We start from the raw sequence: 72,089 nt of genomic DNA on the forward strand, positions 1-72,089 counted from the left end.
GACAGAGCTTCTCACCCTATCTCTAAGGGAGAGACCCACCACCCGGCGGAGGAAACTCATTTGGGCCGCTTGTACCCGTGATCTTGTCCTTTCGGTCATAACCCAAAGATCATGACCACAGGCAAGGATGGGAACGTAGATCGACCGCTAAATTGAGAGCTTTGCCTTCCGGCTCAGCTCCTTCTTCACCACAACGGATCGATACAGCGTCCGCATTACTGAAGACGCATCATTTTAGATAATGACATCATTTTAGATAATGACATCATTTTAGATAATGACATCATTTTAGATAATGACTGTAGTATTTGCATATCAGTGCCATTTGATAAAAGCTAAAGGCACGTTTCTTTTGTTTAAAAAAAGGGCAAATGTGATGTTCACCAGAACGTAAGGTATTTTATTTTGAAGTCACGTTGCTAGACAGGAAGTACGCGGAGTGGAGTTGCTACTTGACTAGGGATGTATGCCAGTTAGGAGGTGCCGCTGATGCGTTGCTATTAAAGTTACTAATTCAAGGAACAAACTCTCATTATTTCTGCAGTCACCATCCTATCCACTTTATTTATATAGCACATTTACCCAACAAGAATGTTTCCAAAGTGCTGCACAGCCAAGTTAAAAACAATATTAAAAACAATATTATGCTACACCAATGACTCAATAAAAACAAAGAATAAATGAATAGAAAACCAATACAGAGACAATATGAAAAATAAATATGATTAAAAACGATTTTAAAGGGTAAAACTAGGGATGTCCGATAATGGCTTTTTGCCGATATTCCGATATTGTCCAACTCTTTAATTACCGATACCGATATCAACCGATACCGATATCAACCGATATATGCAGTCGTGGAATTAACACATTATTATGCCTAATGTGGACAACCAGGTATGGTGAAGATAAGGTACTTTTTAAAAATGTTTGTAAAATAAGATAAATAAATTAAAAACATTTTCTTGAATAAAAAAGAAAGTACAACAATATAAAAACAGTTACATAGAAACTAGTAATGAATGAAAATGAGTAAAATTAACTGTTAAAGGTTAGTACTATTAGTGGACCAGCAGCACGCACAATCATGTGTGCTTACGGACTGTATCCCTTGCAGACTGTATTGATATATATTGATATATAATGTAGGAACCAGAATATTGATAACAGAAATAAATGGGGGGAGGGAGGTTTTTTGGGTTGGTGCACTAATTGTAAGTGTATCTTGTGTTTTTTATGTTGATTTAATTTAAAAAAAAAAAAACAAAAAAAACCAGATACCGATAATTTCCGATATTACATTTTAACACATATATCGGCCGATATTATCGGACATCTCTAGGTAAAACCAATTAAAACAGTAAAATAGACATCCAAATTTATTTAAAAAAACCCCACAGAGGACAACAGAGGACAGAATACCACACAACTCACGTAGTGTTAAAAGCCAAAGAATAAAAGTGGGTCTTAAGACGAGACTTAAAACACTCCACTGTGGGAGCAGTTTGAACATGGAGGGGCAGAGTGTTCCAGAGTTTAGGGCCGACCACAGAGAAGGCCCCTGTCTCCCCTGGTTTTAAGTCTGGTCCTGGGCACCACGAGCTGGAGTTGGCTCTCGGACCTCAGAGCGCGCGCAGGAGTGTACATTTGGATGAGGTCCGAGATATACTGAGGTGCCAGGCCATGTAAAGTCACCATGATGCAAGAACATTACAATGACATCATTTTAGATATTAACATCATTTTAAATATTGACATCATTTTAGATAATGACATCATTTTAGATATGGACATCATTTTAGATAATGACATCATTTAAAATAATGACATCATTTTAAATAGTGACATCATTTTACATAATGACATCATTTTAGATAATGACATCATTTTAGATACGGACATCATTTTAGATATTAACATCATTTTAGATAATGACATCATTTTAGATACGGACATCATTTTAGATATTAACATCATTTTAGATAATGACATCATTTTAGATAATGACATCATTTTAGATATGGACATCATTTTAGATATTGACAACATTTTAGATAATGACATCATTTTAGATATGGACATCATTTTAGATATTGACATCATTTTAGATAATGACATCATTTTAGATACGGACATCATTTTAGATATTAACATTATATTAGATAATGACATCATTTTAGATAATGACATCATTTTAGATACGGACATCATTTTAGATATTGACAACATTTTAGATAATGACATCATTTTAGATATGGACATCATTTCAGATATTGACAAAATTTTAGATATTGACATCATTTTAGTTATTGAACGGGACAAGCGGTAGAAAATGGATGGATGGATGGACATTATTTTAGATATTGACAACATTTTAGATGTTGACATTATTTTAGGTAATTACATCATTTTAGATGCTGACAACATTTTAGATAATGACAACATTGTAGATAATGACATTTGGGGGGGGGGGGGGGTTACCCACATATGCGGTCCTCTCCAAGGTTTCTCATAGTCATTCACATTGACGTCCCACTGGGGTGAGTTTTCCCTGCCCGTATGTGGGCTCTGTACTGAGGATGTCGTTGTGGCTTGTGCAGCCCTTTGAGACACTTGTGATTTAGGGCTATATAAATAATCATTGATTGATTGATTGATTGATTTTAGATGCTGAGAACATTTTAAATAATGACATCATTTTAGATGCTGACAACATTTTAGACAATGACATCATTTTAGATGCTGACCACATTTTAGACAATGACATCATTTTAGATGCTGACAACATTTTAGACAATGACATCATATTAGATGCTGACATCATATTCAGATGTTTTGGTGCATGCAAAGCAATACTAAATGAGTCCAGTTGTGTGCCCCTCCCCCTCGCGCCCATATAAGGACGCCAAGGACTCGGACCACCTGAGGCGTGTTGGCGGCAGAGTCCCGCTCCCCCGCCAGCTGTCCGAGCTGGTTTGTCCCGCCAACAAGACCAAGGACGAGGACTTCAGCCTGCTCGACGCCTTCCAAGGCCTCAGCTTGGCCAAAGGCAGCAAGTCAGCCCCGCCCACACCTGCGAGGGGGCGGGCTTGTCAAGTCATGTGACCCACATTGTTTGTCCTAATAGTCCTAATAGTTTTGGATTGTAAATCTATGCACTCTTTTTTTCAATCAGTCTTACTTTTTTGTACTTGAAATGTGATGATAGGCGTATTGAGTACACAAGTCAAAAGTCACAAGTCACAGTGTCAACTCAACACTCAACTTCTTGTGACTCCTGTACTGACCTTTCTGTCACATTCTTGCAATGTATTATTTGCTCAAAGAATTGTAATAAAACTATTTTATAACACATTACAAAATCTCCTTCTTGTTGCATGGATATATATATATATATATATATATATATATATATATATATATATATGTGTGTGTGTGTATGTATGTTTTATGTATGTATGCATGCCAGCAGATTATGTTAATGATGCAACTTCCTGTGTGGAATATTCCACTTTGTTCAGTAATAGCAACAATTATAACAGTAATAATAACAAAAGTAATTGTAATAATAATAAATTAATAATAACAAAAATAATAGTAACTATAGTAACATAAAAATGATAATAATAATAGCAATGATAACATTAATAATAATATTAATAATGGTAATAATAACAATAGTAATAATAATATTAATAATAACCATAATATTACTAATAAAAACAATAGTAATAACTTTAATATTGATAATAATAATAATAATCGTAATATTAATAATAGTAATAATAATAATGTGTTTAAGCAACTGAGGAATGTAAGCAATCTGGAATTTGACTAAACTGTTTTTTTGTTTTTTTTTAGAAAATAAAAGTCAAGCATGTGAAGGACAAGAAATGTAAAATATCAAACATTTATGAATGATATTTCATGGTCAAGTCTCTTTTTAGGAGGGAGAGTCAAACAACAAATGCCATCTTTCCAGTGTCTTTCCAGAGCCTTTTTTGAACAAATGTATTCAAAACACAGTCAAGAAATGTGCAAGATGTCTAAAACTATTCTCTTTAAAGTCCACCTCATCCTAAATACACACATTTTAACACCATCCATACTTCATGTGATGTCATCCATACTTCATGTTGATGTCATCCATACTTCATGTGATGTCATCCATACTTCATGTGATGTCTTCCATACTTCATGTGATGTCTTCCATACTTCATGTTGATGTCATCCATACTTCATGTGATATCTTCCATACTTCATGTGATGTCATCCATACTTCATGTGATGTCATCCATACTTCATGTGATGTCATCCATACTTCATGTGATGTCTTCCATACTTCATGTTGATGTCATCCATACTTCATGTGATGTCATCCATACTTCATGTGATGTCATCCATACTTCATGTGATGTCATTGATACTTCATGTGATGTCTCCCATACTTCATGTTGATGTCATCCATACTTCATGTTGATGTCATCCATACTTCATGTGATGTCTTCCATACTTCATGTGATGTCTTCCATACTTCATGTGATATCTTCCATACTTCACGTTGATGTCATCCATACTTCATGTTGATGTCATCCATACTTCATGTGATGTCTTCCATACTTCATGTTGATGTCATCCATACTTCATGTGATGTCATTGATACTTCATGTGATGTCTCCCATACTTCATGTTGATGTCATCCATACTTCATGTTGATGTCTTCCATACTTCATGTGATGTCTTCCATACTTCATGTGATGTCTTCCATACTTCATGTGATGTCTTCCATACTTCATGTTGATGTCATCCATACTTCATGTTGATGTCATCCATACTTCATGTGATGTCTTCCATACTTCATGTGATATCTTCCATACTTCATGTGATGTCATCCATACTTCATGTGATGTCTTCCATACTTCATGTGATGTCATCCATACTTCATGTGATGTCATCGATACTTCATGTGATGTCTTCCATACTTCATGTGATATCATCCATACTTCATGTGATGTCTTCCATACTTCATGTGATGTCATCCATACTTCATGTGATGTCTTCCATACTTCATATGATGTCATCGATACTTCATGTGATATCTTCTATACTTCATGTGATATCTTCCATACTTCATGTGATGTCATTGATACTTCATGTGATATCTTCGATACTTCATATGATATCTTCGATACTTCATGTGATATCTTCCATGCCACTGATGCGTGTGAAATGTCGTCAAAAATGAGCAACTTTCAAAGTTTCAGAGCAACTTTAATAAGGAAGAAAATAGGAAAGGAGTGAGTGGTCTGCCACCTGCTGCTGCTTTATAAGTACTGCACCCCATACATCGCTTTTTATTTGGTGACAACAAGCCAAAGAAAAAGCCAACATTTGTCAACATAAAGCAACTTACCCACGTATAGTCTCCGAGGCGTGTTGGAGAGTGTCCAGTAACAAACGTGTCCGCATCGCTCCACTTACGGTGTCACCGTTTCTCTGGAATTATTACACTTTGCATCAGTCCATCTTGTTTGTTTTTAGTTACCATGGGTGCTTATTGTTTCCACCTGTCTCTGATTGGTGCTCGGGACGCTCACCTGTTCCCCGAGCACTAATCAGAGACATTATTTAAGCCTGCCTTTGCCGGTCAGTCGGCCTGACTTCATTGTTTGCTTCATGCAACAAGTTGCGTGAGTACTCCTTGTCTTTTGTATATGCTAAGTAGTAGCCTTAGCTTCGAGTGCGATCAGCACGTTGTTCTGTCGGCTTGTTTTCTGTTTTGGCACTTGTTGGATTTTTTGAGAATAAATCATGTTCATACCTGCACGTCCTGTCCTGAGGGGTCCGTTTGTATGTAGCGTCAACATAGAGCAACTTAGGCGTGTTCGAGAGTTTCCAGTAACAAACGTGTCCGCATCGCTCCACGTAAGGTGTCACGATTTCTCCCGAATTATTACACATTGCATCGGTCCATCTTAGATGAGCTCGGACCCAGCGAAGCGTTTCTGGGTGTTGTTGATAAATGGCTGTGGCTTTGCATGGTAGAGTTTTAACTTGCACTTACAGATGTAGCGACCGACTGTAGTTACTAACAGTGGTTTTCTGAAGTGTTCCTGAGCCCATGTGGTGATATCCTTTACACACTGATGTGGCTTTTTGATGCAGTCGCGCCTGAGGGATCCAAGGTGCGTAATATCATGGCTTACGCGCAGTGATTTATCCAGATTCTCTCAACCTTTTGATGATATTATGGAGCGTAGATGATGAAATCCCTAAATTCGAAGCGTTTCTGGGTGTTGTTGATAAATGGCTGTGGCTTTGCATAGTAGAGTTTTAACTTGCACTTACAGATGTAGCGACCAACTGTAGTCACTGACAGTGGTTTTCTGAAGTGTTCGCAAGTGTTCACATAGTCTCCGAGGCGTGTTGGATAGTGTCCAGTAACAAACGTGTCCGCATCGCTCCACTTACGGTGTCACGATTGCTCTCAAATTATTACACTTTGCATCAGTCCTTCTTAGAGGAGCTTGGGCCCAGCAAAGCCTTTCTGGGTGTTGTTGATAAAAAGCTGTGGCTTTGCATAGTAGAGTCTTAACTTGCACTTACAGATGTACTGACCAACTGTAGTCACTGACAGTGGTTTTCTGAAGTGTTCGCAAGTGTTCACATAGTCTCCGAGGCGTGTTGGATTGTGTCCAGTAACAAACGTGTCCGCATCGCTCCACTTACGGTGTCACGATTGCTCTCAAATTATTACACTTTGCATCAGTCCTTCTTAGAGGAGCTTGGGCCCAGCAAAGCGTTTCTGGGTGTTGTTGATAAAAAGCCGTGGCTTTGCATAGTAGAGTTTTAACTTGCACTTACAGATGTACCGACCAACTGTAGTTACTGACAGTGGTTTTCTGAAGTGTTCGCAAGTGTTCACATAGTCTCCGAGGCGTGTTGGATAGTGTCCGGTAACAAACGTGTCCGCATCGCTCCACTTACGGTGTCACGATTGCTCTCAAATTATTACACTTTGGATCAGTCCTTCTTAGAGAAGCTTGTGCCCAGCAAAGTGTTTCTGGGTGTTGTTGATAAATGGCTGTGGCTTTGCATAGTAGAGTTTTATCTTGCACTTACAGATGTAGCGACCAACTGTAGCCACTGACAGTGGTTTTCTGAAGTGTTCCTGAGCCCACGTGGTGATATCCTTTACACACTGATGTGGCTTTTTGATGCAGTTGCGCCTGAGGGATCCAAGGTGTGTAATATCATGGCTTACCTGCAGTGATTTCTCCACATTCTCTGAACCTTTCGATGACATTACGGAGCGTAGATGATGAAATCCCTAAATTCGAAGCGTTTCTGGGTGTTGTTGATAAATGGCTGTGGCTTTGCATAGTAGAGTTTTAACTTGCACTTACAGATGTAGCGACCAACTGTAGTCACTGACAGTGGTTTTCTGAAGTGTTCGCAAGTGTTCACATAGTCTCCGAGGCGTGTTGGATAGTGTCCAGTAACAAACGTGTCCGCATCGCTCCACTTACGGTGTCACGATTGCTCTCAAATTATTACACTTTGCATCAGTCCTTGTTAGAGGAGCTTGGGCCCAGCAAAGCGTTTCTGGGTGTTGTTGATAAATGGCTGTGGCTTTGCATAGTAGAGTTTTAACTTGCACTTACAGATGTAGCGACCAACTGTAGTCACGGACAGTGGTTTTCTGAAGTGTTCGCAAGTGTTCACACAGTCTCCGAGGCGTGTTGGATAGTGTCCGGTAACAAACGTGTCCGCATCGCTCCACTTACGGTGTCACGATTGCTCTCAAATTATTACACTTTGCATCAGTCCTTCTTAGAGGAGCTTGGGCCCAGCAAAGCGTTTCTGGGTGTTGTTGATAAAAAGCTGTGGCTTTGCATAGTAGAGTTTTAACTTGCACTTACAGATGTACCGACCAACTGTAGTTACTGACAGTGGTTTTCTGAAGTGTTCCTGAGCCCATGTGGTGATATCCTTTACACACTGATGTGGCTTTTTGATGCAGTCGTGCCTGAGGGATCCAAGGTGTGTAATATCATGGCTTACCTGCAGTGATTTCTCCACATTCTCTGAACCTTTTGATGATATTACGGAGCGTAGATGATGAAATCCCTAAATTCGAAGCGTTTCTGGGTGTTGTTGATAAATGGCTGTGGCTTTGCATAGTAGAGTTTTAACTTGCACTTACAGATGTACCGACCGACTGTAGTCACTGACAGTGGTTTTCTGAAGTGTTCGCAAGTGTTCACATAGTCTCCGAGGCGTGTTGGATAGTGTCCAGTAACAAACGTGTCCGCATCGCTCCACTTACGGTGTCACGATTGCTCTCAAATTATTACACTTTGCATCAGTCCTTCTTAGAGGAGCTTGGGCCCAGCAAAGCGTTTCTGGGTGTTGTTGATAAATGGCTGTGGCTTTGCATAGTAGAGTTTTAACTTGCACTTACAGATGTACCGACCAACTGTAGTTACTGACAGTGGTTTTCTGAAGTGTTCCTGAGCCCATGTGGTGATATCCTTTACACACTGATGTGGCTTTTTGATGCAGTCGCGCCTGAGGGATCCAAGGTGTGTAATATCATGGCTTACCTGCAGTGATTTCTCCACATTCTCTGAACCTTTTGATGACATTACGGAGCGTAGATGATGAAATCCCTAAATTCGAAGCGTTTCTGGGTGTTGTTGATAAATGGCTGTGGCTTTGCACAGTAGAGTTTTAACTTGCACTTACAGATGTACCGGCCAACTGTAGTCACTGACAGTGGTTTTCTGAAGTGTTCGCAAGTGTTCACATAGTCTCCGAGGCGTGTTGGATAGTGTCCAGTAACAAACGTGTCCGCATCGCTCCACTTACGGTGTCACGATTGCTCTCAAATTATTACACTTTGCATCAGTCCTTCTTAGAGGAGATTGGGCCCAGCAAAGCGTTTCTGGGTGTTGTTGATAAAAAGCTGTGGCTTTGCATAGTAGAGTTTTAACTTGCACTTACAGATGTAGCGACCAACTGTAGCCACTGACAGTGGTTTTCTGAAGTGTTCCTGAGCCCATGTGGTAATATCCTTTACACACTGATGTGGCTTTTTGATGCAGTCGCGCCTGAGGGATCCAAGGTGTGTAATATCATGGCTTACCTGCAGTGATTTCTCCACATTCTCTGAACCTTTTGATGATATTACGGAGCGTAGATGATGAAATCCCTAAATTCGAAGCGTTTCTGGGTGTTGTTGATAAATGGCTGTGGCTTTGCATAGTAGAGTTTTAACTTGCACTTACAGATGTAGCGACCAACTGTAGTCACTGACAGTGGTTTTCTGAAGTGTTCGCAAGTGTTCACATAGTCTCCGAGGCGTGTTGGATAGTGTCCAGTAACAAACGTGTCCGCATCGCTCCACATACGGTGCCACGATTGCTCTCAAATTATTACACTTTGCATCAGTCCTTCTTAGAGGAGCTTGGGCCCAGCAAAGCGTTTCTGGGTGTTGTTGATAAAAAGCCGTGGCTTTGCATAGTAGAGTTTTAACTTGCACTTACAGATGTAGCGACCAACTGTAGTCACTGACAGTGGTAGTGAATTATTGTGGCCATTCCGCTATTACCACTCCACTTCAACATTTTAAAGACAGTTCTGTGTAGTACTCTGTGTACTCATGGTACAAATACTAGTGAGTACTTTGCAAGAACTTCATGTAAAATAACTGTTGTGAGTACAAGTGATAAATGGCGTGTATGAGACTCTTTTCCTTTTGATGCTTCTTCTCTTGACCCGCACACCTCCACGTCCATAAATCGTCAGCTCCTGTCAGGAGGTCCAAGGATGCCAGATGGAGGGAATAAACAGAGCCGACACCGGGCCCCCCACCACCAGGACCATGTCCAAGGTGGTGGGAGCGTGCGTCCGAGCCGGGCTGCGCCTGGGAGCGCCCAGCAGGGCTCTGGCGGTGGCGGCGGCGCCAGCACCCGGAGAGGGCAGGCGAGGTGCGGGAGGAGCGGACGGAGTGAGGAGCTTCCAGGAGATCCCTCACACGGGCAGGAGCGGATGGATCAACCTGGTCCAGGTCTGGAGGGAGGACGGCTTCAGGCTGCTCCACAAGCGCATGGAGAGGACCTTCCAGAACCTTGGACCTATTTACAGGTGAGGATGGACCCTCTTCAACACTTCCCAAATGACCCAAAAGGGCCACAAAAGTATATTTTTGTTCACCTTCAATGCTTTTATTTCACAAACTATGCAACATTTTCCCCACAAAAACAAATATTTGTAGACTTCAATCATTTACAACACGGATTTTCATTCCTTATTCTTGAATAACATCCACATTGTAGGCCCCTTGGACCCTCGGGGGCCCCGCTCATAAAAAGTGCTGAAAGTAAGTCATGGGAAATCTTTTTTTTCTTTGACTGTAAAATCATTCATTGATACTAACTTGTTATTTATTCATGTTTTTTATGTTTCATACCCTTTTTATCTTTTTATACCCTTTTTAGCAAAATAAAAATCTGTATTATCCTTTGCAAAAAATACAACGTGTGCAATATTTAAAAGTCAAATATTTGATATGAAATTATTGTATGTATATAAATATATATATATATATATATATATATATATATATATATATATATATATATATATATATATATATATATATATATATATATATATATATATATATATATATTAGGGATGTCCGATAATGGCTTTTTGCCGATATCCGATATTCCGATATTGTCCAACTCTTTAATTACCGATACCGATATCAACCGATACCGATATCAACTGATATATGCAGTCGTGGAATTAACACATTATTATGCCTAACTTGGACAACCATGTATGGTGAAGATAAGGTACTTTTTAAAAAAATAAAATAAAATAAGGTAACTAAATTATAAAAAAATTCTTGAATAAAAAAGAAAGTAAAACAATCTAAAAACAGTTACATAGAAACTAGTAATTAATGAAAATGAGTAAAATTAACTGTTAAAGGTTAGTATTATTAGTGGACCAGCAGCACGCACAATCATGTGTGCTTACGGACTGTATCCCTTGCAGACTGTATTGATATATATTGATATATAATGTAGGAACCACAATATAGATAACAGAAAGAAATGGGGGAGGGAGGTTTTTTGGGTTGGTGCACTAATTGTAAGTGTATCTTGTGTTTTTTATGTTGATTTAATAAAAAAAATTTAAAAAACCAAAAAAAAACCCGATACAGATAATAAAAAAAACGATACCGATAATTTCCGATATTACATTTTAACGCATTTATCGGCCGATAATATCAGCAGGCCGATATGTCCGGACATCCCTAATTTATATACATATTTTATATTTATATATATATATATATATTCAAAGTATGAAAAATGAATAAAATAAATATATTTATGTATATAAATAAATAAATAAACATATATATATATATATATATATATATATATATATATATATATATATATATATATATATATATATATATATATATATATATATATATATATATATATATATATATATGTATGTATGTGTGGGAAAAATCACAAGACTATTTCATCTCTACAGGCCTGTTTCATGAGGGGTTTTCCTCAATCCTCAGGAGATTTAAATAAAAAAATAAAATAAATTTTTTTTTTTCCTGAGGATTGAGGAAAAACCCCTCATGAAACAGGCCTGTAGAGATGAAATAGTCTTGTGATTTTTCCCACACATACATATTACGCTCTACCACGGTATCGAGCACTATTTTTTGGATATCTAATTAAGACATATATATATATATATATATATATATATATGCATATATATATATATATATATATATATATATATATATATATATATATATATATATATATATATATATATATATATATATATATATATATATATATATATATATATATATATATATATATATATACAGAAATATATTCTATTCATTTTTCGTACTTTGAATGCTTACATTTCTTGGTTAACTTTAGATCAATTCATTGACATTAAGTTATTTCTTTTTTTTTTTTGGTATATTTTATAACCTTTTTGTCAAAGAAACACTTTTTTTCAATGGCAAAAAAACACAAATCTTTCCCATGAATATTCCAAAGTCCAATATTTGATGTGAAGTACGTGTAGTCTTATTAGGTCAATCATTTATAACAAGGAGTGATTTTATGAATAAAAATCACCCTAATCACTTTCAGAAAATTGTTATTGGTGTGCATTGTAGGTCCCATTCATAAAAGTGTTAAAACTGAGTCATATGTAAATATATTTTTTATACTTTGAATGCTTAAACAAATCTTGATTAACTTAAGATCTATTCACTGATATCAAGTTTTTTATATATTTTATGTTTTTGAATGTTTTATGCACTTTGTATAAAAAAACACACAACAAAAGCACACAAAAAAACACATTTAAATATACTATAATATAAATATACAAATATTACAAAAAATATTACTAAATATACAAATATTTGATGCAAAGTGTTTTTAACCTGAAATCGATAAATACTTCATAACCATTTTAATTCATAATTATTTTTTGAGAATTGATCGTTTTTAATAAAATTCAACATTGTAGGTCCTTTGGACCCCAAGGGTCCCATTCATGAAAGTGTTAAAACTGAGTCATATATAAATATATTTGTGATACTTTGAACACATACATTTCTAGATCAACTTAATATCTGTTCACTGATATCAAGATTTTTATTGTACCTTATGTTGTTGTATGTTTTATGCACTTTTTGTATAAAAACAAACAAAACCCAAAACCCCACAAAAAACATATATAAATATATATCTATATATATGTGTGTATATATTCAAATATTTGATGAGAAGTGTTTGTAGCCTGAAATCGATCAATAATTCATAACAATTTTAATTCGTATAATTTTTTAAGAATTGATCGTCGTTAATAAAGATCAACACTGTAAGTCCTTTGGACCCTCGAGGGTCCCAGTCATAAAAGTGTTAAAACTGAGTCGTACATTTCTTGATTAACTTTAGATCAATTCATTGACATCAAGTTGTTATTATTTCTCTGCTTTTGCATATTTTATACCTTTTTTTTTGTATAAGAAGCACAACTTTTATCAATGGCAAAAAAAACACAAACTGCGCAATATCTTGCCCATGAATATTCCAAAGTCCAATATTTGATGTGAAGTAAGTGTAGACTTATTAGGTCAATTATTTATAAAAAGGGTGATTTTCATTCATAATCATTTTGTGGAAATTGTCATTGGTCTACATCAGGGGTCACCAACCTTTTTGAAACCAAGAGCTACTTCTTTGGTACTGATTAATGCGAAGGGCTACCAGTTTGATACACACTTAAATAAATTGCCAGAAATAGCCAATTTGCTAAATTTACCTTTAACTCTATGTTATTATTAATAATTAATGATATTTACACTTAATTCAACGGTTTAAAAGAGGAGAAAACACACAAAAAATGACAATTAAATTTTGAAACATAGTTTATCTTCAACTTCGACTCTTTAAAATTCCAAATTCAACCGAAAAAAAGAAGAGAAAAACTAGCTAATTCGAATCTTTTTGAAAAACTAAAAAAAATAATTTATGGAACATCATTAGTTATTTTTCCTGATTAAGATTAATTTTAGAGTTTTGATGACATGTTTTAAATAGGTTAAAATCCAATCTGCACTTTGTTAAAATATATATATAACAAATTGGACCAAGCTATATTTCTAACAAAGACAAATCATTATTTCTTCTATATTTTCCAGAACAAAATTTTTAAAAGAAATTCAAAAGACTTTGAAATAAGATTTAAATTTGATTCTACAGATTTTCGAGATTTGCCAGAATAATTTTTTTGAATTTTAATCATAATAAGTTTGAAGAAATATTTCACAAATATTCTTCGTCGAAAAAACAGAAGCTAAAATGAAGAATTAATTTAAAATGTATTTATTATTCTTTACAATAAAAACATTTTTTTTACTTGAACATTGATTTAAATTGTCAGGAAAGAAGAGGAAGGAATTTAAAAGGTAAAAAGGTATATGTGTTTAAAAATCCTAAAATCATTTTTAAGGTTGTATTTTTTCTCTAAAATTGTCTTTCTGAAAGTTATAGGAAGCAAAGTAAAACAAATAATGAATTTATTTAAACAAGTGAAGACCAAGTCTTTAAAATATTTTCTTGGATTTTCAAATTCTATTTGAGTTTTGTCTCTCTTAGAATTAAAAATGTCGAGCAAAGCGAGACCAGCTTGCTAGTAAATAAATAAAATTAAAAAAATAGAGGCAGCTCATTGGTAAGTGCTGCTATTTGAGCTATTTTTAGAACAGGCCAGCGGGCTACTCATCTGGTCCTTGCGGGCACCGCGTTGGTGACCCCTGGTCTACATTGTAGGCCCCTAGGACCCTAAAGCAGTGGTCCCCAACCTTTTTGTAGCTGCGGACCGGTCAACGCTTGAAAATTTGTCCCACAGACCGGTGGGGGGGGGGGGGGGGGGGGGGGGTGTATTTTAAAAAAAATAAAATTAAAATTTTTTTTTTTTTTTTTTTTTTTTTTTTTTTTTTACATAAATAAATACAATCATGTGTGCTTACGGACTGTATCCCTGCAGGCTGTATTGATCTATATTGATATAGAATGTATATATTGTGTTTTTTATGTTGATTTCATACATTTTTTATTTTTTATTTTTTAAATTCTTGTGCGGCCCGGTACCAATCGGTCCGCGGTGGTTGGGGGACCACTGCCCTAAAGGGTCCCATTCGTAAAAGTGTTTAAACTGAGTCATATATGAATATTCATTTTTTAAATACTTTGAACGCTTACATTTCTTGATTAACTTTAGATCAATTCATTGACATTAAGTTGTTATTTCTTTGTTTTTGTATATTTTATAACCTTTTTGTCAAAGACACACTTTTTCACAATGGCAAACAACACAAATCTTTCCCATGAATATTCCAAAGTCCAATATTTGATGTGAAGTAAGTGTAGTCTTATTAGGTCAATCATTTTTTACAAGGGTGATTTTCATTCATAATCATTTTCAGACATTGATCTACATGGTAGGTCCCTGGGGCCCTTTAGGGGCCCAATTGTAAAAGTAAGTCAGATATGAGCAATTTTTGGACTTCTTTCTTGATGTTGTCGTGCGTGAAAGAGAGAAGCTGGGCACTCAGAGCAGCGTGAACATCATGTTGCCGGGCGACGTGGCGCAGCTGTACCGCTCCGAGGGCCCGTACCCGCGGCGGATGATCCTGCAGCCGTGGGCGACGCACCGAGAGACTCGCCAGCACAGCAAGGGAATCTTCCTCAAGTTAGCCAGCATCCATTTTTGTCCAAAGCAGCCTGTCTCCTGGTGTCTCTTCCACGCTCATGGCGCCTCCCTGCTTCTCCCTCCCCAGGAACGGTGAGGAGTGGCGCTCCGACCGCCTCCTCCTCAACAAGGAGGTGATGGTGAGCGCCGCCGTCCGGCGTTTCCTCCCCCTGCTGGACCAGGTGGCCAGGGATTTCTGCCGGATGCTCGGGGACCGGGTGGAGGCCGCGGGCGGCGGACTGACGCTGGACCCCAGTCCGGACCTCTTCCGCTTTGCACTGGAAGGTCAGACGTCAACTCCGCCTTTGTCCGCAGGTCAACCTTCAGCTTGGTGGTGCGTTCAAGTGCGTGTGTGAAGGATGGGAAAATACTCATCTTCACATTTCCATGCATTGCCCGTGTCAAAAGAGCGCCACAGCACTTCAGGGTTCTGATAAGAGTGGAATTGGTCACATGGTATCGGTCCGATACTGTGGTATCCATCCTAATGGTATCGGTCCAATACTGTGGTATCCATCCTAATGGTATCGAGCCAATGCCGTGTTAGGGTAAAATTACACAACATCTGATTTCGAAAAAAAAAATGTGGGATATGCGGACCGTTTGTGTATTGCCTATTTATTTTCAATGGGGAGAAATTCCTGGAAATTCTGGCAAAACAGGGATTTTGGGGGGAAATGGGTAACATGTTTTTGCCTTCCATATGGGCAGTTGAAAGGTTGGAATCGGGTAAAAGATGGCGCAAAAATGGGAGAAATTTGGGTGTTGTAGAACTTTGAAAATGTCCACTGATTTGAATGAGAATTTCCTGGAAATTTGGAAAACACATGCACAATTGACATAGATGGTATGGATGCGTTGGTGATGGAATTTTTTCAATGGGTTCAGGAATGTTGACACAGTAACGCTTTGAATTGAGAATTGGGATTGTGGAATTCCCGGGATTTTCGGGAAAACTGGGAATTTGTTTCGAAATAAATCCCCAACTAAGAGGAATGTTTTGATGGGGGAATGGTTGGAATTGGTGGACAAATGTGGATTGTGAAAACTTTAGAATAAAAGGTGAAAATAGGGTTTTGGAAAACCGGGAACTCTGGGAATTATTGGAAATTTGTTTTAACTGGGAAAATGGTAGTTTGATTGTCCAGGATGAGTGGAAGGTGTTGAAAGTGGAACGGTCCGAATCGGGTGAGAAATGTGGGATATGCGGAAGTTTGTATATTGCCCATTTATTTTCAATGGGGAGAAATTCCGTGAAAATTGGGAATTTTGGGAAATATGTTTTTGCCTTCAATTTCCAGGGTGAGTAGTATGTGTGGACGGTTGAAAGGTTGGAATCGGGTAAAAGATGGTGCAAAAATAGGAGAAATTTGGGTGTTGTAGAACTTTGAGAATGTCCATTCATTTGAATGGGAATTTCCTGGAAATTCGGAGAAAAACAAAACAAAACATGTGCACAATTGTCATAGATGGTATTGATGGGTTGGTGTTGGAATTTTTTCAATCAGTTCAGGAATGTTGACGCAGTAACGCTTTGAATTGAGAATTGATATTTTGGAATTCCCGGGATTTTCGGGAAAACTGGGAATTTGTTGTAAAGAAATCCCCAACTAAGAGGAATGTTTTGATGGTGGAATGGTTGGAATTGATGGACAAATGTGGACTGTGAAAACTTTAGAACAAAAGGTGAAAATAGGGCTTTGGAAAACCGGGAACTTTGGGAATTATTGGAAATTTGTTTTAACTGGGAAAATGGTAGTTTGATTGTCCAGGATGAGTGGAAGGTGTTGAAAGTGGAACGGTCCGAATCGGGTGAGAAATGTGGGATATGCGGAAGTTTGTATATTGCCCATTTATTTTCAATGGGGAGAAATTCCGGGAAAACTGGGAATTTTGGGAAATATGTTTTTGCCTTCCATATCCAGGGTGAGTAGTATGTGTGGACGGTTGAAAGGTTGGAATCGGGTAAAAGATGGTGCAAAAATAGGAGAAATTTGGGTGTTGTAGAACTTTGAGAATGTCCATTCATTTGAATGGGAATTTCCTGGAAATTTTGAATAAAAAAAACCAAAATAAATGGTAGTTTGATTGTCCAGGATGAGTGGAAGGTGTTGAAAGTGGAACGGTCCGAATCGGGTGAGAAATGTGGGAAATGCGGAAGTTTGTATATTGCCCATTTATTTTCAATGGGGAGAAATTCCAGGAAAACTGGGAATTTTGGGAAATATGTTTTTGCCTTCAATTTCCAGGGTGAGTAGTATGTGTGGACGGTTGAAAGGTTCGAATCGGGTAAAAAATGGTGCAAAAACGTGAGAAAATTGGGTGTTGTAGAACTTTGAAACCGTCCATTCATTTGAATGGGAATTTCCTGGAAATTTTGAATAAAAAAAACCAAAATAAATGGTAGTTTGATTTTCCAGGATCAGTGGAAGGTGTTGAAAGTGGAACGGTCCGAATCGGGTGAGAAATGTGGGATATGCGGAAGTTTGTATATTGCCCATTTATTTTCAATAGGGAGAAATTCCGGGAAAACTGGGAATTTTGGGAAATATGTTTTTGCCTTCCATATCCAGGGTGAGTAGTATGTGTGGACGGTTGAAAGGTTGGAATCGGGTAAAAGATGGTGCAAAAATAGGAGAAATTTGGGTGTTGTAGAACTTTGAGAATGTCCATTCATTTGAATGGGAATTTCCTGGAAATTCGGAGAAAAACAAAACAAAACATGTGCACAATTGTCATAGATGGTATGGATGGGTTGGTGTTGGAATTTTTTCAATGGGTTCAGGAATGTTGACGCAGTAACGCTTTGAATTGAGAATTGATATTTTGGAATTCCCGGGATTTTCGGGAAAACTGGGAATTTGTTGTAAAGAAATCCCCAACTAAGAGGAATGTTTTGATGGGGGAATGGTTGGAATTGGTGGACAAATGTGGACTGTGAAAACTTTAGAACAAAAGGTGAAAATAGGGCTTTGGAAAACCGGGAACTCTGGGAATTATTGGAAAAAATTTTTAACTGGGAAAATGGTAGTTTGATTGTCCAGGATGAGTGGAAGGTGTTGAAAGTGGAACGGTCCGAATTGGGTGAGAAATGTGGGATATGCGGAAATTTGTATATTGCCCATTTATTTTCAATGGGGAGAAATTCCAGGAAAACTGGGAATTTTGGGAAATATGTTTTTGCCTTCAATTTCCAGGGTGAGTAGTATGTGTGGACGGTTGAAAGGTTCGAATCGGGTAAAAAATGGTGCAAAAACGTGAGAAAATTGGGTCTTTTAGAACTTTGAAACTGTCCATTCATTTGAATGGGAATTTCCTGGAAATTTTGAATAAAAAAAACCAAAATAAATGGTAGTTTGATTGTCCAGGATGAGTGGAAGGTGTTGAAAGTGGAACGGTCCGAATTGGGTGAGAAATGTGGGATATGCGGAAGTTTGTATATTGCCCATTTATTTTCAATGGGGAGAAATTCCAGGAAAACTGGGAATTTTGGGAAATATATTTTTGCCTTCAATTTCCAGGGTGAGTAGTATGTGTGGACGGTTGAAAGGTTCGAATCGGGTAAAAAATGGTGCAAAAACGTGAGAAAATTGGGTGTTGTAGAACTTTGAAACTGTCCATTCATTTGAATGGGAATTTCCTGGAAATTTTGAATAAAAAACAACAAAATAAATGGTAGTTTGATTGTCCAGGATGAGTGGAAGGTGTTGAAAGTGGAACGGTCCGAATCGGGTGAGAAATGTGGGATATGCGGAAGTTTGTATATTGCCCATTTATTTTCAATGGGGAGAAATTCCGGGAAAACTGGGAATTTTGGGAAATATGTTTTTGCCTTCCATATCCAGGGTGAGTAGTATGTGTGGACGGTTGAAAGGTTGGAATCGGGTAAAAGATGGTGCAAAAATAGGAGAAATTTGGGTGTTGTAGAACTTTGACAATGTCCATTCATTTGAATGGGAATTTCCTGGAAATTCGGAGAAAAACAAAACAAAACATGTGCACAATTGTCATAGATGGTATGGATGGGTTGGTGTTGGAATTTTTTCAATGGGTTCAGGAATGTTGACGCAGTAACGCTTTGAATTGACAATTGATATTTTGGAATTCCCGGGATTTTCGGGAAAACTGGGAATTTGTTGTAAAGAAATCCCCAACTAAGAGGAATGTTTTGATGGTGGAATTGTTGGAATTGGTGGACAAATGTGGACTGTGAAAACTTTAGAACAAAAGGTGAAAATAGGGCTTTGGAAAACCGGGAACTCTGGGAATTATTGGAAATTTGTTTTAACTGGGAAAATGGTAGTTTGATTGTCCAGGATGAGTGGAAGGTGTTGAAAGTGGAACGGTCCGAATCGGGTGAGAAATGTGGGATATGCGGAAGTTTGTATATTGCCCATTTATTTCCAATGGGGAGAAATTCCGGGAAAATTGGGAATTTTGGGAAATATGTTTTTGCCTTCAATTTCCAGGGTGAGTAGTATGTGTGGACGGTTGAAAGGTTGGAATCGGGTAAAAGATGGTGCAAAAATAGGAGAAATTTGGGTGTTGTAGAACTTTGAGAATGTCCATTCATTTGAATGGGAATTTCCTGGAAATTCTGAGAAAAACAAAACAAAACATGTGCACAATTGACATAGATGGTATGGATGGGTTGGTGTTGGAATTTGTTCAATCAGTTCAGGAATGTTGACGCAGTAACGCTTTGAATTGAGAATTGATATTTTGGAATTCCCGGGATTTTCGGGAAAACTGGGAATTTGTTGTAAAGAAATCCCCAACTAAGAGGAATGTTTTGATGGTGGAATGGTTGGAATTGGTGGACAAATGTGGACTGTGAAAACTTTAGAACAAAAGGTGAAAATAGGGCTTTGGAAAACCAGGAACTCTGGGAATTATTGGAAAAAAAATGTAACTTGGAAAATGGTAGTTTGATTGTCCAGGATGAGTGGAAGGTGTTGAAAGTGGAACGGTCCGAATCGGGTGAGAAATGTGGGATATGCGGAAGTTTGTATATTGCCCATTTATTTTCAATGGGGAGAAATTCCGGGAAAACTGGGAATTTTGGGAAATATGTTTTTGCCTTCCATATCCAAGGTGAGTAGTATGTGTGGACGGTTGAAAGGTTGGAATCGGGTAAAAGATGGTGCAAAAATAAGAGAAATTTGGGTGTTGTAGAACTTTGAGAATGTCCATTCATTTGAATGGGAATTTCCTGGAAATTCGGAGAAAAACAAAACAAAACATGTGCACAATTGTCATAGATGGTATGGATGGGTTGGTGTTGGAATTTTTTCAATGGGTTCAGGAATGTTGACGCAGTAACGCTTTGAATTGACAATTGATATTTTGGAATTCCCGGGATTTTCGGGAAAACTGGGAATTTGTTGTAAAGAAAACCCCAACTAAGAGGAATGTTTTGATGGGGGAATGGTTGGAATTGGTGGACAAATGTGGACTGTGAAAACTTTAGAACAAAAGGTGAAAATAGGGCTTTGGAAAACCGGGAACTCTGGGAATTATTGGAAATTTGTTTTAACTGGGAAAATGGTAGTTTGATTGTCCAGGATGAGTGGAAGGTGTTGAAAGTGGAACGGTCCGAATTGGGTGAGAAATGTGGGATATGCGGAAGTTTGTATATTGCCCATTTATTTTCAATGGGGAGAAATTCCAGGAAAACTGGGAATTTTGGGAAATATGTTTTTGCCTTCAATTTCCAGGGTGAGTAGTATGTGTGGACGGTTGAAAGGTTCGAATCGGGTAAAAAAAAATGGTGCAAAAACGTGAGAAAATTGGGTGTTGTAGAACTTTGAAACTGTCCATTCATTTGAATGGGAATTTCCTGGAAATTTTGAATAAAAAAAAACCAAAATAAATGGTAGTTTGATTGTCCAGGATGAGTGGAAGGTGTTGAAAGTGGAACGGTCCGAATCGGGTGAGAAATGTGGGATATGCGGAAGTTTGTATATTGCCCATTTATTTTCAATGGGGAGAAATTCCAGGAAAACTGGGAATTTTGGAAAATATGTTTTTGCCTTCAATTTCCAGGGTGAGTAATATGTGTGGACGGTTGAAATGTTCGAATCGGGTAAAAAATGGTGCAAAAACGTGAGAAAATTGGGTGTTGTAGAACTTTGAAACTGTCCATTCATTTGAATGGGAATTTCCTGGAAATTTTGAATAAAAAAACCCAAAATAAATGGTAATTTGATTGTCCAGGATGAGTGGAAGGTGTTGAAAGTGGAACGGTCCGAATTGGGTGAGAAATGTGGGATATGCGGAAGTTTGTATATTGCCCATTTATTTTCAATGGGGAGAAATTCCAGGAAAACTGGGAATTTTGGGAAATATGTTTTTGCCTTCAATTTCCAGGGTGAGTAGTATGTGTGGACGGTTGAAAGGTTCGAATCGGGTAAAAAATGGTGCAAAAACGTGAGAAAATTGGGTGTTGTAGAACTTTGAAACTGTCCATTCATTTGAATGGGAATTTCCTGGAAATTTTGAAAAATAAAATAAAAAATAAATGGTAGTTTGATTGTCCAGGATGAGTGGAAGGTGTTGAAAGTGGAACGGTCCGAATTGGGTGAGAAATGTGGGATATGCAGAAGTTTGTATATTGCCCATGTATTTTCAATGGGGAGAAATTCCAGGAAAACTGGGAATTTTGGAAAATATGTTTTTGCCTTCAATTTCCAGGGTGAGTAATATGTGTGGACGGTTGAAATGTTCGAATCGGGTAAAAAATGGTGCAAAAACGTGAGAAAATTGGGTGTTGTAGAACTTTGAAACTGTCCATTCATTTGAATGGGAATTTCCTGGAAATTTTGAATAAAAAAACCCAAAATAAATAAAAAACAAAATATATATATATATATATATATATAGACACAATAGCACAATTGTACCAGATGTTATGAATGGGTTGGTGTTGGAAATGTTTGAATTGGTTCAGGAATGTTGACGTAGTAACGCTTTGAATTGGGAATTGGTATTTTGGAATTCCTGGAATTTCAGGAAAAGTGGGAATTTGTTCAAAAGAAAAAACAACTTTTGATTTCCCAACTAAGAGGAACGTTTTAATGGTGGAATGGTTGGAATTGGATGACAAATGTGAACTATGAAAACTTTATAACAAAAGGTGAAAGTAGGGCTTTGGAAAACCGGGAACTCTGGGAATTCCTGGAATTTCTTTTAACTTGGTAAAATCATACTTGGATTTTCCAGGACAAGTGGAAGGTGTTGAAAGTAAAACGGTTCCAATCGGGTGAGAAATGTGTGACGTATGGAAGTTTGTATATTGCCCATTTATTTTCAATGGTAGGAAATTCCTGGAAATTCCAGGAATTTTGGGAAATATATTTTTGCCCTCAATATCTGAACTGGGTAAAAAAAAATGGTGCAAAAACGGGAAAAATGTGGGTGTTGTGGAACTTTGAAAATATCCATTCATTTGAAAGGGAATTTCCTGGAAATGTTTAAATAAATAAAAAAATATAGACTCAATAACACAATTGTCCCAGATGTTATTAATCCACAATCAATAAGACATAGTCCAATATCAAAAAGACTTAGTCCACAGTCAATAGGACTTAGTCCATGGTCAATAGGACATGGTCCACAGTCAATAAGACTTAGTCCACAACCAATAAGACTTAGTCCAATATCAAAAAGACTTAGTCCACAGTCAATAGGACTTAGTCCACAGTCAATAGGACATGGTCCACAGTCAATAAGACTTAGTCCACAACCAATAAGACTTAGTCCAATATCATAAAGACTTAGTCCACAGTCAATAAGACATAGCCCACAGTCAATAAGATATAGTACACAGTCAAAAAGAAATAGTCCACGGTCAATAAGATATAGTCCACAATCAGTAAAACATAGTCCACAACCAATAAGGCATTGTCCACAGTCAATAAGACATAGTACAAAGTCAATGAAACTTAGTCCACAATCAATAAGACATAGTCCAAAGTCAATGAGACTTAGTCCACAATCAATAAGACATAGTCCACAGTCAATGAGACTTAGTCCACAATCAATAAGACATAGTCCACAGTCAATAAGACATAGTCCAATACCAATAAGACTTAGTCCGCAATCAATAAGGCATAGTCCACAGTCAATAGGACATAGTCCACAACCAATAAGACTTAGTCCGCAATGAATAAGACATAGTCCACAGTCAATAAGACATAGTCCACAACCAATAAGACGTAGTCCACAATCAATATAAGACATAGTACACAGTCAATACGACATAGTCCACAGTCAATAAGACTTAGTCCAATATCAAAAAGACTTAGTCCACAGCCAATAGGACATAGTCCACAGTCAATAAGACTTAGTCCAATATCAAAAAGACTTAGTCCACAATCAACAAGGCATAGTCCACAGTCAATAAAACTTAGTTTAATATCAATAAGACTTAGTCTACAGTCAATAAGACATAGTCCAGAGTCAATAGAACATAGTCCACAATCAATAAGACATAGTCCACAGTCAATAAGACTTAGTCCATAGTCAATAGAACATAGTCCACAATCAATAAGACATACAGTAGTCCACAATGAAAAACAATCAATAGGACCTAGTCCACAATCAGAAGTGCTTAGTCCACACAAAACAACCTAGTCCATAATTAAAATACCTCTGTCAATAATCAATAAGACATGGCCCACAATGAAAAGGTCAAAGTCCACAATGAACTAGTCTACAATTAATAAGACATAGTCCATAGTCAAACTAACCTAGTTCACAATGAACATATCTCAGTCAACAATCACTAAAACATAGTTCACAATCAAAAAGACCTAGTCCACAATGAAAAGGTCCTACTCCACAATTAAAAGGCCACACAGTCCACTATGAAAAGGGCCTAGCCCACAATGAAAAACTCACAATTCACCATGAAAAAGACTTAGTCCACAATCAAAAAGAGTTAGTCCAAAATCAAAAAGGCCTAGTCCACAATGAAAAGGTCAAAGTCCACAACGAAAATGAACTAGTCCACAATCAATAAGACATAGTCCACGATCAAAACTACCAAGTCCACAATGAAAATGTCTCAGTCAACAGTCAATAAAACATAGTCCACAATGAAGATGTCTTAGTACACATTGGAAAGTACATATTCCACAATCAAAAAGACCTAGTCTACAATCAAAAGGACCTAATTCACAATGAAAGGTTCCTAGTTCATAATTAAAAGGTCACAGGCCACAATCAATAAGACATAGTCCACAATAAAAAAGGACCTAGTCCACATTCAAAAGGACTTACTCCACATTGAAATGGTCCAAGCCCAAAATCAAAAGGACTTAGTCCATAATCAAAAGGTCCAAGTCCACAATGAGACGGACCCAGTCCACAATGAAAAGGCCCTAGTCCACAATCAATAAGTGATAGTCCACAATCAAAAGGACCTAGTCCATACTCAAAATGACTTAGTCCACAATAAAAAGATCCAAGTCCACAATTAAGAGGTTCAAGTCCACAATCAAACGGACCTAGTCCACGATCAAAATGTTCAAGACTACAATGAAAAAGTCCTAGTCAACAAACAAAAGGTCCTAGTCCAAAATGAAAAGGTCCAAGTCCACAATCAAAGGGTTCAAGTCCACAATGAAAAAGTCCTAGTCAACAATCAAAAGGTCTTAGTCCCCAATTATAAGGTTCAAATCCACAATTATAAGGTTCAAGTCCACAATGATTAAGTCCTAGTCCACAATCAAAAGGTCCTTGTCCACAATCAAATTGTCTTAGTCCACAATCAAAAGGTTCAAGTTCACAATGAAAAAGTCCTGGTCAACAATGAAAAGGTCCTAGTCCACATTGGAAAGTACATATTCCACAATCAAAAAGACCTAGTCTACAATCAAAAGGATCTAATTCACAATGAAAGGTTCCTAGTTCATAATTAAAAGGTCACAGGCCACAATCAATAAGACATAGTCCACGATAAAAAAGGACCTAGTCCACATTCAAAAGGACTTACTCCACATTGAAATGGTCCAAGCCCAAAATCAAAAGGACTTAGTCCATAATCAAAAGGTCCAAGTCCACAATGAGACGGACCCAGTCCACAATGAAAAGGCCCTAGTCCACAATCAATAAGTGATAGTCCACATTCAAAAGGACCTAGTCCATACTCAAAATGACTTAGTCCACAATAAAAAGATCCAAGTCCACAATTAAGAGGTTCAAGTCCACAATCAAACGGACCTAGTCCACGATCAAAATGTTCAAGACTACAATGAAAAAGTCCTAGTCAACAAACAAAAAGTCCTAGTCCAAAATGAAAAGGTCCAAGTCCACAATCAAAGGGTTCAAGTCCACAATGAAAAAGTCCTAGTCAACAATCAAAAGGTCTTAGTCCCCAATTATAAGGTTCAAATCTACAATTATAAGGTTCAAGTCCACAATGATTAAGTCCTAGTCCACAATCAAAAGGTCCTTGTCCACAATCAAATTGTCTTAGTCCACAATCAAAAGGTTCAAGTCCGCAATGAAAAAGTCCTGGTCAACAATGAAAAGGTCCTAGTCCACATTGGAAAGTACATATTCCACAATCAAAAAGACCTAGTCTACAATCAAAAGGACCTAATTCACAATGAAAGGTTCCTAGTTCATAATTAAAAGGTCACAGGCCACAATCAATAAGACATAGTCCACAATAAAAAAGGACCTAGTCCACATTCAAAAGGACTTACTCCACATTGAAATGGTCCAAGCCCAAAATCAAAAGGACTTAGTCCATAATCAAAAGGTCCAAGTCCACAATGAGACGGACCCAGTCCACAATGAAAAGGCCCTAGTCCTCAATCAATAAGTGATAGTCCACAATCAAAAGGACCTAGTCCATACTCAAAATGACTTAGTCCACAATAAAAAAGATCCAAGTCCACAATTAAGAGGTTCAAGTCCACAATCAAACGGACCTAGTCCACGATCAAAATGTTCAAGACTACAATGAAAAAGTCCTAGTCAACAAACAAAAGGTCCTAGTCCAAAATGAAAAGGTCCAAGTCCACAATCAAAGGGTTCAAGTCCACAATGAAAAAGTCCTATTCAACAATCAAAAGGTCTTAGTCCCCAATTATAAGGTTCAAATCCACAATTATAAGGTTCAAGTCCACAATGATTAAGTCCTAGTCCACAATCAAAAGGTCCTTGTCCACAATCAAATTGTCTTAGTCCACAATCAAAAGCTTCAAGTCCATAATGAAAAAGTCCTGGTCAACAATGAAAAGGTCCTAGTCCACATTGGAAAGTACATATTCCACAATCAAAAAGACCTAGTCTACAATCAAAAGGACCTAATTCACAATGAAAGGTTCCTAGTTCATAATTAAAAGGTCACAGGCCACAATCAATAAGACATAGTCCACAATAAAAAAGGACCTAGTCCACATTCAAAAGGACTTACTCCACATTGAAATGGTCCAAGCCCAAAATCAAAAGGACTTAGTCCATAATCAAAAGGTCCAAGTCCACAATGAGACGGACCCAGTCCACAATGAAAAGGCCCTAGTCCACAATCAATAAGTGATAGTCCACATTCAAAAGGACCTTGTCCATACTCAAAATGACTTAGTCCACAATAAAAAGATCCAAGTCCACAATTAAGAGGTTCAAGTCCACAATCAAATGGACCTAGTCCACGATCAAAATGTTCAAGACTACAATGAAAAAGTCCTAGTCAACAAACAAAAAGTCCTAGTCCAAAATGAAAAGGTCCAAGTCCACAATCAAAGGGTTCAAGTCCACAATGAAAAAGTCCTAGTCAACAATCAAAAGGTCTTAGTCCCCAATTATAAGGTTCAAATCCACAATTATAAGGTTCAAGTCCACAATGATTAAGTCCTAGTCCACTATCAAAAGGTCCTTGTCCACAATCAAATTGTCTTAGTCCACAATCAAAAGCTTCAAGTCCACAATGAAAAAGTCCTGGTCAACAATGAAAAGGTCCTAGTCCACATTGAAAACTTCCAAGTCCTAAGTCACAGGTCATGCAGGTCTCCAGAAGAAGAAGAAAGAAATGAGTTGAAAGTGATCTGACCTTTCACCCCTGACCTCTGACCCGGTGTAGCCAGCTGCCATGTTCTCTACGGCGAGCGTGTGGGCCTCTTCTCCTCCTCGCCCTCGCTGGAGTCAGAGAAGTTCATCGTGGCGGTGGAGAGAATGTTGGCCACGACTCCGCCCCTCCTCTACCTGCCCGCCTCCCTGCTGGAACGCGTGGGCGCCCCCCTGTGGACTCAGCACGCCGCAGCCTGGGACCACATCTTCAGCCAAGGTACGGCGTCGGAGGAACGGACGGACGGACGTCTGCTCCCTGTCACTGAACTTGTGGTCCTCCAGCCGAGAGCAGCATCCAGAGGTGCTTCCGGCGCTTGTCCTCCGAGGTGGCCGCCGGGACCAAGACAGACCGGTACAGCGGCGTTCTGGGACAACTGCTGGAGAAAGGACAGCTGTCTCAGGACCTCATCAAGGCCAACATCACTGAGCTGATGGCTGGAGCTGTGGACACGGTGAGTGTGGGTCTCTGTGTGGGTGTGTTTGTGTGTGTTGATGTTGTGTTGCCGTGTCCCCAGACTGCGGTCCCCCTGCAGTTCGCTCTGTTCGAGTTGAGTCGCAACGCGGACGTGCAGGACAGCGTGAGGCAGCAGGTGAAGGCGTCGTGGGCTCAAGCAGGCGGTGATCCTCAAAAAGCCCTGCAGGGGGCGCCACTGCTTAAAGGCACCGTGAAGGAGATTCTAAGGTACACAAAACACGGGACTTAACTTTGTGTACAGAAGTTTTTATCATCCATCCATCCATCCATCTTCCTCCGCTTATCCGAGGTCGGGTCGCAGGGGCAGTAGCTTAAGCAGGGAAGCCCAGACTTCCCTCTCCCCAGCCACTTTGTCCAGCTCCTCCCGGGGGACCCCGAGGCATTCCCAGACCAGCCGGGAGACATAGTCTTCCCAGCGTGTCCTGGGTCTTCCCCGTGGCCCCCTACCGGTTAGACGTGCCCGAAACACCTCCCTAGGGAGGCGTTCGGGTGGCATCCTGACCAGATGCCTGAACCACCTCATCTGGCTCCTCTCCATGTGGAGGAGCAGCGGCTTTACTTTGAGCTCCTCCCGGATGACAGAGCTTCTCACCCTATCTCTAAGGGAGAGCCCCGCCACCCGGCGGAGGAAACTCATTTCGGCCGCTTGTACCCGTGATCTTGTCCTTTCGGTCATAACCCAAAGCTCATGACCATAGGTGAGGATGGGAACGTAGATCAACCGGTAAATTGAGAGTTTTGCCTTCCGGCTCAGCTCCTTCTTCACCACAACGGATCCATACACCGTCCGCATTACTGACGACGCAGTACCGATCCGCCTGTCGATCTCACGATCTACTCTTCCCTCACTCATGACCAAGACTCCGAGGTACTAACCCATCTCCTAACCCGGAGATGGCACTCCCCCCTTTTTTTTAAATCATGAACATAATTAGCTCATGGATGAGGAGCATGGCGCTGAGGCGGCCAAGGACCCAACTCGCCCCTTAAACCCTTCTGCCATGTCTCCAGTAGGACCAATCAAAGTACTGTTTCTTGCTCACTTGAATCTTTAGCTTCAGACCAGCCTGGACAGGATGCGGCAGCAGAGGAAGAGGATGGTGTTGAGGCAAGAGCAACAAGTCCTGGAGTAACTTCAGAAGCTTCAAGAGAAAAGATTCAAGGAGGCTTAGGAAAGCACCCTCAACCGGGAGAATGGACCGAGGGCAGCAATGGAGGATGACTGAAGCGGTGCAAGGACTGGACACCATGTTGTAGAGTGTCGGCCAAGTTATCGTAGCATGCCTGTGTCGACGAGATGAAAGGTGGAACTAAAAAAGCTCTCGCTAGAACCCGACGGTCTTGGCGACCAGCTAGCTTCTTCACCCCTGCAATCGCTGTACCAGCCAGCCACCATCCACCTGACACGGATGTCAACTTCCCTGTTACGCATTCTGTCACCGCCAAACCACTTATCCGAACGGAATTTCCCCAGTTTGGAGAGTCCAGAAGGTCCTCCGATGTCGCAGACTGAAACGTCCTAGCACTCTGCCTTTTGAGTAATGCTGGGTTGATGGTAACACTCAATGCCGTTCTAAAGGGTCCTGCAAGGAGTTAGTGGTTGGCAGCCCGCACCAAAATAACCAGGTGGTATATATTTAAGCAGTTGTTGGTGGGCTCCCTGATTGAACATGATTGGAGCAACACTAAAGACTATGGGAGTCATGTCCAGCAGTGCAACCCTCAAAAAAGTCTGGCTGAGTCAAAGTGGGGCGGATCTCTCTAAAAATAGGGTGTACTAAAAATAGTATAGAAGTAGTATACAGTGTGTACTATAAGTAGTATAGAAGTAGTATACAGTGTGTACTATAAGTAGTATAGAAGTAGTATACAGTGTGTACTATAAGTAGTATAGAAGTAGTATACAGTGTGTACTATAAGTAGTATAGAGGTAGTATACAGTGTGTACTATAAGTAGTATAGAAGTAGTAAACAGTGTGTACTATAAGTAGAATAGAAGTAGTATACAGTGTGTACTATTAGTATAGAAGTAGTATACAGTGTGTACTATAAGTAGTATAGGAGTAGTATACAGTGCTATAAGTAGTATAGAAGTAGTATACAGTGTGTACTATAAGTAGTATAGAAGTAGTATACAGTGTGTACTATAAGTAGTATAGAAGTAGTATACAGGGTGTACTATAAGTAGTATAGAAGTAGTATACAGGGTGTACTAAAAATAGTATAGAAGTAGTATACAGTGTGTACTATAAGTAGTATAGAAGTAGTATACAGTGTGCACTATAAGTAGTATAGAAGTAGTATACAGTGTGTACTATAAGTAGTATAGAAGTAGTATACAGTGTGTACTATAAGTAGTATAGAAGTAGTATACAGTGTGTACTATAAGTAGTATAGAAGCAGTATACAGTGTGTACTATAAGTAGTATAGAAGTAGTATACAGTGTGTACTATAAGTAGTATAGAAGTAGTATACAGTGTGTACAGTATAAGTAGTATAGAAGTAGTATACAGTGTGTACAGTATAAGTAGTATAGAAGTAGTATACAGTGTGTGCAGTATAAGTAGTATAGAAGAAGTATACAGTGTGTACAGAATAAGTAGTATAGAAGTAGTATACAGTGTGTACTATAAGTAGTATAGAAGTAGTATACAGTGTGTACAGTATTAGTATAGAAGTAGTATACAGTGTGTACAGTATAAGTAGTATAGAAGTAGTATACAGTGTGTACAGTATAAGTAGTATAGAAGTAGTATACAGTGTGTACAGTATAAGTAGTATAGAAGAAGTATACAGTGTGTACAGAATAAGTAGTATAGAAGTAGTATACAGTGTGTACTATAAGTAGTATAGAAGTAGTATACAGTGTGTACAGTATTAGTATAGAAGTAGTATACAGTGTGTACAGTATAAGTAGTATAGAAGTAGTATACAGTGTGTACAGTATAAGTAGTATAGAAGTAGTATACAGTGTGTACAGTATAAGTAGTATAGAAGAAGTATACAGTGTGTACAGAATAAGTAGTATAGAAGTAGTATACAGTGTGTACTATAAGTAGTATAGAAGTAGTATACAGTGTGTACTATAAGTAGTATAGAAGTAGTATACAGTGTGTACTATAAGTAGTATAGAGGTAGTATACAGTGTGTACTATAAGTAGTATAGAAGTAGTAAACAGTGTGTACTATAAGTAGAATAGGAGTAGTATACAGTGTGTACTATAAGTAGTATAGAAGTAGTATACAGTGTGTACTATAAGTAGTATAGAAGTAGTATACAGTGTGTACTATAAGTAGTATAGAAGTAGTATACAGTGTGTGCTATAAGTAGTATAGAAGTAGTATACAGTGTGTACTATAAGTAGTATAGAAGTAGTATACAGTGTGTACTATAAGTAGTATAGAAGTAGTATACAGTGTGTACTATAAGTAGTATAGAAGTAGTATACAGTGTGTACTATAAGTAGTATAGAAGTAGTATACAGGGTGTACTATAAGTAGTATAGAAGTAGTATACAGTGTGTACTATTAGTATAGAAGTAGTATACAGTGTGTACTATAAGTAGTGTAGAAGTAGTATACAGTGTGTACTATAAGTAGTATAGAAGTAGTATACAGTGTGTACTATAAGTAGTATAGAGGTAATATACAGTGTGTACTATAAGTAGTATAAAAGTAGTAAACAGTGTGTACTATAAGTAGAATAGAAGTAGTATACAGTGCTATAAGTAGTATAGAAGTAGTATACAGTGTGTACTATAAGTAGTATAGAAGTAGTATACAGTGTGTACTATAAGTAGTATAGAAGTAGTATACAGTGCTATAAGTAGTATAGAAGTAGTATACAGTGTGTACTATAAGTAGTATAGAAGTAGTATACAGTGCTATAAGTAGTATAGAAGTAGTATGCAGTGTGTACTATAAGTAGTATAGAGGTAGTATACAGTGTGTACTATAAGTAGTATAGAAGTAGTAAACAGTGTGTACTATAAGTAGAATAGAAGTAGTATACAGTGCTATAAGTAGTATAGAAGTAGTATACAGTGTGTACTATAAGTAGTATAGAAGTAGTTTACAGTGTGTACTATAAGTAGTATAGAAGTAGTATACAGTGCTATAAGTAGTATAGAAGTAGTATACAGTGTGTACTATAAGTAGTATAGAAGTAGTATACAGTGCCATAAGTAGTATAGAAGTAGTATACAGTGTGTACTATAAGTAGTATAGAAGTAGTATACAGTGCTATAAGTAGTATAGAAGTAGTATACAGTGTGTACTATAAGTAGTATAGAGGTAGTATACAGTGTGTACTATAAGTAGTATAGAAGTAGTAAACAGTGTGTACTATAAGTAGAATAGAAGTAGTATACAGTGCTATAAGTAGTATAGAAGTAGTATACAGTGTGTACTATAAGTAGTATAGAAGTAGTATACAGTGTGTACTATAAGTAGTATAGAAGTAGTTTACAGTGTGTACTATAAGTAGTATAGAAGTAGTATACAGTGCTATAAGTAGTATAGAAGTAGTATACAGTGTGTACTATAAGTAGTATAGAAGTAGTATACAGTGTGTACTATAAGTAGTATAGAAGTAGTGTACAGTGTGTACTATAAGTAGTATAGAAGTAGTATACAGGGTGTACTAAAAATAGTATAGAAGTAGTATACAGTGTGTACTATAAGGAGTATAGAAGTAGTTTACAGTGTGTACTATAAGTAGTATAGAAGTAGTGTACAGTGTGTACTATAAGTAGTATAGAAGTAGTATACAGTGTGTACTATAAGTAGTATAGAAGTAGTTTACAGTGTGTACTATAAGTAGTATAGAAGTAGTATACAGTGCTATAAGTAGTATAGAAGTAGTATACAGTGTGTACTATAAGTAGTATAGAAGTAGTATACAGTGCTATAAGTAGTATAGAAGTAGTATACAGTGTGTACTATAAGTAGTATAGAAGTAGTATACAGTGCTATAAGTAGTATAGAAGTAGTATACAGTGTGTACTATAAGTAGTATAGAGGTAGTATACAGTGTGTACTATAAGTAGTATAGAAGTAGTAAACAGTGTGTACTATAAGTAGAATAGAAGTAGTATACAGTGCTATAAGTAGTATAGAAGTAGTATACAGTGTGTACTATAAGTAGTATAGAAGTAGTGTACAGTGTGTACTATAAGTAGTATAGAAGTAGTATACAGGGTGTACTAAAAATAGTATAGAAGTAGTATACAGTGTGTACTATAAGGAGTATAGAAGTAGTATACAGTGTGTACTATAAGTAGTATAGAAGTAGTATACAGTGTGTACTATAAGTAGTATAGAAGTAGTGTACAGTGTGTACTATAAGTAGTATAGAAGTAGTATACAGGGTGTACTAAAAATAGTATAGAAGTAGTATACAGTGTGTACTATAAGGAGTATATAGATAGTACACACTTCATAAAAACCTCAATGTTGTGTATTGTTGTGTCAGGTTGTATCCAGTAGGCATTGCTGTTCAGCGATATCCCGTAAGAGATATCATTCTTCACAACTACAAGGTTCCAGCAGGGGTGAGTATCATCAGCACACATGCCATCATCAGCGGTATCGTCCATCATAGGCGGTATCGTCCATCATGAGAGTTATCGTCCATGATGTGCGTTAATCGTCCATCATGAGCAGTATCGTCCATCATGAGCGTTATCGTCCATCATGAGCAGTATCGTCCATCATGAACGGTATCCTCCATCATGAACGATATCGTCCATCATGAGCGATATCGTCCATCATGAGCGTTATCGTCCATCATGAGCATGATCACCCATCATGAGCGATATTGTCCATCATGAGCGATATTTTCCATCATGAGCGATATCGTCCATCATGAGTGATATCGTCCATCATGAACGGTATTGTCCATCTTGAGCGATATCATCCATCATGAGCAGTATCGTCTCATGAGCGATAACGTCTATCATGGATGTTGTCGTCTATGAAGAGCGTTATCGTCCATCGTGAGCGCTATTGTCCAACATTAGCGTTATGGTCCATCATGAACGATATCGTCCATGATGTGCGTTAATCGTCCATCATGAGCAGTATCGTCCATCATGAGCGTTATCGTCCATCATGAGCAGTATCGTCCATCATGAACGGTATCCTCCATCATGAGCAGTATCATCCATCATGAACATTATCGTCCATCATGAACGATATCGTCCATCATGAGCGATATCGTCCATCATGAGCGTTATCGTCCATCATGAGCATGATCACCCATCATGAGCGATATTGTCCATCATGAGCGATATTTTCCATCATGAGCGATATCGTCCATCATGAGTGATATCGTCCATCATGAACGGTATTGTCCATCTTGAGCGATATCATCCATCATGAGCAGTATCGTCTCATGAGCGGTAACGTCTATCATGGATGTTGTCGTCTATGAAGAGCGTTATCGTCCATCGTGAGCGCTATTGTCCAACATTAGCGTTATGGTCCATCATGAACGATATAGTCCATGAAGAGCGTTATCATCCATCATGAGCGTTATCATCCATCATGAACTATATCGTCCATGAAGAGCGTTATCATCCATCATGAGCGTTATCATCCATCATGAACTATATCGTCCATGAAGAGCGTTATCGTCCATCATGAGCGTTATCATCCATCATGAACTATATCGTCCATGAAGAGCGTTATCGTCCATCATGAGCATTATGGTCCATCATGAACGATATCGTCCATGAAGAGTGTTATCATCCATCATGAGCGTTATCGTCCATCATGAACGATATCGTCTATGATGAGCGTTATCGTCCATGATGAGCATTATCATCCATCATGAACTATATCGTCCATGAAGAGCGTTATCGTCCATGAAGAGCATTATCATAAATCATGATCGTTATCATCCATCATGAACTATATCGTCCATGAAGAGCGTTATCGTTCATCATAAGCGTTATCATCCATCATGAGCGTTATCATCCATCATGAACGATATCGTCCATGAAGAGCGTTATCATCCATCATGAGCGTTATCATCCATCATGAACTATATCGTCCATGAAGAGCGTTATCGTCCATCATGAGCGTTATGGTCCATCATGAACGATATCGTCCATGAAGAGTGTTATCATCCATCATGAGCGTTATCATCCATCATGAACTATATCGTCCATGAAGAGCGTTATCGTCCATCATGAGTGTTATCATCCATCATGAACTATATCGTCCATGAAGAGCGTTATCGTCCATGAAGAGTGTTATCATCCATCATGAGCGTTATCATCCATCATGAACTATATCGTCCATGAAGAGCGTTATCGTCCATCATGAGTGTTATCATCCATCATGAACTATATCGTCCATGAAGAGCGTTATCGTCCATCATAAGCGTTATCATCCATCATGAGCGTTATCATCCATCATGAACGATATCGTCCATGAAGAGCGTTATCATCCATCATGAGCGTTATCATCCATCATGAACTATATCGTCCATGAAGAGCGTTATCGTCCATCATGAGCGTTATCGTCCATCATGAACGATATCGTCTATGATGAGCGTTATCGTCCATGATGAGCGTTATCATCCATCATGAACTATATCGTCCATGAAGAGTGTTATCGTCCATGAAGAGCGTTATTATCCATCATGAGCGTAATCATCCATCATGAACTATATCGTCCATGAAGAGCGTTATCATCCATCATGAGCGTTATCATCCATCATGAACTATATCGTCCATGAAGAGCGTTATCATCCATCATGAGCGTTATCATCCATCATGAACTATATCGTCCATGAAGAGCGTTATCATCCATCATGAGCGTTATCATCCATCATGAACTATATCGTCCATGAAGAGCGTTATCGTCCATCATGAGCGTTATCATCCATCATGAACTATATCGTCCATGAAGAGCGTTATCGTCCATCATGAGCATTATGGTCCATCATGAACGATATCGTCCATGAAGAGTGTTATCATCCATCATGAGCGTTATCGTCCATCATGAACGATATCGTCTATGATGAGCGTTATCGTCCATGATGAGCATTATCATCCATCATGAACTATATCGTCCATGAAGAGTGTTATCGTCCATGAAGAGCATTATCATAAATCATGATCGTTATCATCCATCATGAACTATATCGTCCATGAAGAGCGTTATCGTTCATCATAAGCGTTATCATCCATCATGAGCGTTATCATCCATCATGAACGATATCGTCCATGAAGAGCGTTATCATCCATCATGAACTATATCGTCCATGAAGAGCGTTATCGTCCATCATGAGCGTTATGGTCCATCATGAACGATATCGTCCATGAAGAGTGTTATCATCCATCATGAGCGTTATCATCCATCATGAACTATATCGTCCATGAAGAGCGTTATCGTCCATCATGAGCGTTATCATCCATCATGAACTATATCGTCCATGAAGAGCGTTATCGTCCATCATGAGCGTTATGGTCCATCATGAACGATATCGTTCATGAAGAGTGTTATCATCCATCATGAGCGTTATCATCCATCATGAACTATATCGTCCATGAAGAGCGTTATCGTCCATCATGAGCATTATCGTCCATCATGAACGATATCGTCTATGATGAGCGTTATCGTCCATGATGAGCATTATCATCCATCATGAACTATATCGTCCATGAAGAGTGTTATCGTCCATGAAGAGCGTTATCATCCATCATGAGCGTTATCATCCATCATGAACTATATCGTCCATGAAGAGCGTTATCGTTCATCATAAGCGTTATCATCCATCATGAGCGTTATCATCCATCATGAACTATATCGTCCATGAAGAGTGTTATCGTCCATGAAGAGCGTTATCATCCATCATGAGCGTTATCATCCATCATGAACTATATCGTCCATGAAGAGCGTTATCGTCCATCATGAGCGTTATGGTCCATCATGAACGATATTGTCCATGAAGAGTGTTATCATCCATCATGAGCGTTATCATCCATCATGAACTATATCGTCCATGAAGAGCGTTATCATCCATCATGAGCGTTATCATCCATCATGAACTATATCGTCCATGAAGAGCGTTATCGTCCATCATAAGCGTTATCATCCATCATGAGCGTTATCATCCATCATGAACGATATCGTCCATGAAGAGCGTTATCGTCCATCATGAGCGTTATGGTCCATCATGAACGATATCGTCCATGAAGAGTGTTATCATCCATCATGAGCGTTATCATCCATCATGAACTATATCGTCCATGAAGAGCGTTATCATCCATCATGAACTATATCGTCCATGAAGAGCGTTATCGTCCATCATGAGCGTTATCGTCCATCATGAACGATATCGTCTATGATCAGCGTTATCATCCATCATGAACTATATCGTCCATGAAGAGTGTTATCGTCCATGAAGAGCGTTATCATCCATCATGAGCGTTATCGTCCATCATGAACTATATCGTCCATGAAGAGTGTTATCGTCCATGAAGAGCGTTATCATCCATCAAGAGCGTTATCATCCATCATGATCGTTATCATCCATCATGAACTATATCGTCCATGAAGAGCGTTATCGTCCATCATGAGCGTTATCGTCCATCATGAACTATATCGTCCATGAAGAGCGTTATTGTCCATCATGAGCGTTATCGTCCATGATGAGCGTTATCGTCCATGATGATCAGTATCGTCCATGAAGAGTGATATCATGGTGTGTCCCACAGACCATGGTCCAAGTGTGTCTTTACCCTCTGGGGAGGAGTGCAGAGGTCTTTGACAAGCCGCTGACCTTTGACCCTGGACGGTGGGGGGCGGAGAGAGGCGGCGAGGAGGGGGCGGGCTTTCGCTCGCTGGCGTTCGGCTTCGGGGCGAGACAATGTGTCGGCCGCAGGATCGCAGACAACGAGATTCAACTCTGCCTCATGCACGTAAGTCACGCACCACACTTTATCATATTCAATGTTTACAAGTGGAAAAAGAAGCTAAGCTAATTGCTGTGAAACATGTGATTACATCATACACATCTAAGTTATGTCAAACATCTATACTATTATTACATATACCATTATCAGCCATAATACTATTATCAGCTATACTATTGTCAGCTATAATACTATTATCAGCTATAATACTATTATCAGCTATAATACAGTTCTCAGATATACTATTATCAGCTATAATACTATTTTCAGATATGCTATTATCAGCTATAATACTATAATCAATTATATTATTATCAGCTATAATACTATAATCAATTATATTATTATCATCTATACCACTATTTTCAGCTATACTATTATCAGTTATATTACTATTATCAGATATACTATTATCAGCTATAATACTATTATTGGCTATAATACTAATATCAGATATACTATTATCAGCTATAATACTACTATCCGCTACAATACTATTTTCAGATATATTATTATCAGCTATAATACTAGTATCAGATATACTATTATCAGCTATAACACTATTTTCAGCTATACAATTATCAGCTATATTTCTATGATCAGATATACTATTATCAGCTATAATACTATAATCAGCTATAATACTACTGCCGGCTATAATATTATTATCATGTATACTATTACCAGCTATAATACTATTATCAGATATATTATTATAAGCTATATTACTATTGTCTGATATACTATTATCAGCTATAATACTATTATCAGATATACTATTATAAGCTATATTACTATTGTCAGATATACTATTATCAGCTATAATACTATTATTAGCTATAGTACTATTATCAGTTACTGTATACTATTATCAGATATAATACCATTATCAGCTATAACACTATTATCAGTTATACTATTATTAGCTATAATGCTAGTATCAGATATACTATTATCAGCTATAATACTATTATCAGATATACTATTATAAGCTATATTACTATTGTCAGATATACTGTTATCAGCTATAATACTATTATCAGATATACTATTATAAGCTATATTACTATTGTCAGATATACTATTATCAGCTATAATACTATTATCAGCTATAGTACTATTATCAGTTACTGTATACTATTATCAGATATAATACCATTATCAGCTATAATACTATTATCAGTTATACTATTATTAGCTATAATGCTAGTATCAGATATACTATTATCAGCTATAGTACTATTATGAGATATATTATCAGCTATACTATTATCAGCTATAATATTATTATCAGCTATAATACTATTATCCTCTATAATACTATTATTTTATACTATTGTAGATCCTGCTGAACTTCCACCTCAGTGTGTCGTCCTCACGAGACCTCGACACCAAAGTTACGCTCATCCTTCAGCCTGAGACTCCACCCAGGATCACCTTCCGGAAGATCTGAGACACACACACACACACACACACACACACACACACACACACACACACACACACACACACACACACACACACACACACACACACACACACACACACACACACACACACACACACACACACAGAGAGAGAGAGAGAGACATGTTAGCATGCCGTACAAAGAGCAGCGAGAGACGAGGACCAGAACCAGCAGAGGACTTCCAGAATCTGCTGACCCGAGCCCATGGTGTGGTTCCAGGGTGTCATCATACAGGATCTCCTTCCCGCACGCAGCCCGACCACCTGGTCCTGGTCCTGAGGTGGTGGATCAGATCCAGACGCTGCACCTTCAGCTTGTGGTCCTCCCCAAGTACTGCGACGTCATGTGTGATGTCACCACTCTGTTGTCTTCTGTGTGATGTCACCACTCTGTTGTCTTCTGTGTGATGTCACCACTCTGTTGTCTTCTACCATCATGTGTGATGTCACCACTCTGTTGTCTTCTACCATCATGTGTGATGTCACCACTCTGTTGTCTTCTGTGTGATGTCACCACTCTGTTGTCTTCCACCATCATGTGTGATGTCACCACTCCGTTGTCTTCTACCATCATGTGTGATGTCACCACTCTGTTGTCTTCTACCATCATGTGTGATGTCACCACTTTGTTGTCTTCTGTGTGATGTCACCACTCTGTTGTCTTTTGTGTGATGTCACCACTCTGTTGTCTTCTACCATCATGTGTGATGTCACCACTCTGTTGTCTTCTACCATCATGTGTGATGTCACCACTCTGTTGTCTTCTGTGTGATGTCACCACTCTGTTGTCTTCTACCATCATGTGTGATGTCACCACTTTGTTGTCTTCTGTGTGATGTCACCACTCTGTTGTCTTCTGTGTGATGTCACCACTCTGTTGTCTTCTACCATCATGTGTGATGTCACCACTTTGTTGTCTTCTGTGTGATGTCATCACTCTGTTGTCTTCTGTGTGATGTCACCACTCTGTTGTCTTCTGTGTGATGTCACCACTCTGTTGTCTTCTACCATCATATGTGATGTCACCACTCTGTTGTCTTCTGTGTGATGTCACCACTCTGTTGTCTTCTGTGTGATGTCACCACTCTGTTGTCTACTACCATCATGTGTGATGTCACCACTCTGTTGTCTTCTGTGTGATGTCACCACTCTGTTGTCTTCTACCATCATGTGTGATGTCACCACTCTGTTGTCTTCTGTGTGATGTCACCACACTGTTGTCTACTACCATCATGTGTGATGTCACCACTCTGTTGTCTTCTGTGTGATGTCACCACTCTGTTGTCTACTACCATCATGTGCGGTGTCACCACTCTGTTGTCTTCTGTGTGATGTCACCACTCTGTTGTCTTCTGTGTGATGTCACCACTCTGTTGTCTACTACCATCATGTGTGATGTCACCACTCTGTTGTCTTCTGTGTGATGTCACCACTCTGTTGTCTACTACCATCATGTGCGATGTCACCACTCTGTTGTCTTCTGTGTGATGTCACCACTCTGTTGTCTACTACCATCATGTGCGATGTCACCACTCTGTTGTCTTCTGTGTGATGTCACCACTCTGTTGTCTTCTGTGTGATGTCACCACTCTGTTGTCTACTACCATCATGTGTGATGTCACCACTCTGTTGTCTTCTGTGTGATGTCACCACTCTGTTGTCTACTACCATCATGTGCGATGTCACCACTCTGTTGTCTTCTGTGTGATGTCACCACTCTGTTGTCTACTACCATCATGTGTGATGTCACCACTCTGTTGTCTTCTGTGTGATGTCACCACTCTGTTGTCTTCTACCATCATGTGTGATGTCACCACTCTGTTGTCTTCTGTGTGATGTCACCACTCTGTTGTCTTCTACCATCATGTGTGATGTCACCACTCTGTTGTCTTCTACCATCATGTGTGATGTCACCACTCTGTTGTCTTCTACCATCATGTGTGATGTCACCACTCTGTTGTCTTCTACCATCATGTGTGATGTCACCACTCTGTTGTCTACTACATCATGTGTGATGTCACCACTCTGTTGTCTACTACATCATGTGTGATGTCACCACTCTGTTATCTACTACCATCATGTGTGATGTCACCACTCTGTTGTCTTCTACCATCATGTGTGATGTCACCACTCTGTTGTCTTCTGTGTGATGTCACCACTCTGTTGTCTTCTGTGTGATGTCACCACTCTGTTGTCTTCTACCATCATGTGTGATGTCACCACTCTGTTGTCTTCTGTGTGATGTCACCACTCTGTTGTCTACTACCATCATGTGTGATGTCACCACTCTGTTGTCTTCTGTGTGATGTCACCACTCTGTTGCCTACTACCATCATGTGCGATGTCACCACTCTGTTGTCTTCTGTGTGATGTCACCACTCTGTTGTCTTCTGTGTGATGTCACTACTCTGTTGTCTACTACCATCATGTGTGATGTCACCACTCTGTTGTCTTCTGTGTGATGTCACCACTCTGTTGTCTACTACCATCATGTGCGATGTCACCACTCTGTTGTCTTCTGTGTGATGTCACCACTCCGTTGTCTTCTGTGTGATGTCACCACTCTGTTGTCTACTACCATCATGTGTGATGTCACCACTCTGTTGTCTTCTGTGTGATGTCACCACTCTGTTGTCTACCACCATCATGTGCGATGTCACCACTCTGTTGTCTTCTGTGTGATGTCACCACTCTGTTGTCTACTACCATCATGTGTGATGTCACCACTCTGTTGTCTTCTGTGTGATGTCACCACTCTGTTGTCTACTACCATCATGTGTGATGTCACCACTCTGTTGTCTTCTGTGTGATGTCACCACTCTGTTGTCTTCTACCATCATGTGTGATGTCACCACTCTGTTGTCTTCTGTGTGATGTCACCACTCTGTTGTCTTCTACCATTATGTGTGATGTCACCACTCTGTTGTCTTCTACCATCATGTGTGATGTCACCACTCTGTTGTCTTCTACCATCATGTGTGATGTCACCACTCTGTTGTCTTCTACCATCATGTGTGATGTCACCACTCTGTTGTCTACTACATCATGTGTGATGTCACCACTCTGTTGTCTACTACATCATGTGTGATGTCACCACTCTGTTATCTACTACCATCATGTGTGATGTCACCACTCTGTTGTCTACTACCATCATGTGTGATGTCACCACTCTGTTGTCTTCTACCATCATGTGTGATGTCACCACTCTGTCGTCTTCTACCATCATGTGTGATGTCACCACTCTGTTGTCTTCTACCATCATGTGTGATGTCACCACTCTGTTGCCTTCTACCATCATGTGTGATGTCACCACTCTGTTGTCTTCTACCATCCTGGAAATGACCCAAGCCTTGACTTTGGTGTATTTTGTTTCTTTGCAAAAAATGTCATTGTCAAATCTGAGGGGGTTTTAGCATCCTGATAGAACACCGAGGAGTACCTGCTGGTGTCCAGAGAGCCAGCCCTACATTCTGTACTAAGATACCACGCTGCACCACCTGTGTCTCAAAGCTCCAAATAAATATTCAGTAGACATTCAGATCCCTCAACATTTCTTTATTAAACAGAAATTCCATTCCATTGTTCAACGATCTTCACCTTCGTCATCCTCGATCGCCCACACATCCACCTCATCCTTCAGCCCGGTAGAAGGTGGCACACCTGCCACATGAAATTAGGTGGGAGGCCACACAAAATAACCAGGCAGGACTAAAATAAATGACTTTATTTTCAAACTATTACAACTTTACTTCCACAATATTAGACTTTTATTCTTGTAAAATCATGACTTTATTTTCAAAATATTACAACTTTACTTCCACAATATTAGACTTTTATTCTTGTAAAATCATGACTTTATTTTCAAAATATTACAACTTTACTTCCACAATATTAGACTTTTATTCTTGTAAAATCATGACTTTATTTTCAAAATATTACAACTTTACTTCCACAATATTAGACTTTTATTCTTGTAAAATCATGACTTTATTTTCAAAATATTACAACTTTACTTCCACAATATTAGACTTTTATTCTTGTAAAATCATGACTTTATTTTCAAAATATTACAACTTTACTTCCACAATATTAGACTTTTATTCTTGTAAAATCATGACTTTATTTTCAAAATATTACAACTTTACTTCCACAATATTAGACTTTTATTCTTGTAAAATCACGACTTTATTTTCATTATATTACAACTTTACTTCCAATATATTAGACTTTTATTCTTGTAAAATCATGACTTTATTTTCAAAATATTACAACTTTACTTCCACAATATTAGACTTTTATTCATGTAAATTCATGACTTTATTTTCAAAATATTACAACTTTACTTCCACAATATTAGACTTTTATTCTTGTAAAATCATGACTTTATTTTCAAAATATTACAACTTTACTTCCACAATATTGGACTTTTATTCTTGTAAAATCATGACTTTATTTTCAAAATATTACAACTTTACTTCCACAATATTAGACTTTTATTCTTGTAAAATCATGACTTTATTTTCAAAATATTACAACTTTACTTCCACAATATTAGACTTTTATTCTTGTAAAATCATGACTTTATTTTCAAAACATTACAACTTTACTTCCACAATATTAGACTTTTATTGTTGTAAAATCATAACTTTATTTTCATAATATTACAGCTTTACTTCCACAATATTAGACTTTTATTCTTGTAAAATCATGAATTTATTTTCAAAATATTACAACTTTGCTTCCACAATATTAGACTTTTATTCTTGTAAAATCATGACTTTATTTTCAAAATATTACAACTTTGCTTCAACAATATTAGACTTTTATTCTTGTAAAATCATGACTTTATTTTCAAAATATTACAACTTTACTTCCACAATATTAGACTTTTATTCTTGTAAAATCATGACTTTATTTTCAAAATATTACAACTTTACTTCCACAATATTAGACTTTTATTCTTGTAAAATCATGACTTTATTTTCATTATATTACAACTTTACTTCCACAATATTAGACTTTTATTCTTGTAAAATCATGACTTTATTTTCAAAATATTACAACTTTACTTCCACAATATTAGACTTTTATTCTTGTAAATTCATGACTTTATTTTTAAAAATATTACAACTTTACTTCCACAATATTAGACTTTTATTCTTGTAAAATCATGACTTTATTTTCAAAATATTACAACTTTACTTCCAAAATATTAGACTTTTATTCTTGTAAAATCATGACTTTATTTTCAAAATATTACAACTTTACTTCCACAATATTAGACTTTTATTCTTGTAAAATCATGACTTTATTTTCAAAATATTACAACTTTACTTCCACAATATTAGACTTTTATTCTTGTAAAATCATGACTTTATTTTCATTATATTACAACTTTACTTCCACAATATTAGACTTTTATTCTTTTAAAATCATGACTTTATTTTCAAAATATTACAACTTTACTTCCACGATATTAGACTTTTATTCTTGTAAAATCATGACTTTATTTTCAAAATATTACAACCTTACTTCCACAATATTAGACTTTTATTCTTGTAAAATCATGACTTTATTTTCAAAATATTACGGCTTTACTTCCACAATATTAGACTTTTATTCTTGTAAAATCATGACTTTATTTTCAAAATATTACAACTTTACTTCCACAATATTAGACTTTTATTCTTGTAGAATTATGACTTTATTTTCAAAATATTACAACGTTACTTCCACAATATTAGACTTTTATTCTTGTAAAATCATGACTTTATTTTCAAAATATTACAACGTTACTTCCACAATATTAGACTTTTATTCTTGTAAAATCATGACTTTATTTTCATTATATTACAACTTTACTTCCACAATATTAGACTTTTATTCTTGTAAAATCATGACTGTCAGGCTTGTCACTGACAGTTTAGCTATGTTTTAGTTTTTCCTCTGTGTTTGTTTTATTTGCTGTCAGCGCTCTTATTTTGGTTCAGTTTCCTGCTTGTCTCCTTGAGCACTGTTTCCCCTCAGCTGTGGCTGATTGGCACCTGGCCACACCTGCTGTCAATCAACCGGCTGCTATTTAGACCTGCCTTGCCCTCCAGTCAGTGCTGGAGTATTGTAAGCTGTTTCCTGTATGCTGCGGACTGTTTGCTACTACCTGTATGCTGATAGCTATTTGCTGTAAGGTGTATGCTGCGGACTGTTTGCTGTAAGGTGTATGCTGATAGCTGTTTGCTACTACCTGTATGCTGATAGCTGTTTGCAGCTTGCTGTCTTCTTGTTCCTTGTTTCCTGTTTGCTGGTTCCGGTTCACCCATTTTCCTGGTATCTTGTTTCCTGTCTCCTAGTTCCTGGTTTGTGTTTTTCCTGCATTTTTTCCTGCACCTAGCCTGCCATCTCTGCATCTTGTGGTTCGTCACCACCTTTACCTGACAATGACTGTATTTTCAAAATATTACAACTTTACTTCCGCAATATTAGTCTTTTATTCTTGTAAAATCATGACTTTATTTTCAAAATATTGCAACTTTACTTCCACAATATTAGACTTTTATTCTTGTAAAATCACAACTTTATTTTCAAAATATTACAACTTTACTTCCACAATATTAGACTTTTATTCTTGTAAAATCGTGACTTTATTTACAAAATATTGCAACTTTACTTCCACAATATTGGACTTTTATTCTTGTAAAATCATGAATTTATTTTCAAAATATTACAACTTTACTTCCATGATATTAGACTTTTATTCTTGTAAAATCATGACTTTATTTTCAAAATATTACAACTTTACTTCCACGATATTAGACTTTTATTCTTGTAAAATCATGACTTTATTTTCAAAATATTACAACTTTACTTCCACGATATCAGACTTTTATTCTTGTAAAATCATGACTTTATTTTCAAAATATTACAACTTTACTTCCACAATATTACACTTTTATTTTTGTAAAATCATGACTTTATTTTCATTATATTACAACTTTACTTCCACAATATTAGACTTTTATTCTTGTAAAATCATGACTTTATTTTCAAAATATTACAGGTTTACTTCCACAATATTAGACTTTTATTCTTGTAAAATCATGACTTTATTTTCAAAATATTACAACTTTACTTCCACAATATTAGACTTTTATTCTTGTAAAATCATGACTTTATTTTCAAAATATTACAACTTTACTTCCACAATATTAGACTTTTATTCTTGTAAAATCAGGACTTTATTTTCATTATATTACAACTTTACTTCCACAATATTAGAATTTTATTCTTGTAAAATCATGACTTTATTTTCAAAATATTACAACTTTACTTCCACAATATTAGACTTTTATTCTTGTAAAATCATGACTTTATTTTCAAAATATTACAACTTTACTTCCACAATATTAGACTTTTATTTTAGTAAAATCATGACTATTTTCAAAGTAATACAACTTTACTTCCACAATATTAGACTTTTATTCTTGTAAAATCATGACTATATTTTCAAAATATTACAGCTTTACTTCTACAATATTAGACTTTTATTCTTGTAAAATCATGATTTTATTTTCAAAATATTACAACTTTACTTCCACAATATTAGACTTTTATTCTTGTAAAATCATGACTTTATTTTCAAAATATTACAACTTTACTTCCACAATATTAGACTTTTATTCTTGTAAAATCATGACTTTATTTTCAAAATATTACAGCTTTACTTCCACAATATTAGACTTTTATTCTTGTAAAATCATGACTTTATTTTCAAAATATTACAACTTTACTTCCACAATATTAGACTTTTATTCTTGTAAAATCATGACTTTATTTTCAAAATATTACAACTTTACTTCCACAATATTAGACTTTTATTCTTGTAAAATCCTGACTTTTTCAAAATATTACAACTTCACTTCCACAATATTAGACTTTTATTCTTGTAAAATCATAACTTTATTTTCAAAATATTACAACTTTACTTCCACAATATTAGACTTTTATTCTTGTAAATTCATGACTTTATTTTCAAAATATTACAACTTTACTTCCACAATATTAGACTTTTATTCTTGTAAAATCATGACTTTATTTTCAAAATATTACAACTTTACTTCCACAATATTAGACTTTTATTCTTGTAAAATCATGACTTTATTTTCATTATATTACAACTTTACTTCCACAATATTAGAATTTTATTCTTGTAAAATCATGACTTTATTTTCAAAATATTACAACTTTACTTCCACAATATTAGACTTTTATTCTTGTAAAATCAGGACTTTATTTTCATTATATTACAACTTTACTTCCACAATATTAGAATTTTATTCTTGTAAAATCATGACTTTATTTTAAAAATATTACAACTTTACTTCCACAATATTAGACTTTTATTCTTGTAAAATCATGACTTTATTTTCAAAATATTACAACTTTACTTCCACAATATTAGACTTTTATTTTAGTAAAATCATGACTATTTTCAAAGTAATACAACTTTACTTCCACAATATTAGACTTTTATTCTTGTAAAATCATGACTATATTTTCAAAATATTACAGCTTTACTTCCACAATATTAGACTTTTATTCTTGTAAAATCATGATTTTATTTTCAAAATATTACAACTTTACTTCCACAATATTAGACTTTTATTCTTGTAAAATCATGACTTTATTTTCAAAATATTACAACTTTACTTCCACAATATTAGACTTTTATTCTTGTAAAATCATGACTTTATTTTCAAAATATTACAGCTTTACTTCCACAATATTAGACTTTTATTCTTGTAAAATCATGACTTTATTTTCAAAATATTACAACTTTACTTCCACAATATTAGACTTTTATTCTTGTAAAATCATGACTTTATTTTCAAAATATTACAACTTTACTTCCACAATATTAGACTTTTATTCTTGTAAAATCATGACTTTTTCAAAATATTACAACTTCACTTCCACAATATTAGACTTTTATTCTTGTAAAATCATAACTTTATTTTCAAAATATTACAACTTTACTTCCACAATATTAGACTATTATTCTTGTAAATTCATGACTTTATTTTCAAAATATTACAACTTTACTTCCACAATATTAGACTTTTATTCTTGTAAAATCATGACTTTATTTTCAAAATATTACAACTTTACTTCCACAATATTAGAATTTTATTCTTGTAAAATCATGACTTTATTTTCAAAATATTGCAACTTTACTTCCACAATATTGGACTTTTATTCTTGTAAAATCATGAATTTATTTTCAAAATATTACAACTTTACTTCCACGATATTAGACTTTTATTTTTGTAAAATCATGACGTTATTTTCAAAATATTACAACTTTACTTCCACGATATCAGACTTTTATTCTTGTAAAATCATGACTTTATTTTCAAAATATTACAACTTTACTTCCACAATATTGGACTTTTATTCTTGTAAAATCATGAATTTATTTTCAAAATATTACAACTTTACTTCCACGATATTGGACTTTTATTCTTGTAAAATCATGACTTTATTTTCAAAATATTACAACTTTACTTCCACAATATTAGACTTTTATTCTTGTAAAATCATGACTTTATTTTCATTATATTACAACTTTACTTCCACAATATTAGACTTTTATTCTTGTAAAATCATGACTTTATTTTCAAAATATTACAACTTTACTTCCACAATATTAGACTTTTGTTCTTGTAAAATCATGACTTTATTTTCAAAATATTACAACTTTACTTCCACAATATTGGACTTTTATTCTTGTAAAATCATGAATTTATTTTCAAAATATTACAACTTTACTTCCATGATATTAGACTTTTATTCTTGTAAAATCATGACTTTATTTTCAAAATATTACAACTTTACTTCCACGATATTAGACTTTTATTCTTGTAAAATCATGACTTTATTTTCAAAATATTACAACTTTACTTCCACGATATCAGACTTTTATTCTTGTAAAATCATGACTTTATTTTCAAAATATTACAACTTTACTTCCACAATATTACACTTTTATTTTTGTAAAATCATGACTTTATTTTCATTATATTACAACTTTACTTCCACAATATTAGACTTTTATTCTTGTAAAATCATGACTTTATTTTCAAAATATTACAGGTTTACTTCCACAATATTAGACTTTTATTCTTGTAAAATCATGACTTTATTTTCAAAATATTACAACTTTACTTCCACAATATTAGACTTTTATTCTTGTAAAATCATGACTTTATTTTCAAAATATTACAACTTTACTTCCACAATATTAGACTTTTATTCTTGTAAAATCAGGACTTTATTTTCATTATATTACAACTTTACTTCCACAATATTAGAATTTTATTCTTGTAAAATCATGACTTTATTTTCAAAATATTACAACTTTACTTCCACAATATTAGACTTTTATTCTTGTAAAATCATGACTTTATTTTCAAAATATTACAACTTTACTTCCACAATATTAGACTTTTATTTTAGTAAAATCATGACTATTTTCAAAGTAATACAACTTTACTTCCACAATATTAGACTTTTATTCTTGTAAAATCATGACTATATTTTCAAAATATTACAGCTTTACTTCTACAATATTAGACTTTTATTCTTGTAAAATCATGATTTTATTTTCAAAATATTACAACTTTACTTCCACAATATTAGACTTTTATTCTTGTAAAATCATGACTTTATTTTCAAAATATTACAACTTTACTTCCACAATATTAGACTTTTATTCTTGTAAAATCATGACTTTATTTTCAAAATATTACAGCTTTACTTCCACAATATTAGACTTTTATTCTTGTAAAATCATGACTTTATTTTCAAAATATTACAACTTTACTTCCACAATATTAGACTTTTATTCTTGTAAAATCATGACTTTATTTTCAAAATATTACAACTTTACTTCCACAATATTAGACTTTTATTCTTGTAAAATCCTGACTTTTTCAAAATATTACAACTTCACTTCCACAATATTAGACTTTTATTCTTGTAAAATCATAACTTTATTTTCAAAATATTACAACTTTACTTCCACAATATTAGACTTTTATTCTTGTAAATTCATGACTTTATTTTCAAAATATTACAACTTTACTTCCACAATATTAGACTTTTATTCTTGTAAAATCATGACTTTATTTTCAAAATATTACAACTTTACTTCCACAATATTAGACTTTTATTCTTGTAAAATCATGACTTTATTTTCATTATATTACAACTTTACTTCCACAATATTAGAATTTTATTCTTGTAAAATCATGACTTTATTTTCAAAATATTACAACTTTACTTCCACAATATTAGACTTTTATTCTTGTAAAATCAGGACTTTATTTTCATTATATTACAACTTTACTTCCACAATATTAGAATTTTATTCTTGTAAAATCATGACTTTATTTTAAAAATATTACAACTTTACTTCCACAATATTAGACTTTTATTCTTGTAAAATCATGACTTTATTTTCAAAATATTACAACTTTACTTCCACAATATTAGACTTTTATTTTAGTAAAATCATGACTATTTTCAAAGTAATACAACTTTACTTCCACAATATTAGACTTTTATTCTTGTAAAATCATGACTATATTTTCAAAATATTACAGCTTTACTTCCACAATATTAGACTTTTATTCTTGTAAAATCATGATTTTATTTTCAAAATATTACAACTTTACTTCCACAATATTAGACTTTTATTCTTGTAAAATCATGACTTTATTTTCAAAATATTACAACTTTACTTCCACAATATTAGACTTTTATTCTTGTAAAATCATGACTTTATTTTCAAAATATTACAGCTTTACTTCCACAATATTAGACTTTTATTCTTGTAAAATCATGACTTTATTTTCAAAATATTACAACTTTACTTCCACAATATTAGACTTTTATTCTTGTAAAATCATGACTTTATTTTCAAAATATTACAACTTTACTTCCACAATATTAGACTTTTATTCTTGTAAAATCATGACTTTTTCAAAATATTACAACTTCACTTCCACAATATTAGACTTTTATTCTTGTAAAATCATAACTTTATTTTCAAAATATTACAACTTTACTTCCACAATATTAGACTATTATTCTTGTAAATTCATGACTTTATTTTCAAAATATTACAACTTTACTTCCACAATATTAGACTTTTATTCTTGTAAAATCATGACTTTATTTTCAAAATATTACAACTTTACTTCCACAATATTAGAATTTTATTCTTGTAAAATCATGACTTTATTTTCAAAATATTGCAACTTTACTTCCACAATATTGGACTTTTATTCTTGTAAAATCATGAATTTATTTTCAAAATATTACAACTTTACTTCCACGATATTAGACTTTTATTTTTGTAAAATCATGACGTTATTTTCAAAATATTACAACTTTACTTCCACGATATCAGACTTTTATTCTTGTAAAATCATGACTTTATTTTCAAAATATTACAACTTTACTTCCACAATATTGGACTTTTATTCTTGTAAAATCATGAATTTATTTTCAAAATATTACAACTTTACTTCCACGATATTGGACTTTTATTCTTGTAAAATCATGACTTTATTTTCAAAATATTACAACTTTACTTCCACAATATTAGACTTTTATTCTTGTAAAATCATGACTTTATTTTCATTATATTACAACTTTACTTCCACAATATTAGACTTTTATTCTTGTAAAATCATGACTTTATTTTCAAAATATTACAACTTTACTTCCACAATATTAGACTTTTGTTCTTGTAAAATCATGACTTTATTTTCAAAATATTACAACTTTACTTCCACAATATTAGACTTTTATTCTTGTAAAATCATGACTTTATTTTCATTATATTACAACTTTACTTCCACAATATTAGAATTTTATTCTTGTAAAATCATGACTTTATTTTCAAAATATTACAACTTTACTTCCACAATATTAGACTTTTATTCTTGTAAAATCAGGACTTTATTTTCATTATATTACAACTTTACTTCCACAATATTAGAATTTTATTCTTGTAAAATCATGACTTTATTTTCAAAATATTACAACTTTACTTCCACAATATTAGACTTTTATTCTTGTAAAATCATGACTTTATTTTCAAAATATTACAACTTTACTTCCACAATATTAGACTTTTATTTTAGTAAAATCATGACTATTTTCAAAGTAATACAACTTTACTTCCACAATATTAGACTTTTATTCTTGTAAAATCATGACTATATTTTCAAAATATTACAGCTTTACTTCCACAATATTAGACTTTTATTCTTGTAAAATCATGATTTTATTTTCAAAATATTACAACTTTACTTCCACAATATTAGACTTTTATTCTTGTAAAATCATGACTTTATTTTCAAAATATTACAACTTTACTTCCACAATATTAGACTTTTATTCTTGTAAAATCATGACTTTATTTTCAAAATATTACAGCTTTACTTCCACAATATTAGACTTTTATTCTTGTAAAATCATGACTTTATTTTCAAAATATTACAACTTTACTTCCACAATATTAGACTTTTATTCTTGTAAAATCATGACTTTATTTTCAAAATATTACAACTTTACTTCCACAATATTAGACTTTTATTCTTGTAAAATCATGACTTTTTCAAAATATTACAACTTTACTTCCACAATATTAGACTTTTATTCTTGTAAAATCATAACTTTATTTTCAAAATATTACAACTTTACTTCCACAATATTAGACTTTTATTCTTGTAAATTCATGACTTTATTTTCAAAATATTACAACTTTACTTCCACAATATTAGACTTTTATTCTTGTAAAATCATGACTTTATTTTCAAAATATTACAACTTTACTTCCACAATATTAGAATTTTATTCTTGTAAAATCATGACTTTATTTTCAAAATATTGCAACTTTACTTCCACAATATTGGACTTTTATTCTTGTAAAATCATGACTTTATTTTCAAAATATTACAACTTTACTTCCACGATATTAGACTTTTATTTTTGTAAAATCATGACGTTATTTTCAAAATATTACAACTTTACTTCCACGATATCAGACTTTTATTCTTGTAAAATCATGACTTTATTTTCAAAATATTACAACTTTACTTCCACAATATTAGACTTTTATTCTTGTAAAATCATGACTTTATTTTCAAAATATTACAACTTTACTTCCACAATATTAGACTTTTATTCTTGTAAAATCATGACTTTATTTTCAAAATATTACAACTTTACTTCCACAATATTAGACTTTTATTCTTGTAAAATCATGACTTTATTTTCATTATATTACAACTTTACTTCCACAATATTAGACTTTTATTCTTGTAAAATCATGACTTTATTTTCAAAATATTACAATTTTACTTCCACAATATTAGACTTTTATTCTTGTAAAATCATGACTTTATTTTCATTATATTACAACTTTACTTCCACAATATTAGACGTTTATTCTTGTAAATCATGACTTTATTTTCAAAATATTACAGCTTTACTTCCACAATATTAGACTTTTATTCTTGTAAAATCATGACTTTATTTTCAAAATATTACAACTTTACTTCCACAATATTAGACTTTTATTCTTGTAAAATCATGACTTTATTTTCAAAATATTACAACTTTACTTCCACAATATTAGACTTTTATTCTTGTAAAATCATGACTTTATTTTCAAAATATTACAACTTTACTTCCACAATATTAGACTTTTATTCTTGTAAATTCATGACTTTATTTTCAAAATATTACAACTTCACTTCCACAATATTAGACTTTTATTCTTGTAAAATCATGACTTTATTTTCAAAATATTACAACTTTACTTCCACAATGTTAGACTTTTATTCTTGTAAAATCGTGACTTTATTTACAAAATATTGCAACTTTACTTCCACAATATTGGACTTTTATTCTTGTAAAATCATGAATTTATTTTCGAAATATTACAACTTTACTTCCACGATAATAAACTTGTATTCTTGTAAAATCATGACTTTATTTTCAAAATATTACAACTTTACTTCCACGGTATCAGACTTTTATTCTTGTAAAATCATGACTTTATTTTCAAAATATTGCAACTTTACTTCCACAATATTGGACTTTTACTCTTGTAAAATCATGACTTTATTTTCAAAATATTACAACTTTACTTCCACGATATCAGACTTTTATTCTTGTAAAATCATGACTTTATTTTCAAAATATTACAGCTTTTCTTCCACATTAGACTTTTATCCTTGTAAAATCATGACTTTATTTTCATTATATTACAACTTTACTTCCACAATATTACACTTTTATTCTTGTAAAATCATGACTTTATTTTCTAAATATTACAACTTTACTTCCACAATATTAGACTTTTATTCCTGTAAAACCATGACTTTATTTTCAAAATATTACAACTTTACTTCCACAATATTAGACTTTTATTGTTGTAAAATCGTGACTTTATTTACAAAATATTGCAACTTTACTTCCACAATATTGGACTTTTATTCTTGTAATATAATGAATTTATTTTCAAAATATTACAACTTTACTTCCACGATATTAGACTTTTATTCTTGTAAAATCATGACTTTATTTTCAAAATATTACAACTTTACTTCCACAATATTAGACTTTTATTTTAGTAAAATCATGACTTTATTTTCAAAATATTACAACTTTACTTCCAAAATATTAGACTTTTATTCTTGTAAAATCATGACTTTATTTTCATTATATTACAACTTTACTTCCACAATATTAGAACTTTATTCTTGTAAAATCATGACTTTATTTTCAAAATATTACAACATTACTTCCACAATATTAGACTTTTATTCTTGTAAATTCATTACTTTATTTTCAAAATATTACAACTTTACTTCCACAATATTAGACTTTTATTCTTGTAAAATCATGACTTTATTTTCAAAATATTACAACTTTACTTCCACAATATTAGACTTTTATTCTTGTAAAATCATGACTTTATTTTCATTATATTACAACTTTAATTCCACAATATTAGACTTTTATTCTTGTAAAATCATGACTTTATTTTCAAAATATTACAACTTTACTTCCACAATATTAGACTTTTATTCTTGTAAAATCATGACTTTATTTTCAAAATATTACAACTTTACTTCCACAATATTAGACTTTTATTCTTGTAAAATCATGAGTTTATTTTCAAAATATTACAACTTTACTTCCACAATATTAGACTTTTATTCTTGTAAAATCATGACTTTATTTTCATTATATTACAACTTTACTTCCACAATATTAGACTTTTATTCTTGTAAAATCATGACTTTATTTTCAAAATATTACAACATTACTTCCACAATATTAGACTTTTATTCTTGTAAAATCATGACTTTATTTTCAAAATATTACAGCTTTACTTCCACAATATTAGACTTTTATTCTTGTAAAATCATGACTTTATTTTCATTATATTACAACTTTACTTCCACAATATTAGACTTTTATTCTTGTAAAATCATGACTTTGTTTTCAAAATATTACAACTTTACTTCCACAATATTAGACTTTTATTCTTGTAAATTCATGACTTTATTTTCAAAATATTACAACTTTACTTCCACAATATTAGACTTTTATTCTTGTAAAATCATGACTGTATTTTCAAAATATTACAACTTTACTTCCACAATATTAGCCTTTTATTTCATTAAAATAGTGACGTTATTTTCAAAATATTACAACTTTACTTCCACAATATTCGACTTTTATTTTAGTAAATTCCCACTTGTTTTTTGACTTTATTCTCCTGATGTTATTTTACTCTGAAAGGAGTGGATTGAATATTGTAGTTGTGTCTGCTAATGTTGGTCCCAGTGAAAAGGTTCCTATGCAGGGGACCCTTGTGTGTGTGACACCACTGTGTGTACGTGCATGTTTGCAGTACGTTGGCAAAGGTACAAAGTTCAGTTTGTTGTGCCGCTAAAGGTGACGCCTTCAGTCAAGTAGTTGTGCACTTGTGAGGGAGAAGTGTGTCAAAGTCCAACACTTGCAGAGTCATCACTAATCACTAATCACTAATCTCACATCCTTTTCATTCTGTTACTCTTACTTGTCTTGTGCTGCTCTAAAAACCACACCTGACTTGATTGAGCTTTATTTTGAAAGCTGATTTTATAGCAGAGACACTTTCAATTATTCTCAATCCGTCAGTTAAAAACAAAAACATTCCATCAGTTTGCTTTTGTCTTCCTTTTATTAAAGAATCCTGCAATTATCTCTAATTGGAGAACATTTATGTGTCTTATCAACACTTCTGGAATCTCTTATTTGTCATCTGATGAAACACTTCCACTCTTCAAATAAAACTGTGTTGACCATGGTCTTCAGATACTGGACTGTGTTGACCATGGTCTTCAGATGGTGGACTGTGTTGACCATGGCCTTCAGATGCTGGACTGTGTTTACTATGGTCTTCAGATGGTGGACTGTGTTGACCATGGTCTTCAGATGGTGGACTGTGTTGACCATGGTCTTCAGATACTGGACTGTGTTGACCATGGTCTTCAGATACTGGACTGGGTTGACCATGGTCTTCAGATGCTGGACTGTGTTTACTATGGTCTTCAGATGGTGGACTGTGTTGACCATGGTCTTCAGATGGTGGACTGTGTTGACCATGGTCTTCAGATGCTGGACTGTGTTGACCATGGTCTTCAGATACTGAACTGTGTTGACCATGGTCTTCAGATGGTGGACTGTGTTGACCATGGTCTTCAGATACTGGACTGTGTTGACCATGGTCTTAAGATGCTGGACTGTGTTGACAAAAGATGGTGGACCGTGTTGACCATGGTCTTCAGATGGTGGACTGTGTTGACCATGGTCTTCAGATGGTGGACTGTGTTGACCATGGCCTTCAGATGGTGGACTGTGTTGACCATGGCCTTCAGATGGTGGACTGTGTTGACCATGGTCTTCAGATGCTGGACTGTGTTTACTATGGTCTTCAGATGATGGACTGTGTTGACCATGGTCTTCAGATGCTGGACTGTGTTGACCATGGTCTTCAGATGCTGGACTGTGTTTACTATGGTCTTCATATGCTGGACTGTGTTGACCATGGTCTTCAGATGCTGGACTGTGTTGACCATGGTCTTCAGATGCTGGACTGTGTTTACTATGGTCTTCATATGCTGGACTGTGTTGACCATGGTCTTCAGATGGTGGACTGTGTTGACCATGGCCTTCAGATGGTGGACTGTTTACTATGGTCTTCAGATGGTGGACTGTGTTGACCATGGTCTTCAGATGTTGGACTGTGTTGACCATGGTCTTCAGATGTTGGACTGTGTTGACCATGGTCTTCAGATGCTGGACTGTGTTGACCATGGTCTTCATATGCTGGACTGTGTTGACCATGGTGTTCAGATGGTGGACTGTGTTGACCATGGTCTTCAGATGCTGGACTGTGTTGACCATGGTGGACTGTGTTGACCATTCTTCCCTTTTTCAACATGCTAACAGTTAACATGTGAATGCTTGTTAGCATGTCTGCCATATGAAGAAATGTCTTGCAATGTGCATTTGTTAGCCTGTGGATCATTGCAGACACACTAAGACAAGGCTAGTTACTAAAACCAGACCGTGTTGTAATCCAGTTGCTGTCATTCTTTTGGCGCATGAACACCTAGGTGGTGAACTTGATGACCCGTCACATGACTGCTGGGTGTGTGCGTATGTGTGTGTGTGTGTGTGTGTGTGTGTGTGTGTGTGTGTGTGTGTGTGTGTGTGTGTGTGTGTGTGTGTGTGTGTGTGTGTGTGTGTGTGTGTGTGTGTGTGTGTGTGTGTGTGTGTGTGTGTGTGTGTGTGTGTGTGTGTGTGTGTGTGTGTGTGTGTGTGTGTGTGTGTGTGTGGGTCAAAAGGGTAAAAGTTGAGGTGAGGGGGCGGGCCGAGGCGTGGTCATGTGACCTGCGTGACTAAAGCAAGCAGGAAGGCGGACGAGACATGTGTTGATCTTGTGGCTGTCAAAATGGGTGAGTGGATCTTTTTGTGTCCTTTTTTCACCCATTCATCCTCATGTAGTCACTGAGTTCACTGGGAGATGTTGGCCCCGCCTTCATCATTTAGAGGTACAATTCATCCGTTCCAAGGTTAAACTGTGACCATCGCATTTGTCACTATGTATGTATGTATGTATGTATGTATGTATGTATGTATGTATGTATGTATGTATGTATGTATGTATGTGTGTGTATATACATGTGTGTGTGTGTGTGTGTGTGTGTGTGTATGTATGTGTGTATGTATGTGTGTGTGTATATATATATATATGTATATATATTATATATATCTTCTTCCGCTTATCCGAGGTCGGGTCGCGGGGGCAGCAGCCTAAGCAGGGAAGCCCAGACTTCCCTCCCCCCAACACTTCGTCCAGCTCCTCCCGGGGGATCCCGAGGCGTTCCCAGGCCAGCCGGGAGAGATAGTCTTCCCAACGTGTCCTGGGTCTTCCCCGTGGCCTCCTACCGGTCGGACGTGCCCTAAACACCTCCCTAGGGAGGCGTTCGGGTGGCATCCTGACCAGATGCCCGAACCACCTCATCTGGCTCCTCTCCATGTGGAGGAGCAGCGGCTTTACTTTGAGCTCCTCCCGGATGGCAGAGCTTCTCACCCTATCTCTAAGGGAGAGACCCGCCACCCGGCGGAGGAAACTCATTTGGGCCGCTTGTACCCGTGATCTTGTCCTTTCGGTCATAACCCAAAGCTCATGACCATAGGTGAGGATGGGAACGTAGATCGACCGCTAAATCGAGAGCTTTGCCTTCTGGCTCAGCTTCTTCTTCTCCACAACGGATCGATACAGCGTCCGCATTACTGAAGACGCCGCACCGATCCGCCTGTCGATCTCACGATCCACTCTTCCCTCACTCGTGAGCAAGATTCCGAGGTACTTGAACTCCTCCACTTGGGGCAAGATCTCCTCCCCAACCCGGATATGGCACTCCACCCTTTTCCGGGCGAGAACCATGGACTCGGACTTGGAGGTGCTGATTCCCCTCCCAGTCGCTTCACACTCGGCTGCGAACTGATCCAGTGAGAGCTGAAGATCTTGGCCAGATAAAGCCATCAGGACCACATCATCTGCAAATAGCAGAGACCTAATCCTGCAGCCACCAAACCAGATACCCTCAACGCCCTGACTGCGCCTAGAAATTCTGTCCATAAAAGTTCTGAACAGAATGGGTGACAAAGGGCAGCCTTGGCGGAGTCCAACCCTCACTGGAAACGGGTCCGACTTACTGCCGGCAATGCGGACCAAGCTCTGACACTGATCATACAGGGAGCGGACCGCCACAATAAGACAGTCCGATACCTCATACTCTCTGAGCACTCCCCACAGGACTTCCCGAGGGACACGGTCGAATGCCTTCTCCAAGTCCACAAAACACATGTAGACTGGTTGGGCAAACTCCCATGCACCCTCAAGGACCCTGCCGAGAGTATAGAGCTGGTCCACAGTTCCACGACCAGGACGAAAACCACACTGTTCCTCCTGAATCCGAGGTTCGACTATTCGGCGTAGCCTCCTCTCCAGTACACCTGAATAGACCTTTCCGGGAAGGCTGAGGAGTGTGATCCCACGATAGTTGGAACACACCCTCCGGTTCCCTTTCTTAAAGAGAGGAACCACCACCCCGGTCTGCCAACCCAGAGGTACCGCCCCCGATGTCCACGCGATGTTGCAGAGTCTTGTCAACCAAGACAGCCCACCACAGATTCCCCAGGCTCTGCTTCCTCATAGGAAGACGTGCTGGTAGGATTGAGGAGGTCTTCGAAGTATTCCCTCCACCGATCCACAACATCCGCCGTCGAGGTCAGCAGAACACCAGCCCCACCATACACGGTGTTGACATTGCACTGCTTCCCCTTCCTGAGGGGGCGGATGGTGGTCCAGAATCGCTTCGAAGCCGTCCGGAAGTCGTTTTCCATGGCTTCATCGAACTCCTCTCATGTCCGAGTTTTTGCCTCCGCGACCGCTGAAGCCGCACACCGCTTGGCCTGTCTGTACCCGTCTGCTTCCTCCGGAGTCCTATGAGCCAAAAGATATCGGGCTCTTTCTTCAGCTTGACGGCATCCCTTACCGCTGCACCAACCACCTTGCGGCCACAGCTCCAATCGGCCGCCTCGACAATAGAGGTACGGAACATGGTCCACTCGGACTCAATGTCTAGCGCCTCCCTCGTGACATGTTCAAAGTTCTTCCGGAAGTGGGAAGTGAAACTCTCTCTGACAGGAGACTCTGCCAGGGGTTCCCAGCAAACCCTCACAATGCGTTTGGGCCTGCCAGGTCTGTCTGGCATCCTCCCCCACCATCGCAGCCAACTCACCACCAGGTGGTGATCGGTAAAAAGCTCCGCCCCTCTCTTCACCCGAGTGTCCAAAACATGAGACCGCAAATCCGATGACACAACTACAAAGTCGATCATGGAACTGCGGCCTAGGGTGTCCTGGTGCCAAGTGCACATATGGACACCCTTATGTTTGAACATGGTGTTCGTTATGGACAATCTGTGATGAGCACAAAAGTCCAATAACAAAACACCACTCGGGTTCAGATCCGGGTGGCCATTCTTCCCAATCACGCCGCTCCAGGTTTCACTGTCGTTGCCAACACGAGCGTTGAAGTCCCCCAGTAGAACGAGGGAATCACCCGGGGGAGCACTCTCCAGTATTCCCTCGAGTGAATCCAAAAAGGGTGGGTACTCAAGGCTGACGTTTGGCGCGTAAGCGCAAACAACAATCAGGACCCGGCCCCCCACCCGAAGGCGGAGAGAAGCTACCCTCTCGTCCACCGGGTTGAACTCCAACGTGCAGGCTCTGAGCCAGGGGGCAACAAGAATTGCCACCCCAGCCCGTCGCCTCTCTCTGCCGGCAACACCAGAGTGGAAGAGAGTCTAGCCCCTCTCAAGAGAACTGGTTCCAGAGCCCTTGTTGTGCGTCGAAGTGATTCCGACTATATCTAGCCGGACCTTCTCCACCTCACGCACTAGCTCAGGCTCCTTCCCCCCCAGCGAGGTGACGTTCCACGTCCCAAGAGCTAGCTTATGTAGCCGAGGATCGGACCGCCAAGTGCCCTGCCTTCGGCTTCCGCCCAGCCCACACTGCACCCGACCTCTATGGCCCCTGGGTGGTGAGCCCATTGGAGGGGGGACCTACGTTGCCTCTTCGGGCTGTGCCCGGCCGGGCCCCATGGGGACAGGCCCGACCACCAGGCGCTCGACATCGTGCCCCACCTCCGGGCCTGGCTCCAGAGGGGGGCCCCGGTGACATATATATATATATATATATATATATATATATATATATATATATATATATATATATATATATATATATATATATATATATATATATACACAGACATACATATATGTATGTATGTATATATATGTGTGTGTGTGGTATTGGAGTAGGGTGTTAGCATCATTATAATAGTATATTACATGATAGTATAGTAGTAGGATAATCCTACAATAGTATTTAAGTATAATAGTATTTAGGTATAATAAGGGACAAGCGGTAGAAAAGGGATAAATGGAGTATAGTAGTATGATAGTATTGTAGTTTGATAGTATATTGGTATAATATATGATAGTATTGTAGAACAATAACATATTACTATTATAGTAATCGTAGTATAGTGATTTTTATTTATTTAATATTTTCATTATTTTGAATATATATTATTTATAAAATACAATAACTATAATAAATACGTAAATACAAATTTAAAATACAATATTAATATTTTTAAACAATATTATGTATTATTTTATTATGCATTGCATTTTCCCCCCCACCATGACTAGGGAAGGTTGTTTGGATTGGGCCATTTAGGTAAATGCTGCACCAATGTGGTGTAGTAGTACACTCTTACATGTGTTTAATGTGGTGTAGTAGTACACTCTTACATGTGTTTAATGTGGTGTAGTAGTACACTCTTACATGTGTTTAATGTGGTGTAGTAGTACACTCTTATGTGTTTAATGTGGTGTATTAGTACACTCTTATATGTGTTTAATGTGGTGTAGTAGTACACTTACATGTGTTTAATGTGGTGTAGTAGTACACTCTTACATACTTTGAATAGTAGAGTAGCAGGATTGTGTAGTGGTGTAATATTTAGTGTTCTTTTAAAAAGTGATCCATTCTAGTAACTCCTCAGTTTGACCAAATAGTGACTGAATGTATCTTTAATAAATGTCAATAATTACGAGGGAAAATAATTAATGTGCTATTTAAAATTACCTCTTTAGGACCAGCCTTTCTAGATATATAAAGAAGTGTATTTACAACATGAATAATATATACATACTATGCAAATATAAAAAAGCTTGTTGTGAAAAATGAGTTGGAATTTCACAAGAAAAACTTAGAATGTTGGCAGTATTATAATAAAAGTCCTCATTTTACTCAACGCAAGTCAACATATGACAAGAAAAAGTGAACATTTGTGCAATATTTTATGATACAAGTTGGAATTTTACTCAATAACAGTCGCAATTTTACAAGAAAAGCTTAACATTTTGGCAATTTTATGAAAAGAGTCGTCATTTTACTCGACAAAAGTCCCAATTTTATAAGAAAACTTAACAATTTTGGCAATATTATAATAATAGTCTGAATTTTACTTGGCAAAATGATGAGAAAAGTCATCATTTTACTCAACAAATGTCACTATTTTACTAGAACAACAAACAAATTGGCAATATTGTGATAAAAGTCTGAATTTTATATGAAAAATGTCAGTTTTATTTTTTTTTGTTTTTTTTTGTTTGTAATTGGTTTTTAATCTTCATTTCTTTACCTCAAGTTATTACAGTATGTCTGTATACATATTTATTTTATTGTATTCTTTATTTTATTTTTGGCCAAAGGGGGTGCATTTCAATTTCTTACACACACTTGTTGTTTCATATGTTGACCAGAGGAGGAGCACTTCTTTTTTTTTTACACACACTTGTTATTTCATATGTTGACCAGAGGAGGAGCACTTCATTTTTTTACTCACACTTTTTATTTCATAAGTTGACCAGAGGGGGAGCACTTCAATTGTTTACACACACTTGTTATTTCATATGTTGACCAGAGGGGGAGCACTTCAATTTCTTACACACACTTGTTATTTCATATGTTGACCAGAGGGGGATCACTTCAATTTCTTACACACACTTGTTATTTCATATGTTGACCAGAGGGGGAGCACTTCAATTGTTTACACACACTTGTTATTTCATATGTTGACCAGAGGGGGATCACTTCAATTTCTAACACACACTTGTTATTTCATATGTTGACCAGAGGGGGAGCACTTCAATTTCTTACACACACTTGTTATTTCATATGTTGACCAGAGGGGGAGCACTTCAATTTCTTACACACACTTGTTATTTCATATGTTGACCAGAGGGGAACACTTCAATTGTTTACACACACTTGTTATTTCATATGTTTACCAGAGGGGGAGCACTTCAATTTCTTACACACACTTGTTATTTCATATGTTGACCAGAGGGGGAGCACTTCAATTGTTGACACACACTTGTTATTTCATATGTTGACCAGAGGGGGAGCACTTCAATTGTTGACACACACTTGTTATTTCATATGTTGACCAGAGGGGGATCACTTCAATTTCTTACACACACTTGTTATTTCATATGTTGACCAGAGGGGGATCACTTCAATTTCTTACACACACTTGTTATTTCATATGTTGACCAGAGGGGGATCACTTCAATTTCGTACACACACTTGTTATTTCATATGTTGACCAGAGGGGGATCACTTCAATTTCTTACACACACTTGTTATTTCATATGTTGACCAGAGGGGGAGCACTTCAAATGTTTACACACACTTGTTATTTCATATGTTGACCAGAGGGGGAGCACTTCAATTGTTGACACACACTTGTTATTTCATATGTTGACCAGAGGGGGAGCACCTCAAATGTTGACACACACTTGTTATTTCATATGTTGACCAGAGGGGGAGCACTTCAATTGTTGACACACACTTGTTATTTCATATGTTGACCAGAGGGGGAGCACTTCAATTTCTTACACACACTTGTTATTTCATATGTTGACCAGAGGGGGAGCACTTCAAATTCTTACACACACTTGTTATTTCATATGTTGACCAGAGGGGGAGCACTTCAATTGTTGACACACACTTGTTATTTCATATGTTGACCAGAGGGGGAGCACCTCAAATGTTGACACACACTTGTTATTTCATATGTTGACCAGAGGGGGAGCACCTCAATGTTGACACACACTTGTTATTTCATATGTTGACCAGAGGGGGAGCACTTCAATTGTTGACACACACTTGTTATTTCATATGTTGACCAGAGGGGGAGCACCTCAAATGTTGACACACACTTGTTATTTCATATGTTGACCAGAGGGGGAGCACCTCAATTGTTGACACACACTTGTTATTTCATATGTTGACCAGAGGGGGCGCACTTCAATTGTTGACACACACTTGTTATTTCATATGTTGACCAGAGGGGGAGCACTTCAAATGTTGACACACACTTGTTATTTCATATGTTGACCAGATGGGGAGCACTTCAATTGTTTACACACACTTGTTATTTCACATGTTGACCAGAGGGGGAGCACTTCAATTGTTTACACACACTTGTTATTTCATATGTTGACCAGAGGGGGAGCACTTCAAATGTTGACACACACTTGTTATTTCATATGTTGACCAGAGGGGGAGCACCTCAATTGTTGACACACACTTGTTATTTCATATGTTGACCAGAGGGGGAGCACTTCAATTTCTTACACACACTTATTTCATATGTTGACCAGAGGGGGATCACTTCAATTTCTTACACACACTTGTTATTTCATATGTTGACCAGAGGGGGCGCACCTCAATTGTTGACACACACTTGTTATTTCATATGTTGACCAGAGGGGGAGCACTTTTAAAAGCGCTGTGAAAAATGCCTCCTTTTTGGGAGCACTCTCATGTTGACCAGCAGGGGTGCAAATGAGACATTGTCTATTAGATGCAATGTTATTGATTTATGTCATCACTTGTTCACACCTCCTCATATGGAAGATACTTTTCCTTCTTCATGTCTCAAGAAGGCTAGAAATACAAGAACACAACACACACACACACACACACACACACACACAGACTGAAAGACAAACAGTTCAAAGTTCAAAGCGAGCGTGTCTCCCTCTGGCCCTCAGCTCGCATCAGACGTTACTCGGAGGCCATGACGCTGCCAGACTCCTTCATCCAGCACCAGCAGCTGGACGCCAGCATGGCCGACACCTTCCTGGAGCACCTGTGTCTGCTGGACATCGACCAGGAGCCCATCACCGCTCGCAACACCAGCATCGTGTGCACCATCGGTGAGGAGGACATGGAAATATATCTTGACTTTTCCTCCTAGTAGCATGACATCATTGACTTGGCGACATCACGGCTGTCCAAACTAGATCCTCTCTGATGTTTGGCTGAACGAGTTAGCATGCTAATATTGTCATGCTAACAGTTAGCATGTGAACGCTACTAATTGATACTTTGACCTTGAAGTGTTCGGCTGGAAAATTGGCTGCAAAAGTGAACACATTGTTAGCATCCTTGGAACGATAGCATTAGCATGTTACCAAGTTAGAGGAGTCTGAGGCGCCTCTGGCTAAAAAAGTTAGCATGCTAATGTTAGTCATGCTACTCCAGGCTCAGCCAATCAGAGGGTAGTACTTAGTGTAGAGGGTAGTACTTAGTGTAGAGGGTAGTACTTAGTGTAGAGGGTAGTACTTAGTGTATTGTAGAGGGTAGTACTTAGTGTAGAGGTTAGTACTTAGTGTAGAGGGTAGTACTTAGTGTATTGTAGAGGGTAGTACTTAGTGTAAAGGGTAGTACTTAGTGTAGTGTAGAGGGTAGTACTTAGTGTAGAGAGTAGTACTTAGTGTAGTGTAGAGGGTAGTACTTAGTGTAGAGGGTAGTACTTAGTGTAGAGGGTAGTACTTAGTGTATTGTAGAGGGTAGTACTTAGTGTAGAGGGTAGTACTTAGTGTAGAGGGTAGTACTTAGCGTAGAGAGTAGTACTTAGTGTAGGGGCTAGTACTTAGTGTAGAGGGTAGTACTTACTGTAGAGGATAGTACTTAGTGTAGAGGGTAGTACTTAGTGTAAAGGGTTGTACTCAGTGTAGAGGGTAGTACTTAGTGTAGAGGGTAGTACTTAGTGTAGAGGGTAGTACTTAGTGTAAAGGGTTGTACTCAGTGTAGAGGGTAGTACTTAGTGTAGAGGGTAGTACTTAGTGTAGAGGGTAGTACTTAGTGTAGAGGGTAGTACTTAGTGTAGAGGGTAGTACTTAGTGTAGTGTAGAGGGTAGTACTTAGTGTAAAGGGTAGTACTTAGTGTAGAGGGTAGTACTTAGTGTAGAGGGTAGTACTTAGTGTAGAGGGTAGTACTTAGTGTAGAGGGTAGTACTTAGTGTAGAGGTTAGTACTTAGTGTAGAGGGTTGTACTCAGTGTAGAGGGTAGTACTTAGTGTAGAGGGTAGTACTTAGTGTAGAGGGTTGTACTCAGTGTAGAGGGTAGTACTTAGTGTAGAGAGTAGTACTTAGTGTAGGGGGTTGTACTTAGCGTAGAGAGTAGTACTTAGTGTAGGGGGTAGTACTGAGGGTAGTACTTAGTGTAGGGGGTAGTACTTAGTGTAAAGGTTAGTACTTAGCGTAGAGGGTAGTACTTAGTGTAGAGGGTAGTACTTAGTGTATTGTAGAGGGTAGTACTTAGTGTAGAGGGTAGTACTTAGTGTAGTGTAGAGGGTAGTACTTAGTGTAGTGTAGAGGGTAGTACTTAGTGTAGAGGTTAGTACTTAGCGTAGAGGGTTGTACTTAGCGTAGAGAGTAGTACTTAGTGTAGGGGGTAGTACTGAGGGTAGTACTTAGTGTAGGGGGTAGTACTTAGTGTAAAGGTTAGTACTTAGCGTAGAGGGTAGTACTTAGTGTAGAGGGTAGTACTTAGTGTATTGTAGAGGGTAGTACTTAGTGTAGAGGTTAGTACTTAGCGTAGAGGGTTGTACTTAGCGTAGAGAGTGGTACTTAGTGTAGGGGGTAGTACTGAGGGTAGTACTTAGTGTAGGGGGTAGTACTTAGTGTAAAGGTTAGTACTTAGCGTAGAGGGTTGTACTTAGTGTAGAGAGTAGTACTTAGTGTAGGGGGTAGTACTAAGGGTAGTACTTAGTGTAGAGGGTAGTACTTAGTGTATTGTAGAGGGTAGTACTTAGTGTAAAGGTTAGTACTTAGCGTAGAGGGTTGTACTTAGTGTAGAGAGTAGTACTTAGTGTAGGGGGTAGTACTAAGTGTAGTGTAGAGGGTAGTACTTAGTGTAGAGTAGAGGGTAGTACTTAGTGTAAAGGTTAGTACTTAGCGTAGAGGGTTGTACTTAGTGTAGAGAGTAGTACTTAGTGTAGGGGGTAGTACTAAGGGTAGTACTTAGTGTAGAGGGTAGTACTTAGTGTAGTGTAGAGGGTAGTACTTAGTGTAGAGGTTAGTACTTAGCGTAGAGGGTTGTACTTAGCGTAGAGAGTAGTACTTAGTGTAGAGAGTAGTACTTAGTGTAGGGGGTAGTACTAAGGGTAGTACTTAGTGTAGAGGGTAGTACTTAGTGTATTGTAGAGGGTAGTACTTGGTGTAAAGGTTAGTACTTAGCGTAGAGGGTTGTACTTAGTGTAGAGAGTAGTACTTAGTGTAGGGGGTAGTACTAAGGGTAGTACTTAGTGTAGAGGGTAGTACTTAGTGTAGTGTAGAGGGTAGTACTTAGTGTAGTGTAGAGGGTAGTACTTAGTGTAGAGGTTAGTACTTAGCGTAGAGGGTTGTACATAGCGTAGAGAGTAGTACTTAGTGTAGGGGGTAGTACTGAGGGTAGTACTTAGTGTAGAAGGTAGTACTTAGTGTATTGTAGAGGTTAGTACTTAGTGTAAAGGTTAGTACTTAGCGTAGAGGGTTGTACTTAGTGTAGAGAGTAGTACTTAGTGTAGGGGGTAGTACTAAGTGTAGTGTAGAGGGTAGTACTTAGTGTAGAGGTTAGTACTTAGTGTAGAGGTTAGTACTTAGTGTAGAGGGTTGTACTTAGCGTAGAGGGTTGTACTTAGCGTAGGGGGTAGTACTTAGCGTAGAGGGTAGTACTTAGCGTAGAGGGTAGTACTTAGCGTAGAGGGTAGTACTTAGTGTAGTGTAGAGGGTAGTACTTAGTGTAGAGGGTAGTACTTAGTGTAGAGGGTAGTACTTAGTGTAGAGGGTAGTACTTAGTGTAGTGTAGAGGGTAGTACTTAGTGTAGAGGGTTGTACTTAGTGTAGAGGGTAGTACTTAGTGTAGGGGTAGTACTTAGTGTAGGGGGTAGTACTTAGTGTAGTGTAGAGGGTAGTACTTAGTGTAGAGGGTAGTACTTAGTGTAGAGGTTAGTACTTAGTGTAGAGGGTAATACTTAGCGTAGAGGGTAGTACTTAGGGTAGTACTTAGTGTAGAGGGTAGTACTTAGTGTAGAGGGTAGTACTTAGCGTAGAGGGTAGTACTTAGCGTAGAGGGTAGTACTTAGTGTAGAGGGTTGTACTTAGTGTAGAGGGTTGTACTTAGCGTAGAGGGTAGTACTTAGTGTAGTGTAGAGGGTAGTACTTAGCGTAGAGGGTAGTACTTAGCGTAGAGGGTTGTACTTAGCGTAGAGGGTAGTACTTAGTGTAGTGTAGAGGGTTGGGTAACGGGGGGGGGGTTACCCACATATGCGGTCCTCTCCAAGGTTTCTCATAGTCATTCACATCGACGTCCCACTGGGGTGAGTTTTTCCTTGCCCGTATGTGGGCTCTGTACCGAGGATGTCGTTGTGGCTTGTACAGCCCTTTGAGACACTTGTGATTTAGGGCTATATAAATAAACATTGATTGATTGATCATTGATTGATACTCAGTGTAGAGGGTAGTACTTAGTGTAGGGGGTTGTACTTAGTGTAGGGGGTTGTACTTAGTGTAGAGGGTAGTACTTAGTGTAGGGGGTTGTACTTAGTGTAGAGGGTAGTACTTAGTGTAGGGGGTTGTACTTAGCGTAGAGGGTTGTACTTAGCGTAGAGGGTTGTACTTAGCGTAGAGAGTAGTACTTAGTGTAGAGGGTAGTACTTAGTGTAGAGGGTAATACTTAGTGTAGGGGGTTGTACTTAGCGTAGAGGGTAGTACTTAGTGTAGTGTAGAGGGTAGTACTTAGTGTAGTGTAGAGGGTAGTACTTAGTGTAGTGTAGAGGGTAGTACTTAGAGTAGTGTAGAGGGTAGTACTTAGTGTAGAGGGTAGTACTTAGCGTAGAGGGTAGTACTTAGTGTAGTGTAGAGGGTAGTACTTAGCGTAGAGGGTAGTACTTAGTGTAGAGGGTAGTACTTAGTGTAGTGTAGAGGGTTGTACTTAGTGTAGAGGGTTGTACTCAGTGTAGAGGGTAGTACTTAGCGTAGAGAGTAGTACTTAGTGTAGGGGGTTGTACTTAGCGTAGAGGGTTGTACTTAGTGTAGGGGGTTGTACTTAGTGTAGAGGGTAGTACTTGGTGTAGAGGGTAGTACTTAGTGTAGAGGGTTGTACTTAGTGTAGAGGGTTGTACTTGGTGTAGAGGGTAGTACTTAGTGTAGAGGGTAGTACTTAGCGTAGAGGGTAGTACTTAGCGTAGAGGGTAGTACTTAGTGTAGAGGGTAGTACTTAGTGTAGGGGGTTGTACTTAGTGTAGGGGGTAGTACTTAGTGTAGGGGGTTGTACTTAGCGTAGGGGGTTGTACTTAGCGTAGAGGATAGTACTTAGTGTAGAGGGTAGTACTTAGTGTAGAGGGTTGTACTTAGCGTAGAGGGTAATACTTAGTGTAGCGTAGAGGGTAGTACTTAGTGTAGGGGGTTGTACTTAGCGTAGAGGGTAGTACTTAGTGTAGTGTAGAGGGTAGTACTTAGTGTAGTGTAGAGGGTAGTACTTGGTGTAGAGGGTAGTACTTAGTGTAGAGGGTTGTACTTAGCGTAGAGGGTAGTACTTAGTGTAGAGGGTAATACTTAGTGTAGAGGGTTGTACTTAGCGTAGAGGGTAGTACTTAGCGTAGAGGGTAGTACTTAGCGTAGAGGGTAGGACTTAGTGTAGGGGGTTGTACTTAGTGTAGAGGGTAGTACTTAGTGTAGGGGGTTGTACTTAGCGTAGAGGGTAGTACTTAGTGTAGAGGGTAGTACTTAGTGTAGAGGGTTGTACTTAGTGTAGAGGGTTGTACTTAGTGTAGAGGGTAGTACTTAGTGTAGAGGGTAGTACTTAGTGTAGAGGGTAATACTTAGTGTAGAGGGTAGTACTTAGTGTAGCGTAGAGGGTAGTACTTAGTGTAGGGGGTTGTACTTAGCGTAGAGGATAGTACTTAGTGTAGAGGGTTGTACTTAGCGTAGAGGGTTGTACTTAGCGTAGAGGGTAATACTTAGTGTAGAGGGTAATACTTAGTGTAGCGTAGAGGGTAGTACTTAGTGTAGGGGGTTGTACTTAGCGTAGAGGGTAGTACTTAGTGTAGTGTAGAGGGTAGTACTTAGTGTAGAGGGTAGTACTTAGCATAGAGGGTAGTACTTAGTGTAGAGGGTTGTACTTAGCGTAGAGGGTAGTACTTAGCGTGGAGGGTAATACTTAGTGTAGAGGGTAATACTTAGTGTAGAGGGTAATACTTAGTGTAGAGGGTAGTACTTAGTGTAGCATAGAGGTTAGTACTTAGTGTAGGGGGTTGTACTTAGCGTAGAGGGTAGTACTTATTGTAGAGGGTAATACTTATTGTAGAGGGTAATACTTATTGTAGAGGGTAATACTTAGTGTAGAGGGTAGTACTTAGTGTAGCGTAGAGGGTAGTACTTAGTGTAGAGGGTAGTACTTAGTGTAGAGGGTAGTACTTAGTGTAGGGGGTAGTACTTAGTCTAGAGGGTAATACTTAGTCTAGAGGGTAATACTTAGTCTAGAGGGTAATACTTAGTGTAGAGGTAGTACTTAGTGTAGCGTAGAGGGTAGTACTTAGTGTATGGGGTTGTACTTAGCGTAGAGGGTAGTACTTAGTGTAGAGCAGGGGTCCCCAAACTACGGCCCGCGGGCCGGATCCGGCCCCCCAGCATCCAAAATCCGGCCCACAGGAAGTCCCAAATATAAAAAATTTTAAAAAAAATTTAAAAAAAGTTTTTTTTTTTTTTTTTACATCTTTCCTTTTTAATCCATTTTCTACCGCTTGTTACGCTTGGTATCTCCTAGTCGCTCAGGCAAATCACATTGTCTAAAAATGAATTTTCCCATCAATAACGTGACAATGTTAAATGTTGATGAACATCAATGTTAAAAGATGTTAAATGACAAAACGGATTATAAAGACAATGTATATATGTATATATATATATATATATATATATATATATATATATATATATATATATATATATATACACACTAGAGATGCGCGGTTAGCGGGTACACCCGCGGAGTCCGCGGGTAAACCGCGGGTCGGGCGGTTGTATGACGAAAAAAATTGATTTTAAAAAGATTCGGGCGGGTGGCGAATGAACCAATTCAGAAAAAAAATACATAGTTAAATGTTGTTACCCATGTAAATGATCGAGGGCGAGTTCTTTGTTTCTTTAGGTGGGTTTATTGTTGGCAGTTTTCATGAACGTCCACCCA

General features: G+C 36.9%; 3 protein-coding genes across 5 annotated transcripts in view; all 3 read left to right on the forward strand.

Annotated features, from left to right (window-relative positions):
• The window catches only part of LOC133659762 (complexin-3-like), an 11,875-nt gene extending 8,518 nt beyond the window's left edge, over positions 1-3,357 (forward strand). The window contains exon 4 of the mRNA XM_062062471.1: positions 2,902-3,357. Coding sequence (XP_061918455.1) covers positions 2,902-3,105 — 204 coding nt within the window. The 3' untranslated portion in view covers positions 3,106-3,357. The remainder of the gene's footprint in view (positions 1-2,901) is intronic.
• A 6,345-nt stretch (positions 3,358-9,702) lies between these two features.
• On the forward strand, positions 9,703-42,813 carry LOC133659755 (cytochrome P450 11B, mitochondrial-like). Of its 2 annotated transcripts, XM_062062453.1 has the most exons (9): positions 9,703-10,149; positions 15,184-15,339; positions 15,428-15,624; positions 27,431-27,634; positions 27,700-27,869; positions 27,933-28,099; positions 33,367-33,445; positions 37,622-37,825; positions 39,162-42,813. In XM_062062453.1, the coding sequence occupies exons 1-9, from the start codon at positions 9,839-9,841 to the stop codon at positions 39,270-39,272; spliced, it is 1,599 nt and encodes a 532-aa protein (XP_061918437.1). In that variant the 5' UTR covers positions 9,703-9,838; the 3' UTR covers positions 39,273-42,813. The 2 variants fall into 2 exon arrangements, with proteins under 2 accessions (XP_061918437.1, XP_061918436.1); XM_062062452.1 differs by having other exon boundaries at positions 27,700-28,099.
• Positions 42,814-58,260: 15,447 nt separating this feature from the next.
• The window catches only part of LOC133659756 (pyruvate kinase PKM-like), a 43,525-nt gene continuing 29,696 nt past the window's right edge, over positions 58,261-72,089 (forward strand). The window contains exons 1-2 of one of the 2 annotated variants that reach the window (XM_062062455.1): positions 58,261-58,371; positions 65,626-65,790. In XM_062062455.1, coding sequence (XP_061918439.1) covers positions 58,368-58,371; positions 65,626-65,790 — 169 coding nt within the window. In that variant the 5' untranslated portion in view covers positions 58,261-58,367. Of the gene's footprint in view, positions 58,372-58,424; positions 58,468-65,625; positions 65,791-72,089 lie in introns of those variants that run through there. The other variant, XM_062062454.1, reaches the window with a different exon arrangement.

The sequence above is a fragment of the Entelurus aequoreus genome, linkage group LG11 (genome assembly GCF_033978785.1).
Source record: "Entelurus aequoreus isolate RoL-2023_Sb linkage group LG11, RoL_Eaeq_v1.1, whole genome shotgun sequence".
Lineage (NCBI taxonomy): Eukaryota > Metazoa > Chordata > Actinopteri > Syngnathiformes > Syngnathidae > Entelurus > Entelurus aequoreus.

Excerpts from the sequence above, each read along its gene's own strand:
- LOC133659755 (XM_062062452.1), top strand. The coding sequence starts at position 9,839 with ATGGAGGGAATAAACAGAGCCGACACCGGGCCCCCCACCACCAGGACC. Across the intron at positions 27,635-27,699 it reads GGACCACATCTTCAGCCAAG|CCGAGAGCAGCATCCAGAGG; the intron begins GTACGGCGTCGG and ends GTGGTCCTCCAG. Across the intron at positions 37,826-39,161 it reads TTCAACTCTGCCTCATGCAC|ATCCTGCTGAACTTCCACCT; the intron begins GTAAGTCACGCA and ends ATACTATTGTAG.